The sequence below is a fragment of the Glycine max genome, chromosome 1 (assembly GCF_000004515.6).
Source record: "Glycine max cultivar Williams 82 chromosome 1, Glycine_max_v4.0, whole genome shotgun sequence".
NCBI classification, from domain to species: Eukaryota; Viridiplantae; Streptophyta; class Magnoliopsida; order Fabales; family Fabaceae; genus Glycine; species Glycine max.
In genome coordinates this window covers 18,865,842-18,937,930 of record NC_016088.4, presented here as the reverse complement: position 1 = coordinate 18,937,930, position 72,089 = coordinate 18,865,842, and the positions used below count along the sequence as shown (strand labels likewise).

The window sequence follows — 72,089 nt, the reverse complement described above, 5'->3', positions numbered from 1 at the left end:
GCGTGTACAGAAAAAGTTTGTCATGTATAAAAATATAGATGTACAAAGGAAGGTTTTCCTCATAAAGGACCACATGTGTATAATTTTAGTGAATATATATAAAAATAAAACAAAAAGTAAAAAGAAAGAAAGACCACGAAGGTCGACATGTTATAGTTAAGAAGTATAAATCATTCGTAAAGAGCAAACGTATCTTCGGGAAACAAGGGACTGATGCTAAGAGTTTATTTTCCGGAATGAACTGAGATAAGGATGGATGAATTCATTTAACTGATGAAAGAACATAACTTGGAAACGTTGGGCCTGTCTGTGTAAATTCCCAACCGTAGTATCACAATGCCATTCTCTCCCTTTTTTCGGAGCCCCATGAATGTTATTGCCTAGCGTTGTTCAAGTGTCCTCCACTTTTGAGTTTGGAGCTATGTTTCATGATTGCCTAAGTGCGGACCCTCAAGGCAATCCTCCATTCTCCCCCTTTTTCGGAGCCCCATGAATGTTATTGCCTAGCGCTGTTCATGTGTCCTCCACTTTCGAGTTTGGAGCTGTGTTTCATGATTGCCTAAGTGCGGACCCTCAAGGCAATACTCCATTCTCCCCCTTTTTCGGAGCCCCATGAATGTTATTGCCTAGCGCTGTTCATGTGTCCTCCACTTTCGAGTTTGGAGCTGTGTTTCATGATTGCCTAAGTGCGGACCCTCAAGGCAATCCTCCATTCTCCCCCTTTTTCGGAGCCCCATGAATGTTATTGCCTAGCGCTGTTCATGTGTCCTCCACTTTCGAGTTTGGAGCTGTGTTTCATGATTGCCTAAGTGCGGACCCTCAAGGCAATCCTCCATTCTCCCCCTTTTTTCGGAGCCCCATGAATGTTATTGCCTAGCGCTGTTCATGTGTCCTCCACTTTCGAGTTTGGAGTTGTGTTTCATGATTGCCTAAGTGCGGACCCTCAAGGCAATCCTCCATTCTCCCCCTTTTTCGGAGCCCCATGAATGTTATTGCCTAGCGCTGTTCATGTGTCCTCCACTTTCGAGTTTGGAGCTGTGTTTCATGATTGCCTAAGTGCGGACCCTCAAGGCAATCCTCCATTCTCCCCTTCTTTCGGAGCCCCATGAATGTTATTGCCTAGCGCTGTTCATGTGTCCTCCACTTTCGAGTTTGGAGCTGTGTTTCATGATTGCCTAAGTGCGGACCCTCAAGGCAATCCTCCATTCTCCCCCTTTTTTCGGAGCCCCATGAATGTTATTGCCTAGCGCTGTTCATGTGTCCTCCACTTTCGAGTTTGGAGCTGTGTTTCATGATTGCCTAAGTGCGGACCCTCAAGGCAATCCTCCATTCTCCCCCTTTTTTCGGAGCCCCATGAATGTTATTGCCTAGCGCTGTTCATGTGTCCTCCACTTTCGAGTTTGGAGCTGTGTTTCATGATTGCCTAAGTGCGGACCCTCAAGGCAATCCTCCATTCTCCCCCTTTTTCGGAGCCCCATGAATGTTATTGCCTAGCGCTGTTCATGTGTCCTCCACTTTCGAGTTTGGAGCTGTGTTTCATGATTGCCTAAGTGCGAACCCTCAAGGCAATACTCCATTCTCCCCCTTTTTCGGAGCCCCATGAATGTTATTGCCTAGCGCTGTTCATGTGTCCTCCACTTTCGAGTTTGGAGCTGTGTTTCATGATTGCCTAAGTGCGGACCCTCAAGGCAATCCTCCATTCTCCCCCTTTTTCGGAGCCCCATGAATGTTATTGCCTAGCGTTGTTCATGTGTCCTCCACTTTCGAGTTTGGATCTGTGTTTCATGATTGCCTAAGTGCGGACCCTCAAGGCAATCCTCCATTCTCCCCCTTTTTCGGAGCCCCATGAATGTTATTGCCTAGCGTTGTTCATGTGTCCTCCACTTTCGAGTTTGGATCTGTGTTTCATGATTGCCTAAGTGCGGACCCTCAAGGCAATCCTCCATTCTCCCCCTTTTTTCGGAGCCCCATGAATGTTATTGCCTAGCGCTGTTCATGTGTCCTCCACTTTCGAGTTTGGAGTTGTGTTTCATGATTGCCTAAGTGCGGACCCTCAAGGCAATCCTCCATTCTCCCCCTTTTTCGGAGCCCTATGAATGTTATTGCCTAGCGCTGTTCATGTGTCCTCCACTTTCGAGTTTGGAGCTGTGTTTCATGATTGCCTAAGTGCGGACCCTCAAGGCAATCCTCCATTCTCCCCCTTTTTTCGGAGCCCCATGAATGTTATTGCCTAGCGCTGTTCATGTGTCCTCCACTTTCGAGTTTGGAGCTGTGTTTCATGATTGCCTAAGTGCGGACCCTCAAGGCAATCCTCCATTCTCCCCTTTTTTCGGAGCCCCATGAATGTTATTGCCTAGCGCTGTTCATGTGTCCTCCACTTTCGAGTTTGGAGCTGTGTTTCATGATTGCCTAAGTGCGGACCCTCAAGGCAATCCTCCATTCTCCCCTTTTTTCGGAGCCCCATGAATGTTATTGCCTAGCGCTGTTCATGTGTTCTCCACTTTCGAGTTTGGAGCTGTGTTTCATGATTGCCTAAGTGCGGACCCTCAAGGCAATCCTCCATTCTCCCCCTTTTTCGGAGCCCCATGAATGTTATTGCCTAGCGCTGCTCATGTGTCCTCCACTTTCGAGTTTGGAGCTGTGTTTCATGATTGCCTAAGTGCGGACCCTCAAGGCAATCGTCCATTCTCCCCCTTTTTCGGAGCCCCATGAATGTTATTGCCTAGCGCTGTTCATGTGTCCTCCACTTTCGAGTTTGGAGCTGTGTTTCATGATTGCCTAAGTGCGGACCATCAAGGCAATCCTCCATTCTCCCCCTTTTTCGGAGCCCCATGAATGTTATTGCCTAGCGCTGTTCATGTATCCTCCACTTTCGAGTTTGGAGCTGTGTTTCATGATTGCCTAAGTGCGGACCCTCAAGGCAATCCTCCATTCTCCCCCTTTTTTCGGAGCCCCATGAATGTTATTGCCTAGCGCTGTTCATGTGTCCTCCTCTTTCGAGTTTGGAGTTGTGTTTCATGAATGCCTAAGTGCGGACCCTCAAGGCAATCCTCCATTCTCCCCCTTTTTTCGGAGCCCCATGAATGTTATTGCCTAGCGCTGTTCATGTGTCCTCCTCTTTCGAGTTTGGAGTTGTGTTTCATGATTGCCTAAGTGCGGACCCTCAAGGCAATCCTCCATTCTCCCCCTTTTTCGGAGCCCCATGAATGTTATTGCCTAGCGCTGTTCATGTGTCCTCCACTTTCGAGTTTGGAGCTGTGTTTCATGATTGCCTAAGTGCCGACCCTCAGGGCAATCCTCCATTCTCCCCCTTTTTTCGGAGCCCCATGAATGTTATTGCCTAGCGCTGTTCATGTGTCCTCCACTTTCGAGTTTGGAGTTGTGTTTCATGATTGCCTAAGTGCGGACCCTCAAGGCAATCCTCCATTCTCCCCCTTTTTCGGAGCCCCATGAATGTTATTGCCTAGCGCTGTTCATGTGTCCTCCACTTTCGAGTTTGGAGCTGTGTTTCATGATTGCCTAAGTGCGAACCCTCAAGGCAATACTCCATTCTCCCCCTTTTTCGGAGCCCCATGAATGTTATTGCCTAGCGCTGTTCATGTGTCCTCCACTTTCGAGTTTGGAGCTGTGTTTCATGATTGCCTAAGTGCGGACCCTCAAGGCAATCCTCCATTCTCCCCCTTTTTCGGAGCCCCATGAATGTTATTGCCTAGCGTTGTTCATGTGTCCTCCACTTTCGAGTTTGGATCTGTGTTTCATGATTGCCTAAGTGCGGACCCTCAAGGCAATCCTCCATTCTCCCCCTTTTTCGGAGCCCCATGAATGTTATTGCCTAGCGTTGTTCATGTGTCCTCCACTTTCGAGTTTGGATCTGTGTTTCATGATTGCCTAAGTGCGGACCCTCAAGGCAATCCTCCATTCTCCCCCTTTTTTCGGAGCCCCATGAATGTTATTGCCTAGCGCTGTTCATGTGTCCTCCACTTTCGAGTTTGGAATTGTGTTTCATGATTGCCTAAGTGCGGACCCTCAAGGCAATCCTCCATTCTCCCCCTTTTTCGGAGCCCTATGAATGTTATTGCCTAGCGCTGTTCATGTGTCCTCCACTTTCGAGTTTGGAGCTGTGTTTCATGATTGCCTAAGTGCGGACCCTCAAGGCAATCCTCCATTCTCCCCCTTTTTTCGGAGCCCCATGAATGTTATTGCCTAGCGCTGTTCATGTGTCCTCCACTTTCGAGTTTGGAGCTGTGTTTCATGATTGCCTAAGTGCGGACCCTCAAGGCAATCCTCCATTCTCCCCTTTTTTCGGAGCCCCATGAATGTTATTGCCTAGCGCTGTTCATGTGTCCTCCACTTTCGAGTTTGGAGCTGTGTTTCATGATTGCCTAAGTGCGGACCCTCAAGGCAATCCTCCATTCTCCCCTTTTTTCGGAGCCCCATGAATGTTATTGCCTAGCGCTGTTCATGTGTTCTCCACTTTCGAGTTTGGAGCTGTGTTTCATGATTGCCTAAGTGCGGACCCTCAAGGCAATCCTCCATTCTCCCCCTTTTTCGGAGCCCCATGAATGTTATTGCCTAGCGCTGCTCATGTGTCCTCCACTTTCGAGTTTGGAGCTGTGTTTCATGATTGCCTAAGTGCGGACCCTCAAGGCAATCGTCCATTCTCCCCCTTTTTCGGAGCCCCATGAATGTTATTGCCTAGCGCTGTTCATGTGTCCTCCACTTTCGAGTTTGGAGCTGTGTTTCATGATTGCCTAAGTGCGGACCATCAAGGCAATCCTCCATTCTCCCCCTTTTTCGGAGCCCCATGAATGTTATTGCCTAGCGCTGTTCATGTATCCTCCACTTTCGAGTTTGGAGCTGTGTTTCATGATTGCCTAAGTGCGGACCCTCAAGGCAATCCTCCATTCTCCCCCTTTTTTCGGAGCCCCATGAATGTTATTGCCTAGCGCTGTTCATGTGTCCTCCTCTTTCGAGTTTGGAGTTGTGTTTCATGAATGCCTAAGTGCGGACCCTCAAGGCAATCCTCCATTCTCCCCCTTTTTTCGGAGCCCCATGAATGTTATTGCCTAGCGCTGTTCATGTGTCCTCCTCTTTCGAGTTTGGAGTTGTGTTTCATGATTGCCTAAGTGCGGACCCTCAAGGCAATCCTCCATTCTCCCCCTTTTTCGGAGCCCCATGAATGTTATTGCCTAGCGCTGTTCATGTGTCCTCCACTTTCGAGTTTGGAGCTGTGTTTCATGATTGCCTAAGTGCCGACCCTCAGGGCAATCCTCCATTCTCCCCCTTTTTTCGGAGCCCCATGAATGTTATTGCCTAGCGCTGTTCATGTGTCCTCCACTTTCGAGTTTGGAGTTGTGTTTCATGATTGCCTAAGTGCGGACCCTCAAGGCAATCCTCCATTCTCCCCCTTTTTTCGGAGCCCCATGAATGTTATTGCCTAGCGCTGTTCATGTGTCCTCCACTTTCGAGTTTGGAGCTGTGTTTCATGATTGCCTAAGTGCGGACCCTCAAGGCAATCCTCCATTCTCCCCCTTTTTCGGAGCCCCATGAATGTTATTGCCTAGCGCTGTTCATGTGTCCTCCACTTTCGAGTTTGGAGCTGTGTTTCATGATTGCCTAAGTGCGGACCCTCAAGGCAATCCTCCATTCTCCCCCTTTTTTCGGAGCCCCATGAATGTTATTGCCTAGCGTTGTTCATGTGTCCTCCACTTTCGAGTTTGGAGTTGTGTTTCATGATTGCCTAAGTGCGGACCCTCAAGGCAATCCTCCATTCTCCCCCTTTTTCGGAGCCCCATGAATGTTATTGCCTAGCGCTGTTCATGTGTCCTCCACTTTCGAGTTTGGAGCTGTGTTTCATGATTGCCTAAGTGCGGACCCTCAAGGCAATCCTCCATTCTCCCCCTTTTTTCGGAGCCCTATGAATGTTATTGCCTAGCGCTGTTCATGTGTCCTCCACTTTCGAGTTTGGAGCTGTGTTTCATGATTGCCTAAGTGCGGACCCTCAAGGCAATCCTCCATTCTCCCCCTTTTTTCGGAGCCCCATGAATGTTATTGCCTAGCGCTAATCATGTGTCCTCCACTTTCGAGTTTGGAGCTGTGTTTCATGATTGCCTAAGTGCGGACCCTCAAGGCAATCCTCCATTCTCCCCTTTTTTCGGAGCCCCATGAATGTTATTGCCTAGCGCTGTTCATGTGTCCTCCACTTTCGAGTTTGGAGCTGTGTTTCATGATTGCCTAAGTGCGGACCCTCAAGGCAATCCTCCATTCTCCCCCTTTTTCGGAGCCCCATGAATGTTATTGCCTAGCGCTGTTCATGTGTCCTCCACTTTCGAGTTTGGAGTTGTGTTTCATGATTGCCTAAGTGCGGACCCTCAAGGCAATCCTCCATTCTCCCCCTTTTTTCGGAGCCCTATGAATGTTATTGCCTAGCGCTGTTCATGTGTCCTCCACTTTCGAGTTTGGAGCTGTGTTTCATGATTGCCTAAGTGCGGACCCTCAAGGCAATCCTCCATTCTCCCCCTTTTTTCGGAGCCCCATGAATGTTATTGCCTAGCGCTAATCATGTGTCCTCCACTTTCGAGTTTGGAGCTGTGTTTCATGATTGCCTAAGTGCGGACCCTCAAGGCAATCCTCCATTCTCCCCTTTTTTCGGAGCCCCATGAATGTTATTGCCTAGCGCTGTTCATGTGTCCTCCACTTTCGAGTTTGGAGCTGTGTTTCATGATTGCCTAAGTGCGGACCCTCAAGGCAATCCTCCATTCTCCCCCTTTTTCGGAGCCCCATGAATGTTATTGCCTAGCGCTGTTCATGTGCCCTCCACCTTCGAGTTTGGAGCTATGCTTCATGATTGCCTAAGTGTGGACCCTCAAGGCAATCCTCCATTCTCCCCTTTTTTCGGAGCCCCATGAATGTTATTGCCTAGCGCTGTTCATGTGTCCTCCACCTTCGAGTTTGGAGCTGTGTTTCATGATTGCCTAAGTGCGGACCCTCAAGGCAATCCTCCATTCTCCCCCTTTTTCGGAGCCCCATGAATGTTATTGCCTAGCGTTGTTCATGTGTCCTCCATTATCAAGCGCGAAGCCTCTGGTGACTGGGAAATACGTTCTTCTGTTGTTTTACAGATCGGTTCCTTCGTTAAACATGTGCATATGTGTATATGTATATTATATTCGTTGTTCTCGTTGTTGTTTGTATTTTGTTTTGTGCAGAAGAAAAAAGAAGAAGAAGAAGGATTAGAGATGAGAGTCGTCATCATGGAAAGGGCAGGACTGACGAAATCAGTGTCCTATCTTTGCTTTCCACCGATTGTTTGAATTGTATCATCCGTTAATTTTGGTTAAAATGAATTCCGACCGTTCAGTCGTGCCGTAACCACGTTGGAAATCAAAAAAGAGGTAAAATAATAATATAATAATCAAAAAATGTCTTTTAGTAAAATAAAGCAAAAAAATCAATCGGACGCTTTCTCTTTGGGATTTCTCATTCTTAATTGAATTGACTAATAACTAAAGTGAAACTAAGGCTAAAATCAATTCGCCTAGTCAAGCTCGTCCACAAAAATAGGGTTTTGAAAGTTTATCATTTCAGTTTCTTACCAAGTAAAATGGATCATTTTTAAGGTCCAACGCCTTAAAATGATCACCCTTCAAGTAAAAAGAATCACTTGATTCACGCATAAGAAAGAACTACGTAGGTCTGATTTCCTCTTCGATGGAGGGTACGTAGGAGCAAGAGCCTCGCTTTTGTCGACCTCAAAAAATAAAAAGAAATAAAGTTAAGGTAACACAATTTCCACAATTCTAAAAATAGGCTGTTGTCCTTTGAGACAAACGTGAGAGGTGCTAATACCTTCCTCAAGCGTAAATACAACTCCCGAGCTTAGAATTTTCATTTTGACCAGTTTCCTTCGGTTTTTCCGACGTTTTCCACAAATAAACGTTAGTGGCGACTCCGCGCATCTTTCCTCCTTTGGAAAGCGCACCCGTGAGCCTCGCCCTCGCTCGCCCGCGAAGGGCACGTTGCGACATTCTTAATATGGAAGAGGGATTTTCCCATGGTTCAGTTCCAATTATTTTAGGCAGACCATTTATGAAAACAGCCCAAACCAAGATAAATGTTTATGCTGGCACATTGTCTATGGAATTTGGTGATATTGTTGTTCATTTTAACATTCTTGATGCCATGAAACATCCAGTTGAGGATCATTTTGTTTTTCATGCTGAGATAATTGATCAGATTGTTGATGATTATATGTTTGATTTTGATTCTGTTCTTTTTGGTAGGAAACATCCATTTTTATCTGATCTGCATACTTGTCATTCCTTATGCATTGAATATGAATATGAGTTTGAATTTGATCCTGTATCTAATTTTTATGCTGAGAATAAATCTAAATTTGAGTCTGGTTCTGATTTTCTGGGTGTTGTACCTCTTGATGTTGATTTTTTAGAGTCAGAATGCACTAACCATGTTGCAGGAAGTACATATACTTCTTACTTGCTTTATGAGGTACAGGCTGAGGAACCTTCTTCTTCTCATACCCTGGTTCCTCCCACTGTTCAGCCACCACCCACACCAGAGTTGAAGCCCTTACCAGCAACCCTCAAATATGCTTACTTGGAGGACAAGGAAAAATTTCCAGTGATCATCTCTGCCTCCCTTGCTGCTGAGCAAGAGGAGAAATTGTTGCTAGTTCTCAAGAAGCACAAGATAGCCATTGGATGGACTTTAGCAGACATTCCTGGTATTAGCCCATCTACCTGCATGCATAGGATACTTTTAGAGGATGGAGCTAAGCTAGTGAGGCAGCCACAGCGGCGACTCAACCCCGTCATTCTAGATGTTGTGAAAAAAAAGTGACCAAGTTCTTACAAGCTGAAATCATCTACCCCATTTTTGACAGCCAGTGGGTGAGTCCAGTCCAAGTGGTTCCTAAGAAGACAGGCCTCACTGTGATCAAGAATGAAAAGGATGAGCTTATCCCCACAAGAGTGCAGAACAGCTGGCGAGTATGCATTGATTATAGGAGGCTGAATCAGGTAACCAGAAAAGATCATTTTCCCCTGCCTTTCATTGATCAAATGCTTGAGCGCTTGGCAGGTAAGTCTCATTACTATTTTCTTGATGGTTTTTATGGTTGTCATACCCTAATTTCGTCCGGGGATTATTACTTGATGACATGCAATCTTTGGTTAGCCGCTTGGAGATACTTGGCGTCCTTTGTTGCACAATAAATGAAGTCCCGAGACGTCTCAGAAATCTAAAGGAAGCAGGCTTGCGCGATTCGTGAAATTCCGTAATGTGGTGGAAGTCGAAAAGAGATGTTTTTGCGCAATCCGTAAGTTTCCGTAACTTCTTCGAAAGCTAAAAAAGAGTAAATACATAATTCGTAAGGGTTCGTAACCTTGCGGAAGGAAAATAAGTATCGTTACGAAATTCGTAAAGTTTCATAACGTTACGGAAAAAGAATTACAAAAAAATAGAAAAGGGGGGTGCATTTAGTAAAAAGGGGGGTGTAAATAGCAACCAGGCCCACTTGGGCCCTCCAGAAGATTCCTCCAGAAGGCTATTGCTTCTGGAGGAAGCAACCTAGCTCGCCTGGGCGAGCTGGGCGGCAAGCTTCTCCCCTATTTTGCTATAAATAGGGGAAGAAGTGAAGAAGAAAAGGGTTCAGCCCCTTAGGCACTTCTCTCTCTTTCGAATTTGCTTAGGAAAATTGTTTCCGTGAAGAAAATCCAAGCCGAGGCGCTTCCGTAACGTTTCCGTGAGAAATTACGCGAAGATTCTCGACCGTTCTTCAAGATTCATCGTTCGTTCTTCGTTTTCTTCAGTCTTCAACGGGTAAGTACCTCAAACCAAGCTTTTCAATTCATTATATGTACCCGTGGTGGTCCACATTTTGTTTCATGTATTTTCATTCTCGTTTTCATTTACTTTTTATACCCCCTTTTGACGTGCTTAAGCCATTTATTTAAGTCATTTCTCGCTTAATCTAAAAATAAAATAAATTTCCACCGATCGTTTGAATTGTATCATCCGTTAATTTCGGTTAGAATGAATTCCGACTGTGCGGTCGTGCCGTAACAGCGTTGGAAATCAAAAAAAGAGGTAAAATAATAATATAATAATAATAAAAAATACCTTTTAGTAAAGTAAAGCGAAAAATCAATCGGACGCTTTCTCTTTGGGATTTCTCGTTCTTAATTGAATTGACTAATAACTAAAGTGAAACTAAGGCTAAAATCAAACTCGCTTAGTCAAGCTCGTCCACAAAAATAGGTTTTTTTGGAAGTTTATCATTTCAGTTTCTTACTAAGTAAAAAGGATCATTTTTAAGGTCCAACGCCTTAAAATGATCACCTTTCAAAGTAAAAAGAATCAGTTGATCCACGCATAAGGAAGAACTACGTAGGTCTGATTTCCTCTCCAAAGGAGGGTACGTAGGAGCAAAAGCCCCGCTTTTGTCGACCTCAAAAAATAAAAAGAAATAAAGTTAAGATAACACAATTCCACAAATTCTAGAAATAAGGCTGTTGTCCTTCGAGACAAACGTAAGAGGTGCTAATACCTTCCTCAAGCGTAAATATAACTCCCGAACTTAGAATTTTCATTTTGACCGGTTTCCTTCGGTTTTTTCCGACGTTTTCCACAAATAAACGTTGGTGGCGACTCCGCGCATCTTTCCTCCTTTGGAAAGCGCACCCGTGAGCGTCGCCCTCGCTCGCCCGTGAAGGGCACGTTGCGACAATGGTTATTTACAAATTCATATTGCTCCTAAGGATCAAGAAAATACCACATTCACATGTCCCTTTGACACTTTTGCCTATAGGAGGATGCCCTTTGGCCTATGCAACGCCCCTGGTACCTTCCAGCGGTGCATGCTTAGCATTTTCAGTGATTTTTTAGAGAGTTGCATAGAGGTGTTTATGGATGATTTTACTGTTTATGGATCCTCTTTTGATACATGTTTGGATAGTCTGGATAGAGTACTTAGTAGATGCATTGAAACTAACCTTGTGCTGAATTTTGAAAAATGTCACTTCATGGTAGAACAAGGTATAGTTTTAGGGCATATCATTTCCAGTAAGGGCATAGAGGTAGACCCTGCAAAAATAGATGTTATTTCACAATTGCCTTACCCCTCTTGCGTGCGAGAGGTTCGTTCTTTTCTTGGTCATGCAGGGTTTTATAGGCACTTTATCAAGGATTTTAGCAAAGTGGCCCTTCCATTATCCAATCTACTACAAAAGGAGGTGGAGTTTGATTTTGATGACCAGTGTAAAGAGGCTTTTGATTGCCTCAAGCGTGCGGTGACTACCACCCCTATCATTCAGGCACCTGATTGGACAGCCCCATTTGAGCTAATGTGCGATGCATCCAATTACGCATTGGGGGCTGTCCTTGCTCAAAAGATTGATAAGTTGCCTCGGGTGATCTACTATGCTTCCAGAACTTTGGATGCTGCTCAAGCAAATTACACTACCACAGAGAAAGGGTTATTAGCGATAGTTTTTGCTCTTGAAAAATTTTGTTCATATTTGCTTGGTACTCATGTTATTGTTTATACTAACCATGCAACTCTTAAGTACCTATTGAAGAAGGCTGAATCAAAGCCTAGATTGATCAGGTGGATGCTTTGGCTCCAAGAGTTTGATTTGGAGATCCATGATCGGAGAGGTGCACAGAACCTCGTGGCTGACCATCTGAGTAGGATTGAGCGTGCATCTGAGGACACACCCATTCGGGATGATTTTCTGGATGACCATTTGTACATTCTGTATAGTATTTCTGATTCCTTCCCCACTCCCTGGTTTGCTAATATTGTGAATTATTTGATTGCTTCTGTTTTTCCCCCTTAGCATCTAATGCTCAAAATGATAAAATTAAGAGCGATGCTAAGCATTATATTTGGGATGACCCCTATTTGTGGAAGTTGTGCAATGACCAGGTTATTAGGAGATGCATTCCAGACCATGAGATCGACTCGGTCCTACAATTCTGTCATTCTTCCGCACCAGGTGGCCATCTTGGCATACAGAGGATAGCTCGCAAGGTGCTTGACTGCGGTTTCTATTGGCCCACAATCTTCAAGGATGCGTGGAGAATCTGTAGCACTTGTGAGCCTTGTCAGAGAGCAGGCGACTCACCTTCATAGAGACAACAAATGCCTCAACAACCCATGTTATTTTGTGAGGTGTTAGATGTCTGGGGTATAGATTTTATGGGGCCTTTCCCTGTCTCTTTTGGTTTTGTTTATATTCTCCTAGCTGTTGATTATGCTTCAAAATGGGTGGAAGCCAAACCCACCAGAACTAACGATGCTAAGGTTGTTGTGGATTTTGTTAGATCTAATCTGTTTTGCAGGTTTGGAGTCCCTAGAGCCATCGTTAGTGATCAAGGCCCCCATTTTTCTAACAGATCCATGTATGCCCTGCTAAAAAAGTATGGGGTCGTGCATAGAATTTCCATACCATACCACCCGCAAACTAATAGGCAGGCTGAGATTTCAAACAGGGAGATAAAAAGGATCTTGGAGAAGATTGTGCAGCCGAACAGAAAGGATTGGAGCACCAGGCTGGATGATGCTCTTTGGGCGCATAGGACTGCCTACAAAGCACCCATAGGAATGTCTCGTTATTGGGTTGTCTTTGGCAAGGCATGTCATCTTCCTATAGAGATAGAGCATAAAGCCTACTGGGCTGTAAAGACCTGAACTTCTCTATTGATCAGGCTGGAGAGGAAAGGAAGTTGTAACTAAGTGAGCTAGATGAAATCCGTTTAGAAGCCTATGAGAGTTCCAAATTCTACAAGGAGAAGACCAAGAAGTTCCATGATAGTTTGATAGCTAAGAAGGACTTCATGGTTGGACATAAAGTTTTATTGTATAACTCTAGGCTCGGACTCATGAGTGGTAAGTTGAGGTCAAAGTGGATTGGTTCTTTTGTGGTGACTAATGTTTTTCCTTATGGTACAGTTGAGATCAAAAGTGAATCCACAGATAAGGGCTTCAAGGTCAATGGACACCGGCTGAAACCATTCCTCACAAATCCCTCCTTAGTGGATGTAGTGGTGGAGGAGACGTCCTTACTTCACCCTACTTCTCTTCCGCTATGACTTAGGGAGTCTTCTTTTTCTATCTCCTTCTTTACTTTTGTTGCACTTGTCCAAATTTATTGATTGCTTTGATTGTTCTTGATCTTATGATTGTGCTACATTGAGGACAATGTTTGAGTGTGAGGGGGGGGGGGGAGAAGATTATTCTTTAATTTTGTTGGGCATTCTAGTTTAATTTTATTAGGTTTTCTAGTTTAATTTTGTTAGGTTTTCTAGGTTAATTTACTTATTTTGGTTTTATGTTTTGTGTACAACATTGCATGTTCTCTTTGAATTAAAGGTTATGTACAAGTAATTTCTTGGCATTTTGTGAATTGAATCCTTGTTTTTCTCTACATGTCAAGTTAGTTTTGAAAGTGATAGATTTACCCTTGGTGAGAATTTGAGCCATCATCATCTATTTTATTCGGTGTGTTTTGCCCCATTGATTACTTGCACAATAGTCTTGGCTTTACTCTTGTTGATACTTCTTGGTTCACATGCATGTTGGGAGATGATTTAGGCATTTTGTTCTTATAAGCCTCTAGCCAAATGAGCCTACCTTAATAACATGCCCCTGATTTTTTTTATTACCCTAATTTTTGCCTAGGCCGCCCTTTCGGGTTTTCGACCTATCGGGTAAGAACTTCTAATCTGCCCCTAGGTTTGCTTGAGGCTCATGCACGATGCCTCTCATTGCTCCAGTGTAGGACTATGAGGTATCTATTGTTGTCTTTTGTCATGACCTTGTAGCAAGGAAAAATGAAAGATATTGTGCATGTTCTCAAGAAATATTTAAAGGATTTTCAATTGATAAATTAAGTTGAACGACTCTTGTTCTTGACAACTCACTTTTCTCTCAAAAAGAAACTTTTAAGAATGATAAAATGAGGTCACATGAATGTCTATACGTCTTATTTTTGATTTGGAACACAATCAATCAAACGTTTTTTTTTGGAACATTTTACTTTACTCATTGTTTACGGCTGATGCAATCCTACCCCCCAAGGGCATTGGATAGAAGACTCCAATAAGATTGGGCCAGAGAAGCAAGAGAAGGCCCTAGGATTCTCATGAGCCTTAGGGTAGATTTCGGGCCCATGGGCTAAGTATGAGCTCACTTATCTTTGTACATATTAGATTAAGGTTTCATTATTTTTGGGCTTGTATTTAGAGCCTCATAATGTAGGTAGGGTACCCTAGAAATATAGGATATTTCAGCCCTTGTATTTTAGGGCACCCAAACTAGTTTTTGTATTAGGGGTAGTTTTGTAATTTCACGTGCACTAAGTGAATATTTGATGTGTGTGTTGGGAAATAAATTTAATTGAATTGGTAGAAGCCCAATCCAATTAAATTTTAGAGGGGGAGGTGAGCATTTGCTTACTACACCCCATTGCCACATCATATAGTCACACTTTATGCATGTCCTTCATGCTTTACATGCCTCATGACACCTAAGCACACCTAGTGGAGAATCTTGGAATTGATCTTGGATTAGTGGGCTGAACCATAACTGAAATTCACTAATCATAATTAATGAAATTTCGGCTCCACAAATTCAATTTCAAATTCAAGTGAAATTTGAATTAAATTCAAATTTCCCTCTAATTTTGTGTGACAATACAGAATATTGCTTGACGACATCAGAACTAACGAGCGATTTTCCTCCTCGAATCTCAGCCAGCCTACATCAATCAGACTTTGCACCTTATGTTTCAGGGTCATACAATGCTTAATGGAATGCCCCGAAACTCCCCCATGATAAGCACATGTCACGTTAGGGTTGTATCCTCTGGGAAATGGAGGTTAAGAAATCATTGTTGGGCTTATAACTGCCATTGCATTATCGAGCAGATAGGGGAGTAAGTCAACATATGGCATTGGAATTGGGGTGAATTCTACAGGCTTCTTTTCTGGAAAATTCCTTCTCTGGTAGGTGTTTGGTCTTGGATGTGCATCAGGTGGATTTTGTGGTCGATTTGGGGATGGTCTTTGTGGATGATTGGGAGCTCTTGGCTGGTAGGGTGGTGGGTAATGAGAAGGATTGATATTGGCCGAGTATTGATATTGTTGGGCTAATGGGAAATTTGGCCATGTAGGAACGACAACCACAACATGGGTTTCTCCCTCCTTCTTATTCTCTCCATTTGCCCCAGGCTTCCTATTCATCAAAGCAGGATAATCAAATTTTCCTCTTCTCAAACCCACTTTGATCCTTTCATCGGTGAAAACTAAATCGGCAAAGCTTGAAGGCATGTAACCCCATCATCTTCTCATAGTAGAACACCGGTAACGTGCCTATTATCATTGTTATCATCTCCCTCTCCATCATTGGGGGCGCTACTTGAGCTGCCAGATCCCTCCACCTTTGGGCATATTGTTTGAAAGATTCATGCTCCTTCTTACACATGTTATGTAGCTGCATTCTATCCAGAGCCATATCAGAATTGTATTGATACTGCCTAATGAAGGCAACCATTAGGTCTTTCCAAGAATGGACCCGGGAAGGTTCTAGATTAGTATACCATGTGATGGCTGCCCCAGTAAGACTTTCTTGGAAGAAATGCATCAATAATTTTTCATTTTTCGAGTATGCCCCCATTTTCCTGCTGTACATCTTCAGGTGATTCTAAGGGCAAGTAGTCTCCTTGTACTTATCGAAATCCGGCACCTTGAACTTCGAAGGGATAACGACGTCGGGCACTAGGCATAGTTCTGCCATGTCAGCAAAGGAATAATCTCCGCCTCCTTCAATAACCCTTAACATTTCCTCTATTTGATCAAATTTCTCCCTTTCCACCATGCCAAGAAGCAGTCTTTCCAACACAAAATGCAAGGGTTGTGATTGTGGGCGATACTGAGGGCCCCCCAAAGTGATTGGTAGGGGTATGCCACAAAATGCCTGCCCCTCAGTGGCATATCCGAGGTGAGGTTCAATGTCGGCTAGAGTGTGGTCTCGAGGTACTTCATGTGTCTCCCCATGGGTTGAGGGACCTGTGCTTGACTAGATTGGGGTTGTTGGCTCTCAATGAGTATGGGAGAGGAGTTATCGACATTCTCATCAGGAGCGTGTGCAACATTTGGTGGTGTATAGTTGGGAGGCAAGCCATATGGTGGGAATGAATGTTTTTTCTGAACCTGCAAAAAATGGGGGCCGCCCGCACTTCCTAACACTTTGCCTCCCTGACCTACTATATCCGAGGCTGGATGATTTACTTGATTGAAGCCAGGTGGGTGGGTTGGGTCCGCTTCTGTGGTGGTACTTGTGGCAACAATTGTAGCTGCATTGACCTCCATCATCCTTCTCATACTCATCATGGCTTCCATCATTGTGGTCATTTGCTCTTTCATGACCTCCATGTTAGCCTTCATTTGCTCTTGCACCTCCTCTATTTCACTCATTACTCTAGCTTTAGCACGCGTTCGGTAAGGTCACCGTAAAGCGCACTCTTTCCTTTTGATTACAATGATTACAGTTCTGATTTCAAGGAAAGAATGCAATGAGCAATGATATAGGGTCGAATCAATTCAGATTTTCATTAAAGTAAATCATCCATTGTTGAAGAGAAAGATAAGCATGCATGTATGTGAATGATACATTGTTGAAGTATTGTAAATTTTACACAGGACATTTAGTAGAACATAGGGTCGAATCAATTCAGATTTTCATTAAAGCAACATGGTTCATTACATCTTGTCAAAGTCAAATTGAAACTGGAAATAAAACATGGACATCAACAGTCCTTAATTTTGTAAATTATTTAGCTCAATCATGTGTTGGCAATAGCCAAAGAAGCTGTCGCAACCTACCCTTCGGCAGGAGGGTGATGCGAGACTCATAGGTGCGTCTTCTAAGGGAGGAAAACGCGTGGAGTCGCCACCAACGTTTATTTGAGGAAAACGTTAGAAAAACAAAAAAAAACGGGTCTACGAACTTTAAGAGTGAAAGATTCGGGAGTTGTTTTTAGGCACGGGGAAAGTATTAGCACCCCATGCGTCCATCACAAGGGACGACAACCTTTAATCAAATATGCAAAATCATGGCTTTTATTTCATTTTTATTTTCCCTTTTTAAAGTTTTTTATATCTTGGGGTCGACAAAAGCGGGACTTTTGCTCCTATGTATCCCCAATTGGGATGAGGAACTCAGACCTACGTAGTTCTTTAGAAAGCAAGAAAGTTATGCGGGATGTTGATTTTAAACTTTTAAACGGTTCATTTTCACTGATAAAAGTAAAAAGGAACCGTTAAGGCGTTGGACCTTGAAACGGTTTCAAATAACCTTTTTGCGTGCAAATGCTTGATTTGTGAGTTGATTTTAGCCTTAGTTTCACTTGATTATTTCTCAAATCATTAAAGACGACTTTCAAAGTAAAATGTCCGGTTGACACTTATTTTATTATTTTTTTTTTATTTTTTTATTCAACCGAGGTTACGACATGAACGATCGGTTGAATTTTATTTTAAAGGCAATTAACTAGATTACAACACAAATGATCGGTTGAAATTCATTTAAACATTAATTAAGTGAGGTTATGGCTTAAATGACCGGTTGAAACTCGCTTAAAACGAAGAAAAAGAATACCGAAAGTAGAAGAATGAAGATGAAAACATACAAAGCAAGAATGGACCCCTAAGGGTGCATAGAATGAATTTAAAGCTTCAAAACCAAAAACTAACCGGTTGAAGATCGACGAACGATGAAGAACGAATGAAGAACAGCGAAGAAAGTCCATGAAATTGATCACAGAAACGTAACGGAAGCGCCTTGGCTTGGATTTTTTTCTTCTTTCTTCTTTTCCTCACTAATTTTAAGTGAAAACTGAATATCCAAAGTGCTGAACCCCTTCCCCTCAGCCCCAAAGGCCATTTTATAGAAAAATGGGGGAGGTGGTTGCCGCCCAGCTCGCCCAAGTTGCTTCCACCCGAAGTAACCCCCCTCTAGAATATTCCAGATGGGCCCAATGTTAGGCACACCCCCTTGAATTGATTAGTTCACCCCCCTAATTTTTTGTATTTTGCTGTTCCTTCTGAAATGTCATGAAACTTTACGGCTTACACGACGATGAGTGTCAAGCATCTCGAATTGGTCAGCAAAGGTCCGCATGTTGACAAACAATTGTCCCCGAATAAAATTAGGGTATGACAATTGCCCCTTACTTATCTTTTATTGGAGATAAATGGGAAGTAAAGATAAGACACTAATTTCGTTCGAGCTAAAACTCCATCCTACCGACCAATAGCTCAATCAGAGAAACCTGTCAAAAGAAGGAGCATAAAAAGACATCAGGTGCATCAGCAAAAGCCTTGGTGCCTAGAAAGTGACAAAATAGATAACCGTGACGGTCTTTGCATGCTATTGGACTTGCTTGTCTCAGGATAGCGGGGGGAACTTTGGTAGCCTTGATCGACAGATGTTGAGTCTTTCGACAAGGGAAATAAACAACTATGTTTGTCTTCGCATGCTATCGGACTCGCTTGTCTCTGGATAGCAAAGGGAACTGCAATAGTCTCAAAAAACAATTAGAAACGGACGACCATCATCGTCCCTGCACACCATCGTACCTGCTTGTCTTTGGATAATAGGGGGACTTTGATAGTCTTGGAGCAACGAAAGCGAGTGACCATCACGGTCTTCGCATGCCATCAGACTCGGTTGTCTCTGGATGACAAAGGATGGACTATAATAGTCTCGGTCGAAAGACATTGAGTCTTCAACCAAAGGGGGCAGACGACCATGTTAGTCACTGCGTGTCATCGAACTTGATTGTCTCTGGATGATGAAAAGGGGAGACTTCAACAGTCTTGGCCAATAGACATTGAGCCTTCGACAAAGGGTGCGAACGACCATGTTGGTCGCTGCGTGTCATCGGGCTCGCTTGCCTCTGGATGACAGAACGGGGAGACTTTAGTAGTCTCGGTCGATAGACATTGAGCCTTCGACAAAGGGTACGGACGACCATGTTGGTCGCTGCATCTCATCGGGCTCAATTGCCTCTGGATGACAAAACAGGGAGACTTTAGTAGTCTCAGTCGATAGACATTTGAGTCTTCGACAAGGGAAGCAGATGACCATGTTTGTCTCTGCGTGTCATTGGACTTGCCGTCTCTGGATGACAAAGGTGCAGATGACCATGAAACATCTCTGCATGTCAACGAGCTTGCTTGCCTCTAGTTGACGAAGTGGAAACTAAAGTAGTCTCTATCGATAGACATTTGAGTCTTCGACAAGGGAAGCAGATGACCATGTTTGTCTCTGCATGTCAACAGGCTCACTTGCCTCTGGTTAACGAAGGGGAGACTAAAATAGTCTTGGTCAATAGACATTGAGCCTTCGACGATGAGAGTAGATAACCATATTGGTCTCTGCGTGCTATCGGACTTGATTTCCTATGGATAGAAAAAACGGCGAATGACCGTAGTTTGCCTTCGAGTGTCATCAGACTTGATTGTCTCTGGATGACGAGGTGAGACTAAAGTAGTCTCTGTCGACAAACGTTGAATCTTTGATGGAAGGGTGCAAATGACCATATTTGTCTCTGCATGTCAACGGGCTCGCTTGCCTTTGGTTGACGAAAGGAGAGACTAAAGCAGTCTCGGCATTCCTTCCCCAAAAATGAAAACATTCTTTAGCAAATAAACAAACTTCAAACCGGTCAGAGCCACATACATTTTGAAGAAAAATAATGTGTCCACTGGAGAAGGAAAGTATGTTGATGGAATTTTCTCATAACCGTAAATGAGATTTAGGATATTAGCATTTCGTTTCTAAACAAGCATTTAGAAGAAACACTGGGTCCAACCGAAATAGAAGAAAATCACTCAAAGTGTATAAATCTCACATGGGCAAGTGTTTCATCCTTATTCTAAACCACAAATATGTCATGACTTGACTTTGCAAATCATTTCCTATCAAATCAAAGATAACATGCGCAACCATGGATCAATAGGACTTGTTTGGGAAACTGTCTTTGGTGGGAAACTTGGCTCTGGGTATTTCGGTCTTTTCCTTTTCTGTTTTTGTTTAGCGCGGGGCGAAAGAGTCACTGGCGCAAAAGATTTTGGTAATCAAGAAGGGGATCGCTTCATGTGTCACAAGCCACGATTTCCTTTCTTTTCTTTCTTGCTTGTGACAATTCTGTATGTTTATTCAGACATTGTCAGGTCCAAAGACCTTTCTGTACATTTTCTTTTGTGTTCTTTCGATCTTGATCGGGAATTTTCTTTTTCTTTTGCTTTCTTCCGATCTTTGACCGAGAACTTTCTTTTGCTTTTCCTTACTTTCGACCTTAGGTCGGGAACTTTCTTTTTTCTTTTGCTTTTGAAGCACATTTGCAACTTAATAGTGAATGGACCTTCTTTCTTGGGAGATCCTTTTGTTCCTTCTTCTGAGGGTAAAGGGAAAAATTCCTATCCTAGGTCAAGTTTTATGGTCGATGAGTTGAGGTTTTGTCTCAAAAGGCTTGTAGAAGGTCGGACATGAGGTATGCCAGGGATATTTGTTTGGCAAGCGGTTCAGGGATAAGGGAATGCCCCACATTATTTCTATGATACGCATGCAACAATGACGATTTAGAAATTTATGCAAAATTGATCATGCATGCACCCCTTGGACACTCAAACATCAAGTTTATGGTCATGCGACACTAAGGCTTAGGATTCATTTTTCCCATTTAAATCAACCTAGTGTTTCCAAAAGATACTCTTTTATCAATTTATGCATTCATCCGAGTCCATTTAGGCATTCGGGAAAACTTCCACAGCATTCACCCTTCAGGTGTACACACATTTTTTTGAAAAATCCGCTTGTGTTCTGATTGGTGAAAATTTTCCAAAGAAAAACTGGCAGTTATTTCTTTTCTAAAGCGTGTTGGCCTTCCTTTTTTATTTTGGTTATTATTTTTTCTTTATTTGCTTTTTTTCCTTTTAGCTATTTCTTTAAGCCAAGTCCTTTAGGGGCAAGGATTAGAAACAGTTTGCAAATTGGGCACAGTTGGTATCCGAAATTACATTTTATTGAAAAAAGGCGTGTGATTGAAAGTATACAAGACCTACATTTTTGGTGTTTCAGACAAACCATCACAACGTAAATACGACGACATGCTAGAAGCGGTAAAATTACTCAAAATGAGTAACGGATAACTAAAAGCGATAACGAAATGTTCAGTTTAAACATAATGGACATGATAACTAGTAGCAAATAATGTCAAACCACACGAAAATAACAAAATAAACAACAACAACAATAACATCACATCGCACAGAAACCACAAAATAAACAAAAGCAATAATGTCAAATCCTACGAAAATAACAAAATAAATCAAAAGCAATAATGTCGAAAGGAAGACGAATCACAAGTTTGGCGATTCGGCCGTCCCTGTCCTTCTCAGAGGAGGAAATTCAACATGTCTGCCATGTCCTGATCATCCTAGGCTTCGCCCCCACCTCTAGAGGTCCCCCTAGGCCAGGCCACCGTGGCCTCGAACTACTCAGAAGTGGGCCAAGGGAAAGGACCGGGGTCCTGACTTTGCTGGTGCAGGTTGTAACGATAGAACGTCACATTCAGCCGCCCCTACCCTCTGTGATTAGATGCCTGCTGTCTAATCACATGACTCATATACCTGTCCATTCGGAGCTTTATCCTATCCAGGCGATTAGAGAGGGACCTTAGAGACGGTGCCTCCTCTCGTGGAGACGGTGACGCATCTGCTGCTGGCTGCTGATCCTCCTCGGGCTGCTGCGGTGCCTGGCCCTGCGCCTACCTGGAGGTGCAGTACTTCTCGATGAAGGCTCTAGTAATAGGGGGCTGGATGACCTTACTAGGGACGACAGGCGCTCCATAAAACTGGTAGAGACTCGTGATCAGAGTGGGGAAACCCAAGGCCCTGTTGGACTTTTTCGGGTCCACAGGGTGCCTCGTAGGCATCGTTCCTGCAAAATAATAGATGGCGTCAGCAATCAACTGAGCCACGCGAATACTCACCTGTGTCAGGATGGCATACACCAGCTGACACTTCGGTAGAGGAAGATCGGAGTTGTGATCACTTGGTAGGATGTTGCTGAGCAGCAACGTCATCCATATCTGGGTCAGGGTTGTCATCCTGGTGCGCATGATCCCCGCCCGTCTCCCTATAGAGGTTCGAGCGAAATCCTGCCCCAGTATGCACAAAAGCTGAGCAATGACCTCCTCGTCAAAACCAGAGATCTGGCTCCTCCTCTGGCTGAATTCACACTACTGACCCTCTTCCAAAGTCAACAGGTGGCCTAAGAATTGGCTGGGGGTCACAAGTGGTATAAAATTCCATGCTCCCTCACCCAGGAGCACATATCCCGAGCTCCCTCCTCGGTAGGCCAGGCGTTGGCATAAAATTCCATGACTATCTCTGGGTCAAATTTAGCCATGAGGGTCACAAGTGGTGCCCAGTGCCTGCGAGCTACCTCCTGTTGGAAGTCAGGGAATTCATCATCCCTCAGTTGAACCGCCTCTCTCTGAGGAATCACTATCCCTTGATGGTCTCGAAGCGTTGCTGATGCTCGATGCTCCGGAATCGGTGCCTGTCAAAATCCGTGTCAGCTGGCTGGGCAACGTTGGAGCCTTCTCCGGCGGTGTCCTTCTTGGACCTCTTTGATGGAAGCTTTCTCAGGGCCATTTCCTGCGAAAACACATTTGTAAAGTCAGATCATGGAGAAATGCCATTTTAAAGTAAGACCAAGCAAAAACGGCATACAACTCCCCCCAACACACAAACATCAATGTAAATTTAGGGCCAGCTCATACACACATACATTTATGAACATACATGCACGCAAGATATCCCGCTACCTAAAAATTGCACTCATGCACATTCAAAGTATCTTTGCTACCTAGATTACATACATGCATTTCAAGGCATATTTGCTACCTAAATCACATACATGCATTTTTTTTGCTAAATTTACATACTGCATACTCAAGGTACTTTGGCTACCTAAAGAGCACATACACACATGCCCAAGATATTTTTCCTACCAAAAAATTCACACAAGCATATTCAAAGTATTTTGGCTACCTAAATTATATTTTATGCATATTCAAGTATTTTTGCTACCTAAATTACGTATGTGCATATTCAAGCATTTTGCTACCTAAATTATATTTTATGCGTATTCAAGTATTTTTGCTACCTAAATTACGTACAAATTAACAAGGTAAATTTACATACAAATTAACAAGGTATTTTGTTACCTACATTAAAAGGTATTTTTGCTACCTAAATTAACATTCAAATTAGCAAGGCATTTTCGCTACCTACATTGACAAGGTATTTATGCTACCTAAATATATAATTTTTTGTGAGGTATTTTGGCCACCTAACATGCAACATATATACACTTTATGAGGCATTTTTGCTACCTAACCTTTATATACACACATTCAAGTATTTTTGCTACCTAAATTACATATGTACATATTCAAGTATTTTTGCTACCCAAATCAATAAATTAACAAAGGTATTTTGCTACCTAAATTACATATATACATATTCAAAGGTGTAAATCAATAAAGGTATTTTTGCTACCTAAATGAATAAATCAACAAAGGCATTTTTGCTACCTAAATTAATAAGGAAAATAACAAAGGCATTTTTGCTACCTAAATTAATAAGGAAAATAACAAAGACATTTTTGCTACCTACTCTACACCTTTATGTTCATGATGAACAACATTTCTAAACATCTAGGTGTAAGGAAAACAACATGGTGCAGCCCCAAAATTGAATGCTGTCCTAAAGGAAAATCCTCACCACCATGCTCTCATCTTTATGTTCTCTTGCATTCAAAATCAAAGCGTGGTGTTCCTAGGCCTAAGTCCTATTTTGGCACCTATCATACTTTCTAAAAGTCGTCCCTAAACTCAACAACGAAAGCCACCTATGCCCAAGTTAGTCCCACAAACAAAACTCACAAAATTATGCTCACATGCCATTGAGGCATTTCATCGAGCACTTGGTGGGCGCATGTTTAGGCATGAATAGCAAGGGAATGGGGGCAATGTGGCATGCCCAATCACTTCAGACATCATTAGAGGCCTAAGGTCCTCTCACACAACCCTCCAATTCGAAAAAACAAACACAAATCCAAACATACATTGCTTCTCGGATTCAAGCAAAAACATGCAACTTAGAGCACCAAAATACATCAATGGAAAGCTAGAGAGCCAAAGAATGAGGTACTTACTTGTTGGGGGTGAACAACAACGCAAAATGGAATAAAAAACATAGAGAAATGGTGACCTAGGGCTGGAAAACCGCAAGAATCCGTGAGCCTTCATTTTTTGAATGAGGGGGGGGGGGAGTTTTGGGTGAAGAAAACTCACCCTCCCCCTCTTTTTAAGCTATCTCGTGCAGGGGGTGCTCGCCCAGGCGAGCTAACCCTGTGCATTTTTTTTTTGCAAAACTTCTTTGCAAAATATTAACTACCCTATGGGTTCACGTTTGTTTATTTTAATACCTAAGTTTGCAAGCAAACTAAGCATATTTAACTATGACTTAAGAAAAAAGGATGAATAGATAACAAGCAAGAATTTAAAGGGTACTAGACTGCCTCCTAGTAGCTCTTCTTTAGCGTCTTGAGCCGAACGTGGGATGATGATTTGTTGATTACGGGCCTAGCATCTACTCGTACCCGTCCCTAAGTCTTCTGAAAACAGGAAATGGCACCACGCAGTAAAACATGACTACGCTACCACTTACCTTGGTTTATCTTTGTCTTGAATTTGGCGCGATATTGACCATCTCTTGAAACAAATCTTTTCCTGTCCTTCGATTCATAGGATAAAATTATGCATATGCATGCATATGCGTGGGCAATTCAAGTGCAATGACTCAAACAAACGTTCATTATGTTCAATTTTATTTAAGTGCTTGTGGCACCCCTATAGATCGAGCGAGATGGCTCAGACCATAAAGGGAAAGTGCATTTTAAAGCAATAACAGCCACAACGCAAGGGTTGAATAGCGAATCACCAATCCAAAGTTCATTAGATGTTACGATCAAAGTTTACAAAGGGCAGAAAAACTTTGGGGAGCCTCGGAGTATAACCACGCAGTGACCCTCCTAGTTGCCCCAAGTGCTAAGCATAGTATTGCTTGACGATATCGGCGTTCACAGGTGAAGGAAACTCCTTATCATCCATGTTGGCGAGCACCAGTGCTCCTCCAGAGAATGCCTTCTTTACGATGGAAGGCCCTTCATAGTTTGGAGCCCACTTTCCCCTATTGTCCTTTAGGTCTTGGGATACCTTCTTCAGAACAAAAGCTCATATCTTTTTAACTTCCCCCCACAATCTCTTTCTCTCTCCTCACCCTAAACACTGAATTGTCACCATCACTCATCATTACATCTTTTCACGCTTAAACCTTCTGCAACCCCTTTCGCATTTTCTCTCAGAACCCTCTCTGCATCCTAACCTTTCTTCTTCTCAAATAGCTAGAAATCTCCTAACCCAAAAACAATGGCCAAGAAATAGAACCAATCCCAAGCTGTGCAAGCCGCCTGAGACTTCACGAACAATCCAACCTCTATATTGTCTGAGGAAGGTTCCTGATCAAGGTCGTACCCGAATCAAATAAACATTAAAATGTAGTAACTAGGAAGTGATCCTAGGTCATTTCCCAATGAGCAATGATACACCAAATGTTCATGACAGATAGTAGGAAAATAGTAACGAATTGGGGGGGGGGGGGGGGGTTGTTTGCTTTTGTAAATTAAACAGCGAAAAATGTGAATTAGAAAATATCAGAATTAAAATACGTCGCTTCCCCTTGATTCACAAGCAAGTCTCTTATCCTAGGTTGCGAGAATTTATCCTTTATCAGTTCAACCACTTAATCCAACCCTAAATTAAATTACTAAGCGAAATTCAACATAAGGCATTCATTATGTGATTAAGCAACACATACACCAATTCCTCATAAACGATCATTAAGCATGAACGTAAATTAAGCGCAGAGACAATTAATCAAGCACTAAGCATGCATGAATTAATAGCAACAAATTCAGAGTAATTAGTGAAGAGGAAAAACTAAACAAAATTTAATAGTAATAATAGAACCTCAAAGAGAACTGTGCTTGATCCCAAGAGAAAACAACGCTGGAGACTTAGCCTTCCATTAATCAATAAAGAACGAAATTATGGATTGAAGAACAAATTTTATTGCTGAAACGAAAAGTAAAAAAAACTGGAATTGCAAAACAAAAAAATGTCTAAGAAGAGAAGCCTAAAACTAAAAACGAAAACAGGAGAGAGAGAAGAGAGTGGCTAAACTAGAACCTTGGTGCTGTTATATAGTTTTCCAGCCCCAAAGATTACAAATTTGTTTTAAGTCCAAGCCCATAAAATAAAATCTAGACAAGATAAGATTTGATAAAATATAATCTAGATGAAATAAAATCTAAATAAGATAAGATAAGATAAGATCTAGATGAAATAATATCTAGATTAGATAAAATCTAGATAAGATAAGATTTGATCTAGATAAGATAAGATTTGATAAAATTGTCTGCTCTCTTCAAGTTCAAGCCCAATTCTAGATTCAAGCCCAATTGCATATAATTCTCCTGAAATTAAATTAAAAACACAAAATTAGTCCAATAGGCCCAAATGATAAAACTGCATAATTAATTTGACAATTAAGACTAATCAGTAATTAAAATGGTGCAAAAAGGGTTAAGAAATAGGAGAAAATAATGGCACATCAGTTCCCTTGTTCAGATTACCAGGCCAGCACCCATTACCATTCTTGTTGCCAACATTGCAAAGAAGGACAAGGAACCAAGAGTCCACATCGAGCATTTCTTTGATATCAACTCTCTGGAAAACCTATATCATTAAAGCTCATATTTTGCTTTGTGGCATTAACCACTTCTTTGAATTCCTAAAAGTGGTAGTGCCTGAACTTATCCATGAATTCTGAAGAACAACAAGGATTCATAGAAATGAAGATGTTGGAGGTTATTTCGCAGGCAAAGTGCTTGAAATAAAAATGAATCTCTTGGTTAAAACTATTGCTCAAGCCATTGGCTGCGAGCGTTGAGGAATAAAGTTCATGAATAGCTGGGGAGATGAACTTGACGATCACATTGGGTATTCTTTGTGGGGACTTAACTAGGCTAAGATTCCGATACACTATGGAACACTACTGAGCAAGGCAAAAATCTTCCAGCAAATAGTTAGCAAGGCCATTATTCACAAGCAAGGATCAAAGGACTTCCTATCCAATGCTCACAAGTTCATCCTATATAACCTCATGGAGTGCACTTCGTTTGACTTGCCCTAGATTCTTTTCAATTGCTTTGCTATTAAAGTTATGAAGGGCAAGAGCATAGGGTAGGATATATGTAACACCCTGAAATATTACTAGTCATAAATCGATGTTTAATTGTATTTATTGTATTATTTGACTATATGATTGACTTGAATGAGTGGAGGTATGGCTTGAATTAGTCATGTGTGAATTTCTTGATGTGGATGTTGAGTTATGTGGAATTTTGTTGAGCTAAGTTGAAATTATGAGATTTTAAATTTTACCTAAACCTATTCCAGTAAAATCACGATCTTAGATTCGTTAACCGCTGGATCGTCTTCAAATTTTTTCTGGAGCTTCCTAAGACAAGTTTCCACAGTCTGACCGTTGGGATTTTGTAAAAACTTTTGGTGTCTTGCTAAACGAGAAGGGCACACTAAGCACAATTCCAACCTGAGAGGAAATTGCGCTGAGCGAGATTTGGCCCGTTAAGCGAGCCCTAATGTAGAGGGAGTTGTGCTAAGCCCAAATTCTCGGGCTAAGCGTGAAAAGTGGACTCCAACTTAGCGAGATGAGCTCGCTAAGTGAGATCTGTAGATTATAAATACGTTCTCAGTGTGAAAAACACGAATTTTCACTCTCCTCTTTTCCAAAACGCCACCCAAACCCTAAAACCTCATTTTTCCACCACCCACGACCACAGTGGCCGCCGCGAGCCGCCGTTGCTTGCCATTGAACCCCTACACCAAGAGGAACACTTTAATTGGAGCAGAATCCTCCTTATGGATTCGGTAGAGAAAATCCCCCAATCCTCCATTTCATAGCTTGTTCGAGGTAATCTTGATTTCTAAACCCTTCTCCTAGTTAGTTTGAGTTCCTCTTAGTGTCTCTTGTGTGTTGGGTACTATAATAGGGTGTTTTACACTTCCTTTGAAAAACCCTAGAGAATGAGACATTGTAAAAGTTATCTTTTTACAACATTGGTGCTATTTTTGTGACCTTCACTGAACCCCGGTCACATTAGTGTGATCGGAATTTCAAAATGATGTTTCATTTTTGTAGAATCCGAAACACCCCTCAGCCCTTTTATGTTTTGACAGGGGTATTTGACCCTGAATGTTGTCATTACCTTGTTTTTGAAATCTATATTAAATTTCCTTCAATTTGGCATATAGAACCTTGCGTTTGGACTGACAAGCGGGAATGAGAGAGAGGCCTCTGAGCGACGTAAAGAGGAACTAAAGGAGAGCTCACAATAGGTGAGGGGAGTTTACTATAGTTTATAGCTTTTAATGCGATAGTTGGGGTTAGGGAACCTAACTATGGGGATATATGACTATCCCTACTGTATGCTGGTTTTCAAGAAAACAATGTTTTTGACTAATGGGATGCGACATATCTATTATTGATTAATAACATTACTATTAGATTTGTGTGGTCTGAAGACCTGGGGAGTGTGAATCTCAGGCATGAATTGTATATGTATATGCGGAGTGTGACTTACTGATGATATTTCTATTTATGACATTAATTGAGATGATATGATGTTGATGTTGAGAGTGATATAGAGATGAAATGTTGATGATGTTATATTGTGTATGTTCATGGGGGGGGTGCAGTGAACTTGTTGGATATCCCTGGTGGGGGAAATAGAGTGGTTAAAGAGTTTTAAGAATCTCTGGAGGGGGATGGCTTAGAATCTTTAATTACCCACGGTCAGTGCACTTGATGGTGCCCATGTTTCATACGTTGTATGTTGTGTATGTTCATGGGGGGTGCAGTGACCTTGTCGGATGTCCCTAGTGGGGGGAAATAGTGTGGTTAAAGAGTTTTAAGCATCTCTGGAGGGGATGGCTTAGAATTTTTAATTCATCCATGATCAGTGCACTTGATGGTGCCCATGTTTCATACGTTGTATGTTGTGTATGTTCATGGGGGGTGCAGTGACCTTGTCGGATGTCCCTGGTGGGGGAAAATAGAGTGGTTAAAGAGTTTTAAGCATCTCTGGAAGGGATGGCTTAGAATATTTAATTCATCCATGGTCAGTGCACTTGATGGTGCCCATGTTTCATACTTCATATGACACGGAAATAGTATAAACTTTATCAGTAAGTGCTTGTGGTTTCTCGTGAGGAGGAATACTTGTACTAGGGGGTATGTCACTCGGTTTGGAACTCCCTTGAGACTCAGGCCGATCACCATGGGGGGGGGGGGGAGTTGCCTGTGCACGACAGGGTGACCTCGACATTTACTGCCTAATTTTCCTAAGTGGGAGTGTCGTGTGAACACGCTTAGGCTATTTCCTCGGGGATGGTACCACATTGCATTTAAGAGTTGAGGTCAAGTGCATGCATCATACTGAGCATGATTGATTGGAACTATGGACTGATGATGACTATTTGTTGAGTGTGTGTTGGACAAGTGAATGTTTGTGTAAGCTTATGATATTTGTTAATATTTTCTTACTAATTGTGGTTATTTGATTTTTGTATTAATTTCTTTTATAATAAACTCACCCCTCGCAATTTTTGTACTGTGTGGTTGGTACCTATGATGATCGCGAACCATTGTTCGTGGGAGCAGAATGACAGCAGTAGAGGACGAGAAGTGAGATTCTTTTGTGGAGCAGCCGAGCCGATGTGATGACATTGGGATTATTTTGGGAGAGAGTTGTGTTTTGTTAATCAACTCCTCCATAGCTGGTTCCGTAATTCTTTTTGTTGATTTGAAGATGTAAATCACAAATTTAATTATATGTATGAACAAATTTACTTTCCATTATGTGTATGATGTGTATTGAGTCACTATTAACGGAGTTTTCATTTAAAAATTGAAATTTCTTGCGATTTAGAGTGGTGATATCGTAGTGACGAGGCGGGTCGTTACAATATATACCATAGTGTTGTTCTCACTAAGGTATTTGAAATCCAAGGAGTTATAACAAAAATTTTGTATGAAACACCTAAAGATATGCAAGAAAAAATCTACAGGATTGGGTGTTTCTCCCAAAACAGAAAGCATTCAACCAAGAAAACATCTCTAAGATGAAACTTCTTGATGATGGATCCTTCCAACAAGTTCCCAAGGTGATTGTCTCCATACTTGCTGAACTTTAACAAAATTTTGGACTCAACACTAAATGGAACGATCAGTTGGACGAAGTCTAGGAAAAGGTTGCTAACGAATAGAGGATGGACGAAGAAGAAGTTGCTCAAGCTTAGCAAAGAATGAAGAAAAGGATGGACGCAACTTCGTCCAAGGCTGGACCTCCTCAACAATGTCTACCTCCTACTCTAGTTTTCCCCAAGGCAACAGGTGTAATGGCAAATGTCTCCAAGAAGCCTGCACCTAAGAAGCAACAACAACCTTCTCCATCTGCCATAGGAAAAGGTCAACAACCATAACAAAAGCCTTCATCCACTGCCTAATGCCTAAGGGAACTTAGTGAGATTGAGAGTGAAGATGATATGCCCTTGATCTTCAGAAAGAGAAAATTTGCACCATTCACCTTGTCTGCTTTCAGCATCAAGGACCTCTTGCTAGAGACCCCAATCTCTTTGATGAAGACATCGCAAGGTTGTGGATCCATATCGCCTTTCTTTCTGAGAATAATTTAAACATTCTATCATACCCTAATTTCGTCTGGGAACTATCATGCACTAATGTTTTGATTCTCGCTAACCTGAAGGTGTTGTTCGACACTAGTTTTTGCACAAGGTGTGAGATCGTTCGACATTTTGGTCAAGGATGCAAAAAATACCCAAGGGGAGGGGCAAAATTGTCATTTCAGGCAATTTTGTGGACCCTAGCTCACCCAGGCTAGCCTCTGGCTTGCCTGGGTCCCCAATTTGCTTAGGGCTGAAGGAACCAGCTCGCCTAGGCGAGCCAGTTTCTTCAGGACTAAGCATCAGCTCGCCTAGGCGAGCTGCCATAGTCCCTAATGTCCTCATTTCCTATAAATAGGTGTGAGGGAGGCTGAGGAAGGGGTTGGACATTCAACATTGAGAGGTTTTTGAGATAAATCAGAGAGAAGAAGAAGAAAGAAGATAAAAACGAGGCCGAGGCGCTGCTGAATTGCAACTATAATCAACTTCTACGTCATTCTTCTTTCGTTAGTCAGTTAGTTTTTGTTTTAAGGATTTGGATATGGTCTATTCGCCCTTAGGGGTCCTCTTTGTTGTTTTGTTAATCTTCATCTCCTTCTTCTATCATCAATAATCTCTTTTCTTCTTGTAAAGTAAATTTCAACCAATCATTAGTGTCGTAAATCATCTTTTTAAAGAGATTGAAAGTAAATGAATAAAACCAAGATGAAATCAACATATAACTGAATTTCTTTTCATTAAAGTCACTTGAGATCGTTCAAGGTCCAACGCCTTAACAGCCTCTTTTTGTTCTTGTTAGTTAAAAATGAATCTTTCAAAAGCCTAAAATAAACTCAACATGCAACTTTCTCGCTTTAAAGAACTATGTAGGTCTGAATTTGTCATCGCACCTAAGGATACATAGGAGCAAGGGCAACACCCTTGTCGACCCCAAAAAATTAAAAAAATATTAAAAAGGAAAATAAATAATATTGAAGTCACGTTTTTACACACTCAATTAAAGGTTGTCGTCCCTTGTGACGGGCGGGTGGGGTGCTAATGATGCAATCCTACCCCCAATGGCATTGGATAGAAGACTCCAAGAAGATTGGGCCAAAGATGCAAGAGAAGGCCCTAGAGTTCTCATGAGCCTTAGGGTAGATTTCGGGCCCATGGGCTAAGTATGAGCCTGCTTATCTTTGTACATATTAGATTAAGGTTTCATTATTTTTTTTGGCCTTGTATTTAGGGCTCCATAATATAGGTAAGGTACCCTAGAAATATAGGATTTTTCAGCCCTTGTATTTTAGGGCACCTAGACTAGCTTTTGTATTAGGGGTAGTTTTGTAATTTCACGTGCACTAAGTGAATATTTGATGTGTGTGTTCGGAAATAAATTTAATTGAATTGGTAGAAGCCCAATCCAATTAAATTTTAGAGGGGGAGGTAAGCATTTGCTTACTACACCCCATTGCCACATCATATAGTCACACTTTGTGCATGTCCTTCATGCTTTACATGCCTCATGACACCTAAGCACACTTAGTGGAGAATCTTGGATTAGTGGACTGAACCATAACTAAAATTCACTAATCATAATTAGTGAAATTTTGGCTCCAATGTTTGGCTCCACAAATTCAATTTCAAATTCAAGTGAAATTTGAATTAAAATTCAAATTTCCCTCCAATTTTGTGTGACAATAAATAAAGATCATGTGTGTGCATTTTTTCAACTTTGATCATTTGAAAATTAAACTTCAGATTTCAAAGCTCTTTTAGAGCACAAAATTCTGTGCTCTTCTCTTCCTCTCCTTTCATTCATCTCCTTCTTCCTCCAAGCTCTTATCCATGGCCTCCTATGGTGGTGAGCTTCTTCTAGACTCATCTTTTCCTTGAAGTGGCGTCTCCTCTCTCTCTTCCTTCTCCATTCCGCTGCCATTCATCTTCCAAGAAGCAAAGGAATCCATTGATGAAGAAGATCCTAGGCCTACAAGCTGTAGAAGCAAATGACTTTGATGTTTTGATGATGATCATGATGATTTGATGCAAATGATGCAAATGCGCTTTTCAAGTTTAAATTCAAGACAATGATTCAAGAATACAAGACACAACATCAAGATGATCACTAGTATTTTAGGAAGGGAATTCCTAATTGATATAGCAAAAGGTTTGGCCAAGTAATTTAAGTTAAAAAGTGTTTTTCAAGAGATTTATTCTCTGGTAATCGATTACCAGAGGATGTAATCGTTTACCAGTGGCCAAAAATGGTTTACAACAGCTACTAAATATTTGAATTCAAATTTTAGACTGTGTAATCGATTACACAATATTGGTAATCGATTACCAACAGTTAATAAACATTTTAATTCAAATTTTAAAAGCTGTAATCGATTACCAGAGGAGATTTTCAGAAAATTATTTCTAAGAGTCACATCCTTTCAAATGGTTTTTACATGGCCACCAAAGGTCTATTTATATGTGACTTGCAACACGAATTTGCTCAGAGTTTTTCACAACAACAAGTCTTATTCTCTCAAAGAGCAAAAACATTTTATCCTCTTAAGAATTCCTTAGCCAATACACTTGCAGTTCAATAAGGAATTAATTGAGTGCTCAGATTGTACAATCTATCTCTTTCAAGAGAGATTCATTCTTCTCTTCTTTCTAAACTGTCAAAGGGGATTGAGAGACCGAGGGTCTCTTGTTGTAAAAGAATTCTAAACACAAAGGAAGGATTCTCCTTGTATGTTCAGAACTTGTAAAAGGATTTTACAAGATAATGGAACTCTCAAGCGGGTTGCTTGGGGACTGGACGTAGGCACAAGGGTGTGGCCGAACCAGTATAAATCCGAGTTTGCACTTTCTCTTCCCTTAAACTCTTTTATTTATTATTGCTTTATATTTATATTCAGATTGTTCTATTTGAATCATTATTTAAGAGTTCATTTTTAAGGGAATTTGTAACTTGCATTGAAATTGAAATAGAATTTTAATTGGGGAAATAGTTTGCAATATCTTAATTCAACCCCCCTTCTTAAGATATCTGAGGCCACTTCTTTTCAAAATTTGCAGAACCCTCTTTTTGGTTTTTTTAACATTTTCCTCGAATAAACGTTGGTGGTAACTCCACTCATTTCCTCCATAGGACACGAACCTTTTGGCTTTTCGCCCCCACCCCTGTTGTAGGGTAGGTTGTGACACATTCAAAGAAGAATGGACACGAAATTCCAACCTGAGATTGATCGGACGAAGTTACCTCTTGAAGTTGAAGAAGAAGAAGTTACCTGTCCCCCGTCCAAGCACCAAGAGCCTTATGTTGCGCCCAAGGCTTTTAAGAAGGATCCACCAAAAGGGATCGAAATTCTTCCTCCTCCAAAGTGGAAGTGTGATGTGCCATTATTTTCTCCTATTTCTTAACCCTTTTTGCACCATTTTAAGTACTGATTAGTCTTAATTGTCAAATTAATGAGGCAATTTTATTATTTGGACCCATTCAGCTAATTTGATGTTTTTTTAATCTAATTTCAGGAATTAATGAAGCATTGGGCTTGAATCCAGAATTGGGCTTGGACTTGAAGAGGACAGACTATTTTATTTTACAAAATTTTATCTTATCTATACTTTATCTTATCTAGATATTATTTAGATTTGATCTCATCTAGATATTATTTCATCTAGATCTTATCTTATCTTATCTAGATTTGATTTTATTTTATTTATGGGCTTGGATTTAAAACATATTTGTAAGCTTTGGGGCTGGAAAACTATATAACAGCACCAAGGTTCTAGTTTAGGCTCTCTCTTCTCTTTTTTCTTTATTTTCATTTTTGGAATTCCAGTTCTGACTTTTCGTTTTAGCAATAAAATTTTGTTCTTCAATCTATAATTTCGTTCTCTATTTGATTAATGGAAGGCTAAGTCTCCAACGTTGTTTTCTCTTGAGGATCAAGCACAGTTCTCTTTGAGGTTCTATTATTACTGTTAAATTCTGTTCAGTTTTTCCTCTTCACTAATTACTCTGAATTTGTTGCTTTTAATTCATGCATGCTTAGTGCTTGATTAATTGTCTCTATGCTTAATTTACGTTCATGCTTAATGATCATTTATGAGTAATTGGTGTATGTGTTGCTTAATCACATAATGAATGCCTTATGTTGAATTTTGCTTAGTAATTTAATTTAGGGTTGGATTAAGTGGTTGAACTGATAAAGGATAAATTCTCGCAACCTAGGATAAGAGACTTGCTTGTGAATCAAGGGGAAGCAACGTGTTTTAATTATGATATTTTCTAATTCACATCTATTCGCTGTTTAATTTACAAAAGCAAACAACCCCCCCCCCCCCCATTCGTTACTATTTTCCTACTATCTATTATGAACATTTGGTGTATCATTGCTCATTGGGAAACAACCTAGGATCACTTCCTAGTTACTTCATTTTAATGTTTATTTGATTCAGGTACGGCCTCTATCAAATTTGGCGCCGTTGCCGGGGAGCAGTGTCCAAAGATTCATAATAGCTAGTGTCGTGTTAGTGTTTAATTCTTTTGTGTTGTGTTAGTATTGTTTAGTACCTTGTTATTTTGTTTATTGTGTGTTCTGTTTTAGTTTTTCTATTCAACGCTTCCCCTGTTTTAGTTTTGGTGTTTTGCTGTGAATAGTGTTTTGCGACGGATTTAGCGACCACTTTTGTTGAATAGAACACTTGCTGGAAAACAGGGTAGTAGTGGAAATCCCTTAGCGACAGATTCTTGAGACCACCCTTGCTGAATTAATTTGGATTTTTTGTTTTGGTAGCTATAGTTGTTATTTTTGGCTGAATTGTTTTGTGGTCACTTCTTTTAATCCATATTTTTTGGGAAAAATAGTTGGAGCCCTTAGTTTGGTCAGATTTGAAACTTGCAAAAAAGTAGCAAATTTGATTTTTGTCAAAACTTCAAACAACCATAACTTTTGCTCCGGTTATCAGAATCACAATTATTATATATGTATTTGGGGTAGAAAAAAGTTTCCCTTGACGTGGCAGCCAGTCATAGGCCGGCTGAGGTCTCCTTCTTCCAAAAATTGCGATTCTGTCAAAAGTTTTTTTATTTTCCAAGTATTATTCTCTTATTTTTCTTAACTTGTCATTTTTAGCTTCTATAGTTAGACTTTGAATTTCTGTTTGAAATTTTTTGTGCTATTTTCTCATCATTTTATAAGATTGCTCACAAAATTTCAAGTCATTTGGATATCATTTAAGGGTAGTTGTAGTTCAAACCTACACTGTTACTTGCATAAGAAGGCACCTAGTTGTGCATGCTGAATATAGTGTATGACTAGAGGAAATCCATCTGACTTACAACCCTTTGATCCTGAGATAGATAGGACATTTTATAGATTAGTTAGACATCATTTAGTACCTTTTGAGCATCCTGAGCATTCTGTTATTGGTGATTTGGAGCATTATTGTTTTGAACATTCTGATTTTGAACATTTTGAGAACATGGCACAACCTCCACCCCGTGAGAGGACTCTAAGGGAAATGGTTGCACCTGATTTCACCTACGAAAGCTTGTGCATCCAATACCCTGATGAGGATGTCCCATATGTTCTTAAAACTGGACTGATCCATTTGCTTCCAAAGTTTCATGGCCTTCCAGGTGAAGACCCACACAAGCATCTGAAAGAATTCCATAATGTCTGCTCCACCATGAAACCACCAGATGTCCAGGAGGATCACATATTTTTGAAGGCCTTTCCTCATTCTTTAGAGGGAGTGGCAAAGGACTGCTATATTACCTTGCTCCAAGGTCCATCACGACCATCAGAAAGGATATTTCAGGTATTAGACAACTCAGTGGAGAGAGCCTATATGAATACTGGGAGAGATTTAAAAAATTATGTTCCAGTTTCCCTCACCACCAGATTTCAGAGCAGCTTCTTCTCCAATATTTTTATGAAGGACTCAGTAACATGGAGAGAAGTATGATAGATGCTGCCAGTGGTGGAGCCCTTGCTGAAGCCAGAAATTTAATTGAGAAGATGGCTTCAAACTCCCAGCAATTTAGTGCCAGAAGTGATGCTATTGTCATTAGAGGAGTGCATGAAGTAGCCACGAATTCATCTTCATCAGCCGAGACTAAGAAACTTGAAGGTAAACTAGATGTCTTGGTTAACCTGGTAAACCAACTGGCCATGAATAAAAAATCTGCACCTGTCGCCAGACTCTGTGGTTTATGCTCCTCTGCCGACCACCACACAGACCTTTGTCCTTCTGTGCAACAATCTGAAGCAATTGAACAGCCTGAAGCTTATGTTGCAAACATCTACAATAGACCTCCTCAACCTGAGCAGCAAAATCAGCCACAACAGAACAATTATGACCTTAGATGGTCGAATCCTTCACAACAGCAGCAACAACAGCCTTATTTTCAAAATGTTGTTGGCCCAAGCAGACCATACGTTCCTCCACCAATCCAGCAACAACAACAACAACAACAATAGCCCCAGAAACAACAAACAGTTAAGGCTCCTCCGCAACCTTCCCTTGAAGAACTTTTGAGGCAAATGACTATGCAAAACATGTAGTTTCAACAAGAGACTAGAGCCTCCATTCAGAGCTTAACAAATTAGATGGGACAATTGGCTACACAGTTAAATCAATAACAATCCCAGAATTCTGATAGATTACCTTCTCAATCTGTCCAGAATCTCAAGAATGTGAGTGCCATTACATTGAGATCGGGAAAGCAGTGTCAAGAACCTCAACCAACAAATGAACCTTCCTGTCATACCCTAATTTCGTCCGGGGACCATCCGTTTGTTGGGATGCGACCCTTGTTTGACCACTTCAAGGTACTTGGCACCCATCGTTAGGCAATGCGTGAAGTTTTGTGACATGCCAGAAGTCGAAAGAAAGCATTGTTGCACAATCCGTGAGGTTCCGTAACATGCCGGAAGTCAAAAGGAAGCATTGTTGCACAATTCGTGAAGTTCCGTAACATTCCGGAAGCCAAAAAAGGGATGATTACATAATCCGTAAGGTTCTGTGACATTACGAAAAGAAAACAAGTATCGTTATGATATTCGTAAAGTTCCGTAATGTTACGGAAAAAGAATCAACAAAAAAGGCAGTGGGTGTATTTAGTAAACAGGGGGGTGCAAATAGCAACCAGGCCCACTTGGGCCTTCAAGGAAGTTCCCCAGAAGGCGGTGCCTTCTGGAGGAAGCAACCTAGCTCGCCTGGGCGAGCTGGGTGGCAAGCTCTGAGAATCACTTAAAATTAGTGAGAAAAATTGTTTCCGTGAAGAAAATCCAAGTCGAGGCGCTTCCGTAACGCTTCCGAGACGTTTCCGTGGAAGATTTTGCGAAGATTTTCAACCGTTCTTCGTCGTTCTTCGGTCTTCAACCGGTAAGTTCCCGAAATCAAACTTTTCAATTCATTCTATGTACCCTTAGTGGTCCTCATTTGTTTCGTGTGCTTTTATTTTTATTTCATTTACTTTTCGTACCCCCTTTTGACGTGCTTTAGTCATTTATTTAAGTCATTTTCTCGCCTAATCAAAAATAAAAATAAATTTCCACCGATCATTCATATTGTGACACCTTTTAATTTTTGTTAAAATGAAATCTGACCGTTCGGTCATGCCGTAACCACGTTTAAAACAAAAACGAGGCAAAATAATAATATAATAATCAAAAAATATCTTTTAGTAAAATAATAATAAAAAATCAATCGGACGTTTTTCTTTGGGATTTTTTCTTTCTTAATCGAATTGACTAATAACCAAAGTGAAACTAAGGCTAAAATCAATTCATAAATCAAACTTTTGTCATCACCTAAAAAGGCCATTTTTAAGGTCCAACACCTTAAAATGGTCTTTTTCGCCTTTATTGGTTAAACGTAGATTTCTAAAAAGCCTAAAATCAACACGTAGTTTTATTACCTCTTGCAAAAAATAACAAGAGATCATTAATGGTCCAATGCCTTAATATTTTCTCTCCTTTCAAAAGAATCGAAAGATTGTTTAATGGTCCAACGCCTTAAATGACCTTTCATTCAATAAAAACATATTTTGCAAGAAAAATAGGATAAAAACAATTTAACCAATGTTTGGTTCTCAAAGAACTACGTAGGTCTGATTTCCTTATCACAAATTGAGGAATACGTAGGAGCAAGGGAAACACCCTCGTCGACCACAAAAAGATAAAAAATATAAAAGGCATAAAAAGACATAAGAACGTGAAAAGGGGGGAGATAACATAAATTGAAGTCATATTTACACATTTGATTAAAGGCTGCCGTCTCTTGTGACGGACGTGTGGGGTGCTAATACCTTCCCCGTGCGTAAATACAACTCCCGAACCTTTCACTTAATGTTCGTAGACCACATCTTTTTCGGTTTTTCCGAAGTTTTCCTCAAATAAACGTTGGTGGCAACTCTGCTCGTATTCCTTTCTTGGAAGACGCACCCACGAGTCACGCGTCGCCCTCCCGCCGAAGGGTAGGTTGCGACAGTTGGCGACTCCACTGGGGACTGTGTTTAGAGAGTTAGGCCATTTAATCTTGTGCAATGTTTTCTCATGACTTTCTCCTTTGTTGGTTTCCCTTTATCTTTCTTATGTTCTTGTGTATATAAACTCTTTTGATGCTTTTAGTGTGTTTTAAAATGTATGCATGAGGTAAATATTTATTCATTTGATGCACACAAACACCAACACTATTTGCACACACGGTGAGTTGAAAAAGGGCGATATACCCGGGTTCGTGGGAACTTAAGGAGTGAAGGTGAATCTGTGATCATGCTAGGTCTCCGACTTGCTTGATTACAGTGAACCCTCATCTAGAGTTTTTCTCTTTGACAACATATTGTTGCTAGTAGTCCCTACTGCTGCAATATGTTCTTCAAAGGGGATGATACCTCTAGAGACCATCAAGAGAGATATGACCACCTTGGGAATTATCATTAAAAGCCCTTTTAGCTCCCTCCCATATAGGTCCCTAAAATAGGGGCACGGAGCAAGCACGCTGCGTGCCATTTTTCACACTGCCATGCATGTAGTCAAAATGTCGTGTATCCCTATGATTATATTTGTTTGTGGATAGTGTCGTACTATGTACATTCCCATGTTGTGTCTTATCATGCACAGGTTTCGTCTTGATCCCCTCTCTTTGGCAAACCAACGGAAGGTCCGTGTCACCTTCTTAAATACATACGTCGGGCATCATGGTACCCCAAGACGTTGTATCTAAGGAGACAATTTCCCGGACTCCCGTATTCATAAAATTGCATCTGTGTTATATGCATTTCTTCATGCATTCATCCATTCCACCCATGATAGATGTGCGAGTTTTGATTCGCACTGGGTTTTTGTTTTGCTTTAGTAAACATGGGAACAAATCAAACTGGGAAAAGGTTTTATCAAGTCAAGATTAAGGGCCTAGATATCACCAGCATTAAGGAGTTGGGGCGGTTGATGGGAGCTCTCCAAATGCAAGCCTTCCGCAAGGCGACGGAAAGATATTAGATTTGACCATAGCAGAGATATCCACAGAAGCCATTGTATCACTCACCCAATACTATGACCAGCCCTTGAGATGCTTCACGTTTGGATACTTCTAATTAGTACCGACTGTTCAAGAATTTGAGGAGATTCTAGGATGTCCTCTTGGGGGGAAGGAAACTGTATCTTTTCTCCGGGTTTCTTCCCTCCTTGAGCAAGATTGCAGTTGTGGTCAGGGATTCGGCGAGAGGATTGGATCGTGTAAAGCAAACTCGAAACGGCATAGTGGGCCTACCATGGAAGTACTTAGAAGGCAAGGCAAGGGATATGTCGAATCAAGAGGAGTGGGTCCCGTTTATGGATGTATTAGCATTGTTAATCTTTGGGGTTGTTCTCTTTCCAAACGTGGACGGTTTGGTGGACCTAGCCGCAATTGATGCTTTCCTTGCATATCACCATAGCAAAGAAAGCCCGGTGGTAGCTATCTTGGTAGATTTATTTGACACATTTGACTGAAGGTGTGAGAAGAGTAGCGCACGAATCATCTGTTGTTTACCCGTTCTTTGTGTATGGTTGGTTTCGCACCTATTCCAACAAGACATAAGGCATCCATGTCCGCTCCGAAGAGAGAGACCAATCACGAACACATAGCATGGTCTTAAAAGAGGATTTAGCTGCTTGCTCAAGGTCCAAGAGAAGCTTGTCTCAGCATTTATGCGAGACAGAGACCAACATGTTAGCCATCGTCAGCAAGTACCAAGAAGAATTAAATCTAGCCACGGCCCACGAGCACAAAGTGGCGGATGAGTATGCCCGAGTGTACGCGGAAAAGGAGGCTAGAGGAAGGGTGATCGACTCATGGATGGACCGATTTGCTCTTACTTTGAACGGGAGTTAAGAACTTCCCCGATTACTAGCCAAGGCCAAAATAATGGCGGATACCTACTCCGTCCCCGAGGAGATCCACGGACTTCTCAGCTATTGTTAGCATATGATAGACTTAATGGCCCATATAATTAGAAACCGCTAGGAAGTTTGTATTGCCACTCAGATCTTGACTAGTTATAACTTTCTGAATAAAATGAGTTTATCCCACGTTTTTACTCCAAAAATCAGTGCGAATCAAAATACTCCCGCATTTTATCTCTAGCATGCTTTCATATCATGCACCGCATAAGCATCTCTTCAAGGCATCGTAATGAACATATTGTTCCTGCATTTGTCCGTTATCATATTCCAACATCACATTTTGCATGAATCATTGCATCATCATGCATATGCGTTCAACATACTTTTTTTTCTACAAACTGCATACCTTTTGTTTTCATGTTTGCTCATGCATGATCCTTGCGTTTTCCTCTGCAAAACAAAAACAAAAAAAGGAAGCATGAAAATTCATGATGCATTCTTAGTTGCATGTGTTAGGTACCATGAGCCAACCATGTTGGGATCATAAACCCATTTCTAAAAAAAAGACAACAAAACAAAAATACCTAATGCATGGTTAACTAAGAAAAGATGTTTATTCGGGCATCTCAATTTCATAATTACATTTTCCATGCATAGCTTAAGTATGCTCGAGTCATTCATCTCTGTGAAATGTTGTCAAATTATTGGCAATTGAAATTGTCATTCCTTGGATTACGGGGTTGAACCAAGCTCATGCTTTTACGAAAAAGGTTCATTAAGTCAAGTTGAAGTATGGAAGTAACCAACATGCAAATTAGGGCAAAAGATGGATCGGGTTACATCGCTGTTTTGTTTACTGCCAAACGCATTTAGGATTGTTGATGTCCTTGTTACTTCCAGTTTCACCTTGACAAAGATGTCATGGACCATGTTGAAAATCTAAATTGATTCAACCCCATGTCCTACGTAAAAATTCACAATACTTCAACTGTGCATCATTCACATACATCTATGCTTTTCATTGGTTGCATTGCTCATTGCATTCTTTCCTTGAAAAAAAAACAAAAAAATGAACTTAATCATTGTCATTAAAAAGAAAAGAACACACTTTACGGCGCCCTTACTGAACTCATGCTAGAGCTAGAGCAATGGATAAAGTAGAGGAGGTGTAAGAGCAGATGAAGGCCGACATGGAGGCCATGAAAGAGTATGAAGAAGATAATGGAAGCCAATGCGGTTGCAGTTGCCGCTACCAGCGTTGTTGCTAAGGTGAACCTAATGCCCCCATCTGGCCTCAAGCAAATGAATCATCCAACCTCAGATATGATGGGCAAAGATTTGGGAAGTACGAACGGCCCCATGATGTGCAAATTCAAAACAAGCACACCTTCCCGCCATATGGCTCGCTTCCCAAGGAGGATGTCAATAACAACGCTCCCATACTCATTGAAAGCCAACAACCTCAATCTAATCATGCACATGTCTCTCAACCCATGGGGGAGACTCATGAAATGCCCCCCACAATCTAGCCGACTTCGAGCCTTGCCTCGGATATGCCACTGAAGGGTAAGCAGTTGGTGGTATACCCCTGCAAAACACTTTGGAGGGACCTCAGTATCACCCACAACCACACCCCTTGCATTCCACACCGGGTAAAAACCCTCATGCTATGGCAGAAATGGGAAAGTTGGATCATCTAAAGGAAAGGCTCAGGGCCATCGAAGGAGGTGAAGATTATGCCTTTGCTAGCCTAGAAGAGTTGTTCCTAGTATCCAATATCATCACCCCTCCCAATTTCAAGGTGCCAGACTTTGACAAGTACAAAGGGACTAATTGCCCTAAGAACCATCTAAAGATGTGTTGTCAAAAGATGGGGGCATACGCAAAAGATGAGGAACTGTTGATACATTTCTTCCAAGAAAGTCTTACTGGAGTAGCTGCTACTTGGTACACTAACTTGGAACCTTCCCGAGTCCATTCTTGGAAGGACCTAATGGTTGCCTTCGTTAGGCAGTATCAGTACAATTTTGATATGATTCCGGATAGGATACAACTACAGAACATGTGCAAAAAGGGGGCACGGATCTTTCAAAGAATATGCCCAAAGATGGAGAGACTTGGCAACTCAAGTGGCACCTACAATGACGGAGAAAGAGATGATCACAATAATAGTAGACACATTACCAGTGTTTTACTATGAAAAATGGTGGGGTACACACCTTCAAGCTTTGCGGATTTGGTCTTCGCCGGGGAAAGGGTCGAAGCGGATCTGAAAAGAGGCAAATTTAATCATCCTGCTTGGACGAATGAGAAAACCGAGGCAAATGAAGAGGGTGAGGATGAGGGAAAAACCCATGTTGTGACTGCCATTCCTATACGGCCAAATTTCCCACCAACCCAACAATGTCATTACTTAGCCAATAACAACCATTCTCCTTACCTACCACCCAGTTATCCACAAAGGCCATCCCTAAATCAACCACAAAACCCACCTTCCACACAACCAATGCTAAACACCACCTTTAGCATGAACCAAAACACCAACCAAGGAAGGAATTTTGCAGCAAAAAGCCTGTAGAATTCACCCCAATTATGGTGTCCTATGCTAACTTGCTCCATTATATACTTGATACTGCAATGGTAGCCATAACCCCTGCTAGGTTTCCTCAACCTCCATTTTTCCGAGGATACGACTCGAACGCAATGTGTGCTTATCATGGAGGAGCCTTGGGGCATTCCATTGAGCATTGTATGACCCTAAAGCGTAAGGTGCAAAGTCTAATTGATGAGGGCTGGCTGAAATTTGAGGAGAATCGCTTGTGAATCCTAACATTGACAAACAACACCACACATGGGGCAATTTTGAAAGCTGTTGTTAGATGTCTCTAATGAATCATCAGGATTTTTAAGTTTATGTCATTATTATAAACCACAGTTACAATGCTAAAATGGATGAATTTGACATCCTTGTCTCTCTCATCCTTTCACAAACACATATTTGCTTATTCAACTTCCACCGGAATGTGAGTGTAAGCCATTGGTTTGTTTGCTCAAAGCGACCTGCGCTCCTGAGTGTTGGCTTCCAAGACCGTTCAATCAGAGATTACTCGTCCTGCACGTTGGTGGGGTGCCGTAAACAACGAGTAAAGCAGAAAAGTTCAAAAAGAAAAAAAAAAGCATTTGATTGACTGTGTTTTCAAGTAAAAATATAGACATTCATGTGACCTCATTTTATCATTCCAGAAATTGTCTTTTTAGAGAGAAGTGAGTTATCAAGAATAGGAGTCATTTGACTTAATCTGCCGATTGAAAAAATCCTTCAACTATTTCTCGTCCTTGGAAAATTCTTTTTGCAAGAATCAACTGCTTCTTTCATTCTTCCTTGCTACTAGGTTGTGAAAACAAAGATGGATACCTCAGAGCCCTACACTGGGGCAATGAGGGGCATCGTGCATGAATCTCAAGTGAACCTAGGGGTAGATTAGAAGTCCTCACCCAATAGGTTCCTTGCTACAAGGTCATGACGAAAGACAATGATTGGTACCTCAAAGCCTTACACTGGGGCAATGAGGGGCACCGTGCATGAGCCTCAAGTAAACCTAGGGGCAGATTAGAAGTTCTCACCCAATAGGTTCCCAGCTACAAGGTCATGACGAAAGATAACAATTGGTACCTCAAAGCCTTACACAAGGGCAATGAGGGGCATCGTGCATGAGCCTCAAGTGAACATAGGGGCAGATCAAAAGTTCTCACCCGTCGATGTTTTTAAACAAAAAAAAAAGGGGACAAACCCTAGAATTTATATGGAATGATTAAACGTCAAACGGCTCCATTGCCGTCACTCCAAAATGGTCAAGTGACTAAATCAAACAGAACATACACTCTGAGGGAGTTCCCGGAGAGATTTGCAAAAGATAGGATAAGGTTGCATGAATTATCACCTCTTTCAAAAGGACAGTCAATCTGTGTTTTCCAAAAAAATTAAATTAAATCAAAATCAAAATCACAAAATAGGGAAAGAATGTCATTGTACAACTTTCCATTGCATTGCATTTTTATGGGAGATTGTTGATTCAGGTTTGAAGTCTTGAAGATTAGCCCTTAGGTTCTAGTTTCATGATTTTACAATGACAAACAAGTTTTAATAGATGTAGCATTTGTATTGTATGTTTTAAGACTAGGCATGTTGTTTGATATAGTTTGTTTTTCTTATATCAATGCTTAGTATGATTCGAATATGTTAGACAAGTGGATTGATCTCTAAGTTTCTTAGAAGCATTAAGTTCAACACTATGTAATCAATTAATAGGTTTTGTAATCCATTACAAAGTGTTAGAACAAGCAACAAAACCATCTTCAACTTGAAATTTTGTTAAAATCATCAAATTAATCGATTACCAGTTCTATAATTGATTATATGTGTCAGTTTTTGAAAAAGAAAGACACTATAGCTCAAGATAATCAATTACCATTTATTGTAATCGATTAAATGTGTCTAGAACTTAAGGAGCCCTCTGTGTGGTTGAAATAATCGATTACCACATTGATAATCGATTATTCTAGAAATCATAGAAGCATGAGAAGTTCTTTGTTTGAAACAAGATAATTGATTACCATTTCCTGTAATCCATATCACGTGTTGGGAAATGCGGAACAAGAGTGATTTTAACAAATTAATTGATTACCCAGTTTGATAATCGATTACCCAGTCTGATCAAGATTTATTCATTATTCATCATGATTTGATCATTCTTTGAAGAAGAGCTTAAAGATGTTGATCTACACATAAAAGTGTATTCAATCCAATTTTGATAAACATTGGTTTCTGATCTTGGTTAGGGTTACCAATGTTTTGTGTGAGGCTATAGGGTTTCAACTCCTATTCTTTCTCTTGTACGGTTTAAGGGAATAGTAGAATTTGGAAATTGCATGTACATGGTGTTTGTACTTGATTCTCTATTAGTGGAAGTTCTAAGGGGTCTAAGAACAACTAGATGTAGGTCCTCTTGAAGATTGAACCAATATAAATTCTAGATGTAGTGACCTTTCCCAAAGTCTACCAAGGCATTGAGGAGATTTTGGGGCCTCATCGAGTACTATAGGCGCTTTAAATGCAACTATGGGAAGATAGCTCACCCACTTACTAATTTGTTAAAATGAGGTAACTCTTAGTGGAAGGAAGACAACTATGAGGTATTTATAATATTGCAGAAAGCTATAACAACAGGCACGGTGTTGGCCATACTAGATTTTGGAAAACCTTTTTCTATCGAGTGTGATGCTTTGGGGAAGGGAATAATAGGAATACATACACAAGATAAAAAAGGCCTATAACTTTTTTTAGCAAAGCCTTGGCGAACTTGTCACTCACCAAATCAATGTACAAGAAGGAATTAATGGCCTTAGTCTTAGCTATTCAACATTATAGGCCTTACCTTTTGGGTCAGATATCCATGGTTTTTATTGACCAAAAGAGCTTAAGATACCTATTAGAACAAAGGGTCATGACACAAAATCAACAAAATTGGTTGTCCCAACTGGTTGGTTATGATTTTGGGATTGTTTGTAAAGTGGGGGCTTCAAATAGTGGCATAGGCATTGTCAACGCAAAATGAAGATAACGAATTGTGGCTAATTTCTAAGACCTATTGGCAACACATCAGTTATCGAAGAGGAAGTTAGGATTGATCCTACATTGACCAAAATGATTAAGGAATTAAAAAGGGATCCTAACTCTCACTCCCAATACACCCTATAACACAAAAGGATATACTATAAGAGAAGGTTTTTGCTAGCTAGCACAATCCTCAACATGGATTCCCAATCTTCTTCAGAAGTTTCACTCTCCCCCATGGGTGGGCCAAGGGTATACCGTAATTATCGCAGGCTGGCTCAATCACTGTTTTGTAGTTGCCTATCATGTTTTCCATCACAGCAAGTATCAAGCCGCCAGTCTAGCGAGGTTACTCCAGCCATTGCCTATTCCAAATGCTATTTGGGAAGACATCAATATGGATTTTATAGTGGGACTGCCAAAATCAAAAGGGTTTCATGAAATTCTAGTGGTAATTGACAAGTTGAGCAAATATGGACACTTCATTTTGCTTAAACATCCATATTCGGCTCAATCCCTGGCAAAATTTTTTGTCTAGGATATAGCACAACTTCGTGGGATACCAACCTCAATTGTCAGCGATTGTGACCATAATTCCATCAATCACTTTTGACAAGAAATGTTTAAGCTGCAAGGTACGAAACTACACATGAATATTGCTTATCACTCGGAGTTCAATGGACAAACTGAGGTATTAATCAAAACATTAGAAACATGTCTTTGATGTTTTAGTTCAGAACAAGAACATGGGCAAAATTCATATCGTGGGCTGAATACTAGTACAATACTAGCTTCCAGAGTGCTGCCCACAACACTCCCTTTGAGATTGTGTATGATAGATCACCCCATCCTTAGTAAGGATTATACCAGGAGAAGTCTTTGGGGAAGTTGTAGCCCGAGATCTAAGGGACAGGGAATTAAGGTTTTGGTGGAAGCACTAAGGCAATTAAAGTTTCATCTTAGGAGAGCACAGGATTTGATGACTCACTATGAAAATGCCCGGAGGAAACCAACCAATTATGTTTTGAAGTTGACAAAAATAGCCAATTATTTTTCTCATCAGTTGACCAAAAATGTCCTAAGCACATTACAAAGCATTTCAAGACGGGGAAATGTTGACTCCGTACATGTCTATGAAAAAGTACTAGATTTAATTTCTCTCCTTCCTAAGTTGGATTCTCATTAATTAGTATAATTAGTGTTATCTTTGCCTCCGCAACCAATAAGTCTTGGGTATTGTACGGGGGAAGCGTTCTACACAAGCAGTTGTCATCACCCAATTACTCGCCTTCTGAAGTGCTTCTCATACGTGGTATCACCACAACCAATGTCGCTTCAGGATTTATCATCCAAGCACTAAACAAGTAGTACGCATATGCAGGTGATTAGGTGAACACGCAAGCACGAACAGGGAGATAGTGTGTATACCCTACCCTTGATGGTCAGTCAGTTACTGCTCATCCATAACAGCACATCATTTATTTTCATTTTCCACCACTGTCTAATGTTATTGATAGTTTATGGTGTTAATATTTGATTGTCATCAGAGTCATCATTAATAAACATATATGTGGAATAAGAGTCATCAACGTTTCTCCAAAAAATCGATTCAAATGGAACAAGAAAATACATGACTAAAATATAAACAATTTGGAGGATTGACAAATATGTGCACAAGCCTGACATCCAAAGTTAGAAAAGTTTCAGTTTTTCCTTCTTCTCTTCAAAAACGGCATGGCACTAAATGCTCCAGTGGAGGCTCCACTATTGTTGCGAGTATTCTCCTGTTTCAAGACCGCTATATCAGAATGATCATAACTACTAGCACTTGCAAGGTCATTTGGCTCTATATTGAATGGCCCTCCACCTTGTATCCCATTTTCAGGCTTTTCAGCGCCAGAAAATAATATATCTGAACTACTTTTATCACGATTAGTTTCATCCAAATAATCAGAACCGTGTGGAAAGTCTGCATTATAATCGACTGTAGCAGTATCGACATTGTCACTTGTATCCTGCTTGACACCTGTATCACCATCATCTAAACAGAATCCACCTCCCATTTTAAGGTAGTCATCAGAAGAGTCCTGATTGCCAGTACCAGGATGACAAGTTTCACCGGCATCTGTGCAAAACCAACCACCTGACTCAAGGGAGTCTGTAGGCAAGTTCTCCTCTGGAGGAAAATTCATTGCACTGCATTCTTTCGCCATGCTGAAATCTGTTGCACCATCTTCACAAGCACCAAGAATATGAGATAAATTTTCTTCTATTGGACCAGTCTGATTTCTCCGATCAAATGAATCATCAGAATCTTCATCTTCAGGCTCTTTGAAAGAATAGTTGACAGGTTTCCGAGATCGCATTGACTGTAAAGTACACAAATTGTAAGTGAAACATTCTTATTCTTTCAGATTTTTAGGCAAATGAGATCACATTCAATTATCTTCACATGTTATCAACCTACCAGAGAAATTTTTTCATTCTCTGGTTTTTAACAGATTAAAGATGATGCCTCTGTTTTACCAGAAAAAAAAATTTCGTTCTCATTCTCTTAAGGAAACACTTATAATATAAGCAATCAAATTAAGATCAAATCCTGACAAGTAACAACGGGTGTAAATCTAGTTCATCAGAATGTAGGGTTCCTTTCTTTTTTTTTATCTTGATTTACCACCTAACAGAATTATGGACCTTTTAACAGAACCATTTCATGAAGTTAAAATGATTGAAAGCACCAAATCAAAGCTATTTGATTATTACTTCTTTATTAGTGATTAAGAATTAAGGAAGGTTGCCAACAAAGAAACAACTTAATGAACACTGTATGGCCCTGTTTGGATATACTTCTCTATAAGTACTTGTAGGAGAATAAAATAAGGTAAAATGAATTGAGCTTCTCACATAAGTTAAGGAGTATAAGTTTATTATAGATTATGACAAAGCTCAATGATCTTATCTTATATTTTTCTCCTATAAGTACTTTTAGAAAAATTTATCCAAACAGAGCCTATATATTTTTCATTTTATAAATCAGAAAAATCGGAATGAAGGTTCACCCTTCGCACATCTTTTGGAACTCTATCCACATGCACTCTTGGCCCATGATCATCAATGTCACTGCTACCAGATGAGGCTTCAGTTTCGCAAGATTGAAAACTGAGACCTTTGTTATCCCTTCCTCTTTTTATTCCCATAATTCTACCTCTTCCTCTGCCACTTCTATTCCGAATCAATGCCTTACCATCATGTTGCTCTTCTTCTATCTGCAGACTTGGCTGTAAATTCTCAATCTCAGATGTACCAGGTGCTGAAGAGGGATCATCATTGACTTTCTTTTTCTTTGACTGTTCCTTAGCAACAGTATCATTCTTCCTTGACTGTTTTATTTTTGATTTCCTTCTACCCTCAAGATTTCCCTCTATTCCCCTTGAAGTCTCCAATGTGATATCCTCAGGTTCTCTCCCAGTCTTCCTACTCTTGGAGAACTCTTCTGCAGAATCATCTATCAAATCTGAAGGCTGCTTACCAGTGATTCCTTTTACCGCTTTCTTAATTCTTTTACTACGAATTTTTGCAAATCTTTCATTAAAATTGTAAAATGCTTCCAACCGCAATTGAGTCTACATTAAAAGATTAAACTGGTATCAGGATATTCATAATAATAAGAATTGAGAAGACACTAGACAATCAACAATTAGAAAGCTTGATTAGTGATCATATTAATTTCAACTTTTAATACAATAAAAATATAAAACAGTCAGTAAAAAGGGGGAGCAGATCAATAAAACAAAATAACCTCACGCTTGTTATACTCCTTTAAGACTGGTAGGATCAATTCATCTGCTTTCTGGCCAGTCCACCCAAATTTCTCCCAGCACAATCTGTGCACAGGAAGTAACTCAGAATATCAGAAAATATAGACATACATATTAAATTAAATACAGGTTTAGAAAAAGATTAAGTAAATTCCAAAAGTGAGATCAATAGTGTCTCAAGTAAAGATATGCGATAATCATGTTCAGATTTATAACTTTAAAAGAAAAGCATGGACCAATATCGGGGAAGACTGCCAAGTTTATGGAGCTCACTCATAGTACATAGTATCAACTTTAAAACCCATCCAAAGAATCAAAGCTAACTTTGAAAGAAAAGCATGAATCAATATTGGGGAACACTGCAAGTTTATCAAGTCCTAGTGCTCACACAGAACAAATTATCGACTTTCAAACCCATCCAAAGAAAAGCACCAAAATACCTTAAAGGAAAATTTAAAACTCAACTAATCCCAACCCCCTAAAGGCCTGGTACTGCATCAAGCAAGATAAACCTTACCAATGGAACAGTAAGCAGTTGATGAACAGAACCATCACTAGCTCAATAGATGAAGAGAAATGACAGACTAACCTACTATATGCTATCTTTTCGAAGCAAATCCAATGTTGTATATAATTATCAATGTACTGAATGGCCATTTAGTAGAAATAAAATTTATCGAAATAAGTATATAAACATATGAACTCACTTTCGAAGAACAAGATGATCTGGCTTTCCCCATGTGAATGGCTCAGTGGATTTATCAACATGGGGAGAATAGTAAGCAGATATAACAGTATCACTTGGAAAAGAAGAAGGAATGTGCCAATTCTTGCTAACATTTCTCTATTAAAAAAGAAAATAAAGAAAGTCACAAACAAACATGTTCTAATAAATACAAAACTATCCTTCATTATTTTACTGGAGAGCACAAAGGAAGGAAATCAGTTACATGCTTATTGAAGAAAGTTTGTTTTATTTCTTGGATGTAATCTGACAACTCATTTTGCTCCTGAGCATGGCAGATGTTTTGCATCACCGCAGACTCTTTAACATTGCAACTTGAGGAATTCATCTTTTCTTCAATTTTTGACCCTTTCTTTCTGGAATTTGAACCACTATTTGCATCCAACCTTCCAAGGATGGTGGGATCCGGTGACTCAACCCATTGCCGGAATTTCAGGAGGCCATCTTCCTCAGGGAATGCATTCACAACCTCAATAGCATTAACAATGCCAATCCCACTACATTAGCATGCAACACAAAAGGATCTAGTCAAGTTCATAGATGCAGAACCTATATATAATACCACAGAAATCCTACTACAAAGAAATACAAGGAAAGAAAGACATCTATTGAATATCCTATTATTACAAGTTGGACAAAGAAAAGTCAGATATAGATGTTTAGCAACATCTCATGCAAAAGGGTTTGGTTCACTAATAACTAGCCAAAAATATACACTAGAACAAGGTAAGTGTTGTTACACCTTACACCTTCAGTATAATCACTCCCAAGAAGTAGAGCCATGCGTATTAATTTTTCTCTGGTCAATCCAAGCTCCTTTTCAATATCCTGAATCAATCATAAAGAAAATCATGTATACAAAGTTTTTACCACAGAAATTTATTCACAGCTACTGCATTTAACAAATATTAACCTCCATGAAGTATGTCTCTACATATTTGCGGTCATCAAATATATTTTTGTAAACACTGCGTGCCCCAAATAAAAGGACATCAGAGTCATCAGTCACAACACCATCAACTAGTTTCTCAAGTTCCAAATAAGCACATTGAGCTTCTGCTTCCATTGGAGCAATAATATATGGCAAGCCAAACATTTGCAGTAGTTCCTACAGAGTATCAGATGCATCAGAAAGGGATCAAAATACTTAGCTCTGGAAAATCACTACTGATCATGGCATATGTGAATGAAAAACAATATATAAAGACATAGTGTAATCTGAAAACTTGCAAAAGTGTTCATAAGGTAATAATAATCACGATGAAGATGATGAAGATTAATCTCCTTATTAAGGATCATGACTTCAATTAATCATTCAATTAACACATCAGCCAGAGCTATAAATATTTCAAAACCACCACACTAAAATGTAAAATAGAAGGACAATGCCAAAGTCAACTAATCATGTTCTTTACCAGCATCCAACTCGCTACTTGTCAACTGGTGCATTAAGAGTGCAGAAAAAAAAAAACCCACTAAAATGAGAATTTTAAGATCTTATGCAATAAAGTGAGTGTAGTACCGTGCATAACAAACAATATAATGTGTTCATTTATGTTAGATAATGTTGAAAGTTGTGACTCATTGGCTCTTCCTCAGCTTGAGGCGTAATGAACCACGAGAGAGAAGTAGTGAACCACTAAGAAGATGTTTAACTTTGGCAATGATTAAGATAATAATAATCACGATGATGATGATGATGAAGAGTAATCTCCTTATTAAGGATCATGACCTATTTTGGGTGCCTTCTAAAGTTTTCAAATCAATTTTGACACAACTAGAATTGATTGAGAGAAGCGGACATGTTTAACTTTCTGATAAAAGAATTGATTTTAGGTGAGAGATCCACAAAAATATCTATGGGCTCATTTGTTTAAGCTTATTTTTTAAGAAAAGCACTTTTTTTAATAAAATAAGCAATTTTCTGTTTTTTTTATGTGTTTGTCTAAACTGTTTTCTCTTTAAAAAAAAACAGATCCTATCTACTTCTTAAAAAATCACATTAAAATGAACATTCCCAGACACAAACAAATTTACCCTTCAAAAGTGATTCTACCTTTACCATCCAAACAAAATTAATTCTTCTAGCCACACTTTTAAAATATCATTCCCAAATAAAAATTTCTTTGCCTCAATTTTTTCAAGATCAACTCTTTCAACATTAATTCATTTAAAATCAATTCTAACACAATATAACACAAATTAGATCGTAAATTGGCAGAAAAAAGAATGAAAATTCCAGCAATAATTTTTATGATAAATTAATAATTAGCCTTGATATGATACAAATTAGATCAGTCTCAGTTCCACACCTGACATTCAGTGAATAATTCACTGTTTACAGATTCTGCATTCCGCTCTAGCTTCCTCTGCTCATTTTCTAGGTTGATATATTCTTGACCAAGAATTTGCATTTCTTCCTCCAAGCTAACCTCAGCTGCATGAGCAGGAAAATGTCCCGGGGTGTTAACCACATCATTGCCAAGGCTACTATTCCTTTCCTCGTAGAAATTTCTATTACTGTCCTCTGAAGGCAATTTTGGCTCAATATCAAGGTCTTCTGTTGATCCTTTCAAGGATGACTCTACCAAAATAGCAGGTTTGGTAGTGTCAGTAGAATTACTCAATGGTTCAGATTCTTGAATATAGTTTTTTTTCCCCTCTTCAGTTGCACCAACTGGATCAACCTTGGATGTATTGTCACAATAGAAAGACACTTTACCATCATCATGTTTATCCAATAATTGCTCAGCAACCATAGGGACTAGGTCCTTCGTCATTACATTTGTATCTGAAATTGAATCTACAAAACAAGAGTGACTGTCCATTCTGCAAGGTGTGTCGATCAATATCTCAGTGTTATTGGAATTAAAAGTCACAGATGACTTTGACTGACTTCCATGAAAATGGAAAGTTTGTTCATTATTGCCAGAAACAAAATCATGCTTTTTATCTCCATCTTCAATTTCATGTAATTCATTTTTTTCAGTACTGTCTTCCCTATTTTTATTATTCAGAAACCCAACGTTGTCATTTAAATCCACAGGGTCAGAATAATACAGATCATCACCATGTTCTAAACCACAATCCAATTTGTTCTCATAAGTATTTGAATGCTCATCTACAGCTGGCATGCATTTAAGTTTCATATCCCCTATACTTTCAAGACTTCTCCTTATTGCCTCTTGCAAATCAGACTCCTCCTCCAACCACCCTTGAGATGCCAATTTTCCTGACAGTAAGGTGCTGTTAGCACCATCACAATCTCCTTCCTCCCATTCTACTTCTCTTTCATTATTTTTATGATCATCTGCAACAGAAGACTTCAATTCTACCACGTCATGTTCAGGATAAGCATTACTCTTACCTTCGAGAATTCCTTCTTCCCAATCACAATCTGAATCAGAATGAGAAGGTTGTTCGGTTGCTGCAGTATCATCAGCACCAAAGATTGCCACTGGATTTCCTCCTACTAAACTAGAAAATATATCATCCTCATCATTTGCGAACTTATTCTTGCAATCATATTCAAAAGATATCTCTATCAATGTATCTCTGTCAAGCATTGTTTGTTCATTTTGCATATTCTGTCCAACTAAGTCAACATTCATCTCTTGTGATTTACCAACAAGCTGGATCCCAGAACTTTCATATGGACCATTATTCTCAGCATTTTCCACTGTTCCAATATTCGCAGCCTTGTTCACATATGCTCTTTCCTGCTCAATCTCCTTCAACAAATCCAAATTCCGTTGTATATCACAGGTCATACGCATCCCCATAGCTCTCAATCTACTAACTCGAAACCGACCCCTCTCATCAAGATATGTCTGAATACTTTCATCAGCAGGCTCACCAGGTTCATTGTGAACCAATCCGCTTGAAGTATTAGAATCATTTCCTGCCACAATGCTATCTGTAAGGTTCTGTGAAGGATGTACTCCCTGGACCTTCTGTTGTGTATCTTTATTTTTCTCTAAGCTGGTGGAGGTAAGTTCTCTGACATATTTAGGAATGAAAAGAGCAAGGAAGTTGTCAACATTCAAATTCCACAAGGCATCATACTTAATTAATACATAGAAATGCCTTTCAAAAAAAAATTAATACACAGGAAAAGCACCCAACCATATTTAAGGCTAATATATATTAAGGACTAGCAATTTATTCATCGATAGCAAAAAATAATTGAAAATAAGGTCACTTACTGTTTATCACCAGTAAAAGAAGACGAGAAAATATATTCTCTGTTGGCTTCAGATGCAATCCGTGAAGTCTGTACACCACCTACTCCTCCTACAGCTGCAGCTTTCTGCACTTCATCTATGTCCCGTCTGAAAGCGACAGTTTTAAGGTAAGCTTGTATCTGTAGCTCAGAGAATTTTGCTGGATCCTGGAACGAGCCAATTGAATGACATATTAAGTTCAGTGCGCAATCACAACTAGAAGTGAGGAAAAGTAATGCTGATACCAAAATGAACTAAAAAAAACAACAGCATCAATGGCATCAAACAAAAGCATAGTGCCAAACCAAATAACTTATAGAACATTAAGAAGCATGAGTTTCTAGATTCATGATAATACCGTAACAAAAGAAGAAACTTCCCTATTTACTAATTTCTAGAAAAGCCATGAGTTTTCTATTCAGAATCCCACACTCTCACGTTCTGTTTATAAGGACAATAAAAATAACTAACAATAATATGGCTTTGCCACTTCTAAAATTGCAAATCAGTACACCATACGAACCCAATGATTTTATTATCATTTTCGGTATTTTATGCCAATCAACCAGTTTGATTATTTACCTGTAAATCATCCTAAGTACCAACAAACAAGTCTCGATAACACCTAGCACCCACTAACAGGAATACATTTGCCACCAACATTTACTAACAATCACAGAGGACCAATGTCAAAAGATTGTAAACTACTATCCATGACAATTGCAATTTTTAACAAGGTACATGTTTTACATTTTAATATATCAATTACATATGAATTCTATCCACAAACCTTTTTGACTTTCTGATACTTTTGTCTGTTCTCTGCAATCAAACGCTCTCTCATCTGCAGAATAATTATTCAATCACTGATATCAGAATAAAATGTAAAAGGTACTTTTTCTAAAAAAATACTTTATGAACTCAATTACCTGAACAAGAAGGTCCAGTTGCATTGATGGAGGCAATGAGGCTAGAACAGCAGGATCAATTTTACCATGCATAGCTGGCTGAGAAAAGAAAACAAAACAAACTATTTCATATTTTTTATGCATAGATTAGACATCAGATGACAACTTTTAAGTTTGGAGTTGGGGAAGAAAGGTGAAAGGACAGTTATGTCATGTATTGTATGCCAGTTATGTGTGCTTAGTAGCTGTAGGATACTGATATGATGTATTTTATGGAAGCTATGTGTGTATTTCTTAAACATGCCATGTGACAGATTTCTGATTCATTGCATTAAATTACTGTTGTTTGAAGGAGGCTCCTTGTTCTAGCTTAGGCCTGTGTTAGTGTTCTGTGCTATTATGGATTAATTCTAGAACTCTTTCAATTAAATCTTCCAGTTTGTGTGTTCAAACTTGAGTCCAACAAAAGGATTAATATTAAAGTGCAGTTCAGAATCATTGTGGTTTTCTATATTAAGATTACTAAATTGGAAACGGGCCAAGAGTTGTTGCCTATACTCTCAGCAAAAACCAGCAGATTAACTAACTAAAAAGACATACATGTCTGGAAATATAAACTCACCAGTATCATTTCTTCATCTTCATCATAGTCAACTTCCTCTTCCTCAATAGCGGAAGCCCCAACAGAAGTTGATGTATTATTTACTAACTCTTCATTTTCCTCCATAGCAATAGATGCAGCTAACCTAATAGACCCATCAAAACAAGCATGACTAATAAACAAGAAAAAGCATTATAATTCCAAAATGATGACATTTCATGGAGCCTACATTTCATCAATTGAGTGTTGATTGTCACTCCTTGATGTAACATTGTCATGTCTGGAGCTACAACCTACCATGTCAGCTTCAATGAGCAGAATCCCCTTACCCTTGCCCCGATAATTGACATCATGTTGATTCTGATTGTCAACTTCCTTTACTAGTCCTTCGGTTTTCTTTCCTTTAAGCTGAAATCAAAAAAGAAACAAAAACATTTTTTACATCTAAACCAAATGAAAGACAATATATCATATACAGATGAGTTGTGAGCATGCCAATATATCATATGATGCTTTCTCGCATATATTATCCAAAAACCGAGAAAATATTCTTGAAAGCATTCTATCCGATCCCTTATTTCTTGTCAATTAATGTCGTAGTCAAAAGGCGGGGGGGACCTTAATAATAATAACAAGAAAAATGACCAAGTACATCGCAGAAGACAATATCATCTATATATGTGAAATCTAACCTGTGCAAGAATATCAAGTTGCATTGATTGTGGTAAGGCAGCTAATACAGCCATATCAACTTCTGCATTTACTGATGGCTGAGGGGAGAAAAAAAATTTAGATGAAGCAACAATAATTGAAATATCAATAAATTTACTAGCATTAACAAAGAAAATAAGGATGTTACAACAACAAACAAAAATGAAATATTGTCTCATTCCCCCACAATGACTCTATTGTTACACTCTTGGAAATGTATGGGTTTTGATAAAGAAACAAAAAGTATCTAAACAAAAATAATAGAAAAATCACATTACAGCAATTGCTACTTGTAACCATTCCATCATTCTACATTTGCAAATTTACCAATATAATTTGTTCGTCTGCATCACGTTCCTCCTCTAAAGGATTAATTACAATAGACGGCATTCCTTTTCTGGCATGTATGCCATTTTTCTCTGCAGCTATAGACGCTGCCAACCTAAATCAACTCAACCAAACATTATAGACAAATTATCAGTTATATTCAAGATCAATTGTATTAAAATAGTATTTTATGCAACTTATATAAAAGATAGTTCATGGCTTTTAATCCCCTTTATTTAGGATAAATATAAAGGTAGATCACATTTCATGAAGTTCCTCCTGGTTGTAAGTAGTCAATATTGTTGCCTGCGAAGAATTTCCGTCCTCCTTAGCTGCATATTTAGCCACAGACCTAAATAAATTATTCAAATAATGAGCATAACGCTGACAGAAGAAGCAACTATGATTTACGACAGCATATGCAGATTACATTTCATCTAGCTCTTTCACATGACTTCCTCCTAAATCACTTCCAACAAAGTCCTTCTGATTAGATTTTTTCTGACCCTTAGTATCACTATTCTTCTTCATCCTTTGGTTCTTAAGATCATCAGCCAGTTCCTTCAACCTTAATGCCTTTAACTGAAAAAAAAAAAAAAAAGAAACAGAGAATAACAAAAGTTAAGACTGCCACACATAACCAATACAATAGATAGAATGCAAACGCACTTTATGCTATATCTGTTCACCCATTATCATAAATGGTACAACAATTCTTTGTTTGATAGTAATGTAGGAAAGCAGAGCGGAAAATGAAAATCCAAATTCGCTACCCTAAGATATCCAAGGCCCATTAAATCACAAATGTTATACAATCCAACATGAGGCTAATGTAATTGAATTCTTTTCACTTTGCAAGTATCACAGTAACAAGCACGTGTCCCTCAAAATTACCGAATCAACACGCATTTCCACACACTACAATATTCACAACATGCATGCGTGCAATAGATGAAGAAACATAAACAAATTGCACCACCAACAACACATGGACAATCATTTAGGAGAGTCAGAAGTCAGCAGAAAGAGAAGTTTTCTATCGTCACTCATCGCAGCAAAGAGTGGAAAATTACTTATAACTCTGCTTTCTTACTACAGAAATACCCGAAAAGTGAATAAACAAATTGTACTCAACTCTCATCCATCCAATATTTTTTCTACTTCAAAGCGAATGTGAAGTAACGGTTTTCCTTCTATTGGAACCCAACGATGAATAATAGGGAAAAACAGTGATCATAGCTTCACGGTTGGTTGGTTAACAACGAAAAGCAAAAGGTCGTATTGTACATGATTGAGCAGCAATTTCTCGGCGGTTTTGCGGACTTTGGCTTGGGCGTTTTCACGCTGGCGGCGGCGTGCAATGACAGTGCGGCGCTTGAGGGCAGGGGTCCCGCCGTCGAAGACGAAGACCGGCTTGGTGCGGAGGAAAAGAAGTTTGCAAATGCGACGGAAGAAGCCCAGCAAATGGGCGTTGCGAACCATTTCGCCCTTCTCGTCGCGCATCGCTTTGACAAACTGTACCATCCATATGCTCGCATCTGAAATTATGCGAGAAAAATGAAAAAGTCGGTTATTTGTTTATGAAATGGGAGAGAGAGAAAGAAAGTATTAGGGTTTGAGGGAGTACCAACGGCTAGGGTTTTTCCGGCAAGGGTTTCGACGGAGACGCGGCGACCGACGGGGGCGAGGAGTTCCCAGAGACCGTGGACTCCCATTGTGTTGCAGCGCGGCTTCTTGTGCTTCAATCGCCTGTCAGCAGTCTTTATCGCGCCAAACAGCCAGGCCGATATCAATATGCTTCATGATTTAAGTCGGTTGCTACAATGTTTTCTAAAACATCTTTTATATTTATTTATAACTATTAATAAAAACAACTACTCATATTTAATTTATACATTTTCTTATACTATTTTATCTTCTAACTATTTCTGAAAATAACCTTTGAATCAAACAACTATTAGAAAAAATAACTCTTTCAATGTAATTATTATTTACATCTTTTAATTATTTTTTGTCTTTAATCTAAAACTAAAAAAATAAAAGAAACGGGGTAGTTTACAACTAGTGTGTGTGTATATATATATATACTAATATACATATATATAATATTTATATATATAAAGGGGATATCCGTGTGTCAGGTGTACACATGTACTTGGACCTTTTTGTTCTTCAATTATTTTGCGATTCCTTGTTGCAGTTGTTATACATGCATCAATTAAAGGATAAAATAGAAGAAAAAAAAAATGAAGCAATTGTTGTGCGTGAGAAGTTTTTTTTTTTTTTTTTTCTGTGAGAAGTTAAATTCATAACATGTTAACTCCACACTCTTTCGTGCTTCACAGTTTTTCCATCCGCAAATTAAATGGAGTAAGTGACAACTGTTATATTTTCTATTCATTTAGCCTCCTGGCTCCTCTTTTATCTCTTCTCCTTTTTTAAAACTTTCCGTTCACTAAAATGTGGCTACATGTTGATGGTGGTGAGATAGTTGGAAAGGAGGGAACCACAAGAGCATCCTACAATTTACCCCATCAGAGTTGCTTGGGCCACATTTTAGTATAACTGTTGTTCAATACCTGTTGAAACGGTTTTCATAAGATATTTGTTAATAACCATAATTGATGATCCACTTTGATTTGAAATAAGGTCGAATGTTGTTGTGAGTCATTATTCTTTGTTTTAGGTTCCTGCATCTATAAATTGTACACTGCTTGAGCATTAAAGAGAGGGATGAGGGTTTTGTATGGTTTTCATAACAACAATCATGGAGGCATACTTGGAAATGACATGTGAGTTGCAAATTATATCCTCCTTCTCTTTTTGGTCTTTGTTGGCTTGCAATGTCTTTCTATCTTCTTCAATTTATACTTATTTTGGGTATTCCCATAATTTTATTTTGTCCTGTGCACTGTTTAACAATTAGTATTTTTATTTTTCTCTTTTTGGTCTCTTAGTCAAAAGTTCAAAAACAAAGAGAAGAGAACACTCAGTTAACAAACGAAAATGGGAATAAAGTAGGGATGCCTCATACCTATGCATATGAGATTTTTTGCAAGTTTTGAACAATATTACATAAAAGGGTTTTAACATCAAATCTCGAAGCATTTTAACATCAATTTTGGAACTAATGTTGAAACAACCGTCATTAAAGTAGGCATTTTTAACATCGTTGAAAATAGGAATTTAGTTTCTTTTTTCTATTTTAATATTTTAAATTATCTAAATTACAGACTATAGAAAAAGAATACCACTAAATTACTAAAGGGATGATAAGTGTGTAAATCTTGTATTTGAATAATTTTAACAATATTATTAAGGACAACTTTTGGCACTTAGACTGTTATGTGTGTCATTTATTTTGGTCAAAATAATGTCTCTTTCTCGTATTTTTCATGTCAATAAAGTCATTAAGACAACTTTCAGGTCTCGATTGGGCCCTCAAACGCATTAAGAAAGTAGCCAAACACAATAAAAAAATTACTAAAACTTCAAGATATCAATCCTTTAGGACAACTTTTGGCTCTTAGACTTTTATGTATATTAGCTATTTGGATTAAAATAATGTTTCTTTTCCTTAATTTTCATGTCAATGAAGCCAATAAAATAATTTGGGGATCTCGATTCGTCCCTCAAACACATTAACGAAGTAGCTAAAAATAAGAAAAAATTACTCAAACTTCCAAGATTTCAATCTATAAGGGCAACTTTTGGTACTTAGGCTGTTATGTGTATTAGTTATTTTAGTTAAAATAATATTTCTCGTTGTTTTCATGTCATTGAAGCCATTAAATCAAATTTTGGGTCTCGATTCAGCCCTCAAGCACATTAAAAAAGTTGTCAAATACAAGAAAAAGTTACTAAAACTTCAAGATTTCAATCTATGAGGGCAAAATTTTCCAGTTAGACCATTATGTGTATCAGTTATTTTTCTTAAAACAATGTTTGCTTCCGGTAATTTTCATGTCAATGAAAGCCATTAAAACAATTTGTGGGTCTTGATTGGGCCCTCAAATTCAATAATAAAGTGGCCAAATACAAAAAAAAAATTACTAAAACTTCATGATTTCAATTCTTTAGGGAAACTTTTGACTCTTAGACTTTTATGTGTATCGGTTATTTTGATTAAAATAATGTTTCTTTCCCATAATTTTCATGTCAATGAAGCCATTAAAACAATTTGTGGATCTCAATTTGTCCCTCAAACACATTAACGAAGTGACTAAATACAAGAAAAAATTAATAAAACTTCAAGATTTCAGTCCATGATGACAATTAAGTCATTAAAACAATTTGTGGGTTTGGATTCATCCCACAAACGCATTAATGACATGGCTAAAACCAAGAAAAAAATTACTAAAACTTAAAGATTTCAATCCATGAGGACAACTTTAGGCACTTTGACTGTTATGTGTATTAGTTATTTTGGTTAAAATAATGTTTCTCTCCCGTAGTTTTCATATCAATGAAGTCATTTAGACAAATTTTGAGTATCGATTCATCCCTCAAACGCATTAACGAAGTGGCTACAAACAAAAAGTATTACTAAAACTTCAAGATTTTAATCTATAAGAGCAAATTGTGGTAGTTAGTCTGTTATGTGTATTAGTTATTAAGTTAAAATAATATTTCTTTCATGTAGTTTTCATGGCAATGAACCTATTAAGATAACTTTAAGGTCTCAATTTGGCCCCCAAGTTCATTAAAGAAGTGAGAAAATACAAAAAAATTACTAAAACTTCAACATTTCAATCCACGAGGGCAAATTTAGGCACTAAAACAGTTATGTGTATCAATAATTTTGGTTAAAATAATGTTTCTTTTCCATAGTTTTCATGTCAATGAAAGCCATTAAGACAATTTTCAGGTCTCGATTAGGCCCTCAAACGCATTAACAAAGTGGCCAAATACAAGAAAAAATTAATAAAACTTCAAGATATCAATCCTTTAGGGCAGCTTTTGGCTCTTAGACTTTTATATGTATTAGTTATTTTGATTAAAACAATGTTTATTTCCAATAATTTTCATGTCATTGAAGCTGTTAAAAAAATTTGTGGGTCTCGATTCATCACTCAAACGCATTAACGAATTGGCTAAAAACAAGAAAAAATTATTAAAACTTTAAGATTTTAATCCATGAGGCCAACCTTTGGTACCTAGACTATTATGTGTATTAGTTATTTTGGTTAAAATATAGTTTCTTTCTCATATTTTCATGTCATTGAAACCATTAAGACAACTTTATGGTTTCAATTCGGCCCTCAAACGCATTAACAAAGTCGCCAAATACAAGAAAAAATTATTAAAACTTCAAGATTTACACCTATGAAGGAAAATTTTGGCATTTAGACTGTTATGTGTATAAGTTATTTTGGTTAAAATATATTTATTTCGTGTCAATGAAGTTATTAAGACAACTTTCGGGTCTCAATTGGGCCCTCAGATTCAATAACGAAGTGGCCAAATACAAGAAAAAACTACTAAAACTTCATGATTTCAATCCTTTATGGCAACTTTTGGCTCTTAGACTCTTATGTGTATCGATTATTTTGATTAAAATAATGTTTTTTTCCTGTAATTTTCATGTCAATGAAGCCATTAAAATAATTTGTGGTTGTCGATTCATCCCTCTAACAATTATTAGGGCAATTTTTAGTACTTACACTGTTATGTGTATCAATTATTTTGGTTAAAATTTTGTTTCTTTCTCGTAGTTTTCATGTCATTGAAGCCGTTAAGACAACTTTTTGGTCTCGATCAACTTTAAAACGCATTAAAAAAGTTGCCAAATACAACAAAAAGTTACTAAAACTTAGGATTTCAATCTATGAAGGAAAATTTTGCTCGTTAGACTGTTATGTGTATAGGTTATTTTGGTTAAAATAACGTTTCTTTCTCGTAGTTTTCATGTTAATGAAGCTATCAAGATAGCTTTCAGGTCTCGATATGTTTGACCATCAAATTCATTAATGAAGTAACCAAATACAAAAAAAAATTACTAAAATTTCATGACTTCAGTTCACGAGGGCAAATTTAGGCACATAGACTGTTATGTGTATCAGTTATTTTGTTTAAAATAATGTTTATTTCTCGTAGTTTTCATGTTAGTGTAGCCATTAAAATAATTTGTGTGTCTTGATTTGTCCCTTAAACGCATTAACGAAGTGGCTAAAAACAAGAAAAAATTACTAAAACTTCAAGATTTAAATCCACAAGGGTAACTTTTGGGCACTTAGACCATTTTGTGTATTAGTTATTTTAGTTAAAATATTGTTTCTTTCTCATATTTTTCATGTCAATGAAGCCATTAAGATTGCCTTTGGGTCTCGATTTGGCCCTCCAACGCATTAACAATGCCACCAAATACAAGAAAAAATTACTAAAACTTCAAGATTTTCAATCTGAGGGCAAATTTTGGTAGTTAGATTGTTATGTGTATCAATTATTTTGGTCAAAAAAATGTTTCTTTCTCAAAGATATCACGTCAATGAAGCTATTAAGATAACTTTCAGGTCTCTATTTGGCCCTCAAATTCATTGACAAAGTGACCATATACAAAAAATAAAATTACTCAAACTTCAAGATATCAATCCATGAGGGCAACTTTATGCACTTAGATTGTTATGTGTATAAGTTATTTTGGTTAAAATAATGTTTTTTTCCTGTAGTTTTCATGTCAATGAAGCCATTAAGATAACTTTTAGGTTTCGATTTGGCCCTTAAGTCATTAAGGCAGTGGCCAAATACAAAAAAAATGATTAAAACTTCAAGATTTCAAATTGAGGGCAAATTTTGGTAGTTAGATTGCTATGTGTATCAATTATTTTGGTCAAAATAATGTTTCTCTCTTGTAGATTTCATGTCAATGAAGCTATTAAGATAACTTTCAGGTCTCTATTTGGCCCTCAAATTCATTAACAAAGTGACCAAATACAAAAAAAATTACTCAAATTTCAAGATTTCAATCCATGAGAACAACTTTATACACTTAGATTATGTGTGTCAGTTACTTTGGTTAAAATAATATTTCTTTCTCGTAGTTTTCTTTTCAATGAAGCTATTAAGATAACTTTCAGGTTTTGATTCGGCTCTTAAGTCATTAACGAAGTGGCCAAATACAAAAAATGATTAAAACTTCAATATTTCAATCCTTTTTATATCTATGTTGTCTCATTTCTCTCTATTAGTTAGGAATGTGATAACTCACTTCCCATGTGTTATCTGTGTTTGGATCCTGTGATGATCTCAAACTTTGTGTTTGTGGCAGGAGATAGTTAGGTAGATGACTATGGAGAACCTTATACTAGATGACGCTGAAACACAATGCTCTGATAAGACGTGATATTGAGGTATAAATTTCTATATTAATTGCATGAAGTCTTGGACGACCTTATTTTGGGCCGATATGATTTTATTATTTATTTGAACAAGTTCTATTATGATGTTAGAAAAGGGAATGTTAGTCTTTTATCCTTTGAATTTTTTTTTTATTTAAATGTGTTTTAAAACTTTTAATTAATTTCACATTCCTATTTCTTTTATTATTAGTACTATATGTGTGGGGTAGAGGGTGTCAGAGATTTATCCCTCAAATGCATCAATAAAGTGACCAAATACAAGAAAAAATTACTAAAACTTCAAGTTTGAATCCATGAGGACAACTTTTGGCACTTAGACTTTTATGTGTATCAGCTTTTTTTGTTAAAATAATATTTATTTCTAGTATTTTTCATGTCAATGAAGCTATTAAGACAACTTTCGAGTTTAGATTCGATCCTCATACGCATTAACAAAGTGGCCAAATACAAGAAAAAATTACTAAAACTTCAAGATTTTAATCCATGAGGGCAACTTTGGGAAACTAGACTATTATGTGTATTAGTTATATTGATTAGAATAATGTTTTTTCCCATAGTTTTCTTGTCAATGAAATTTTTAAGACAACTTTTGGATCTTGATTCGGTCCTCAAATGCATTAATGAAGTGGCCAAAAACAAGAAAAATTACTAAAACTTCAAGATATCAATCGACGAGGACAACTTTTGACACTTTGGTTGTTTTTAGTCCTTTAAGGTTGTTGATTCATTTTTTAAAGTCTTCAAAATTTTAAGTTTTTTTTTAAGTTCTTGAAATTGTCAAAATACCCTTTTTAGTCCTTATGCACAACATGAGTCGAACATGGAATAAGAGATTAATAATTTACAACAACTTTTGATCGCCAAAATTTGATTTTCCATTTTACATTTTAAAATACACTTCGGGTGATCAAAAATCGTCATAATCAAATCAATAAAAACATTAAAAACTCATTAATTGCTTTAAAATTTGCTTTTAATTTTTTTATTAACTTAATTTTGACAATTCCAAACAACCAGGAAATTGTACTTTAAATTAAAATAGAAAATCAAATGATGGAAATAAAAAGTACCAAAAATCATAAATATCTTATTTTCTGTTTAATTCACACTTTGTAGAAGTCTAAAAAGAATATTTTGCGAATTTCAAGAACTAAAAAATGAACTTCAAATTTAAAAGATTAAAAAAAAATGAGTCACATTTGACAAATTAAAAATATATTTAAGTTAAACTTTAATTATGAAGTATTTTAAATTTTTATTTTACATGTTTTAAGTATTAAAAAAAATGATGAAGTATGATATCACTGGATAAACTTCTACGTTGCCGTAATTTAATTAATAGCCTGATATCTTGAAATGTTTGCGGCCATTTTCTTCGAAATCTTTGAACCACTAAAATGGGTATTTTGAATCACGATTTTATGTTTGACAAGGGTTTTGAGTACCTTATAAGTTTCTTTGAACAAAGGAAGTTCATTTGATACAGGAGTTGGTTTTGAACATCTTATAAGTTTCTTTGAACAAAGGAAGCTTATTTGATACAGGAGTTTATTTTAATAGCTTATTTTTAATAAATTACGTTAAATAATTTATTTTGATAAGCTCATTGAAATAAGTTTGCTTATAAATTATTAGTTATTTTTTTTCAATTTTATTTGTATTATTTTATTGGAAATTTCTCTTATCCTTTTATTGAATTTTAAAAATCCTCTTACTTTTTTGTTGGTTGTTTGAAAAACTCTTGTATCTATTTTTTTATAATCATGCAAGTGAGATATACACATTCAAATTCTTGTTTACAAATAAAAAATGAATGTTTTAAAAAATTATAAGGAAAAACACTTTTTCATTTTTTTAAAATAATATTATTAGTAAAGTATTTAAATGTTAAAAAATAATTTTAAACAATATAATTCTAATAAAGTTTATTTAATTTATTTTACCTTTAAAAATGAAAATTTGATTTTATCATTTTTACAATATAAAATTTAAAAATAACTATCCTACATTATAAGATTATAAGATGATAAGTTATTATAGATAAAAGTATTAAAAATATTAAATGTGTGATTTTATGACATTTGACATATATCAATTAATTTATCAATTAATCTTATCAAATATTTTGAATTAAATTAGTTAGCTTGTTTCTAGCTTTCTAGCTCATATGCAAAGAGGCTGTTACCAAGGTACAACTTTACTGCTGCACCAGGGCTCGTCCTCTATCACCATATGAATATATTTAGAGAAAAATAAGATGGCATGGATGGATGATGGATGAGCTTTTAATGGTTGAAGGGATAAGGATTCAAATCCTCCACTAATATAACATATTAAATATTAATTAATATTGTTTGCTGATAAAAAAAATATTAGTTGTTGTGGACAAACTTTATAAGATTTATTTGTATAAACAAATATAGGTTGAATAATGTTTTAGAACTATTTACATTAGTAATTTTTTTTACAGGAATATTTACATTAATAATTATAAATAGGCATAATGAACTTTACATTTTATCAAACCCATTTTGGACTAGCTAATTAAGTATGAACATGAATTATATTATTATCTTTAGAAAAGGAGAGAAAGGCCACGTTGCCATGGGGAAGTGGAAGCAATCGTGGTATTTCTTTCTGGGACATGATAAAAACAACAACAAAGTACTCTGGAAAAGCGTTTCCCACTATCCTCACCAACCCCACTAAGATGAACCCGTGTGTGAATGAATGTATATATATGTACCAATTTCCAAATAAACTTAAGTGCTTGTTCTAAGAGTGAAACTGAGACCCCTCAACCAATTTCATTGCATATAAAATATGAGAACACATATTGATGATAGTGCATCTGGGAAGAATCACCATCTTCCAATGCTTTGGTTTTTTGATTCTTCTCTGAGGCTTTGTGCTATTCCTCTATCTGTGGCAACCATGTGGATCACTGTGACTAACAAGGAGGACAACAGCAGCTATGGAATGCTGAAATATAACAACCTCTCTGCTCTAAAGTAAGAACCACATTTGAATCTTAACTTTCAAGTCACTGATTATTTTAAATTCTTTTGTGGTATGGAAGCAGTACTGAATTTACAATTTGTTTTCGACAGGTATATGGTTTTAGTCAGTGCCCTCTGTGCTTGCTATGCTCTTCTTGCTGCAGCTTGCTCCTTGGTCAGATGTTTTGTATCCAAAGCTTGGATTTTCTTTGTCTCTGATCAGGTTTGATTCTTTTGGTTTACCCTTTGTTCCATTCATAAAACAGGGAAACAAGCATTAAATTTAGAGACCTCAACCTACAATGCTTTTTTTTTTTTAAAAAAAAAAAGAAAATTTATCTGAAGGAATTGAAACAAGTACTTTATTAAATCATGCTCTACTAACTGAGTTAGACACTCTTATTTTCAAGAGCTTATTTCCAATTCTCTTTATTTTTTTTTTGTTTTTTTTTAGTTTATATACACCATGGGTTATATCTAATGAAAATTTGCTTTATCCTCACATTATATAAAACGATAACGTTACAAATTGGTCAATTTTTCTTATGTCTGGTGTAGTATACAAATTAAACTTCCCCCCTTTTCAAGTATTGCTACTTATTAATTTTTTGTGATAAAATATAATTTTATTAATGATGACTATCTCACCAAGACAACATATATTTCATGTTTTGAGTTATAAAGTATGAAAATAATAAGAATCTACAAACCCATATGGATACTGCAACTTATTGATTAGCATGTTGAAATCGATAATATTCAAACATTTCTCCTTAAGGATACTAAGGAGAAAAAAATTGATGATGAATTGGTTTGATTTTTGTTGTATTTTTCTCATAAAGAAGCTCCTAGGCTGTTTTGGGCTTGTTATTTCTTTTACTAAAATAGAAAAAATTATACCGAGTATCAATTCTTTAGTTCTTCTATATGGCTATTTTATTAGCTTTTTTAGATTTTAGCTTTTAGGATCTGTAGGCTTATTAACGCATCTAAGAATTGATCCTTCTCACAGATTGTGGCATATTTAGCGATCACATCAGTTGCTGCAGTAATGGAGATGTATTACCTGGCTTACAATGGTGCTAAGGAAGATTCTTGGAGTGAAGCCTGCAGTTCCTATGGCAGTTTTTGCAGCAAAGTCAAGTTGGCTTTGATACTCCATACGATCACATTTTGCTGCTTCTTTGTTATAGCCGTGATTTCAGCTTTTCGAGCGTTTAGTGTCTTTGATCCTCCTTTTGTCAATTCTCAAGAGGTGCAAGGAGATTGAGATTACTTAGGATTGCTCATTTGGGTCTTGAAGGGGATTTGTTTCCATGATGCTCTAGTATCTCTAATACTAAGATTGCAAACATACATGGCAAAAAAAAAAAAATAATAATAATAATAATAATATGTATACATCAACAATAGTAATTTTTGCTTCTTTAAATTCTATGAATGCTATATTAGATTTTGGTATCCCTTTTGCTTGAAGTATGATATTCCTGTGTTGAAAATGGCCCAAAGTATTGTTGTGGTCAGGAAAATAAACAGGGGATAGATGGTGAATGCCTCTGTTGTCTTACACGTACATTGCTATTTGGTACGAAAAACTTTCAAGAATTCACTTTTAAACCAATAGCATGTATGTGGTTAAATTTTACGGGATACAAGATAATTTTGTTTTAAAAAATTTAAGGGATTAATATCATTCTTGTTAGAGATGAGGGAAAGAACACACGGTAAGAAAATGAGTGGAATGAAATAAAATCTTATTGATCAGGCAATCACTTGTGTTTAGTAGGTTACATATAAATATTTATACACAAATCATTTACATCAAATAACATAATAGAATTTGAGTTATTCACTTTAACAAACAATGTTAACCATTTATTAGTAAAATTATAATTAACTATATACCTAATAGAGTTAACCACTAACACGAGTTAACTCTTTGAATTACTTAGCAACACTCCTCCTTATTTTAATGTTTCTAAAGACACCGTAGTCAGAATTCTCCTTAACTCCTTAATTCTTTGATTTTTCATAGATTTTGTTAGGATATCAGCAACTTGTTCAAACTTGCAATAACACAACTCTTATCTCTCTTTATTAACTTGGTCACAAAGAAGTGATATTTGGTTTCAGTATACCATTTAGTTTTATTTTAATAAAGTAGTAATATTTAGTAAGGCATAGTAAGAGTGGTAGTTGGCTTGTTAGCAAATTAATAAGCCACTAACTTGAAATAATTATTATCATTAGGAGTTCATTATAATTAAGGACTCTTGTATGACTTTGGACAACTATATGTACCATACAATTTTATCATTGCAGAGAGACTTAAATTTGGAATAAATTAGAATTTAGCTTTATGCTAAGTATGAGAGAAATGTTCTCTCTTGGTTCTTGTAGAACCCTAAATTTTTATCACAAAATTCTTATTCTTTGTAGCAAATTCTCCTCAACCTATTGATCCTTAGGGATGGTGATATTGTTCATTTTCATTTCTCACCTCAATCCGCTTTTCCTTTTCTTCTACAAAATTTTCCTTTAATTTTGGGTTTGTTAAGATGTTGAAATGTGATCCATGAAAAATGGTTCTCACCATTTGGTAATTAGAGCTGGATTTAGCATCAATTTATTTGTGAGTTCACATGCTTGTTCATGGTACCACTACTAGAAAAAACACTTTTAACATTGATTTTATCAAAACCAATGTTAAAAAAGTGTGGTGACATAATTGTAAATAAATAGAGATTGTTAACATTGGTTTTAAAAAATTGATGTTGTGTTTTGAGGTTAAAATTGGTTTTTATTAAAATTGATGATGTTTGATGATTATTGACATCGATTTTTGAAAAAACGATGTTAACCTCAAAAAACAACCTCGATTTTTAGAAAAAATGATCTTGTGTAACATATCTCTTTCACTCGTACTCGCGCTCATTGAATCACTCTATGTAACACTTCATTTTTCATAAAATAAATTAAAAATGATTTTATTTAAAAATAAATAGAGTTTTAGGAAAATAATGAAATTTTTGTAATTAAGGAGAAATAGTTTTATTAATTAAAATAATGGTTTTAAGGTAAATAAAATAAATATATGTTCTTAGAAAATAAAAAAAAGATATTTTATTTATTCATTTGATAGGAAGTAAAATAATGTTCTTTTTTGTAAAATAATAAAATAAAGAAAAATAGAATAAATAATAGGCTGAGAGTATCCTAACTATGAGTAGAGACATATTAAGTCAGTTTTACATTTACAATATGTCTCTATGCTCTCTCTTCCACTCAAATTTGTTTACTCTTATTCCCCTCCCAAAACCCTATATTTCCCGCATACACTCAAGCCTCTCCCAGTAAAATTATGATCTCGAACATCTTAACTGTTGGATCGTCGTGAAATTTGAACGCCAAGTTCGAAACACATTT

The 72,089-nt window shown here is 38.2% G+C and overlaps 2 protein-coding genes and 1 non-coding gene across 5 annotated transcripts; 1 reads left to right on the top strand and 2 right to left on the bottom strand.

Moving 5' to 3' along the window:
• Positions 1–36,766: 36,766 nt before the first annotated feature.
• Positions 36,767–36,873, bottom strand: LOC112998049 (small nucleolar RNA R71). Its single transcript, XR_003263070.1, has one exon. It is a non-coding gene; the product is annotated as a small nucleolar RNA R71 (small nucleolar RNA).
• An 11,691-nt stretch (positions 36,874–48,564) lies between these two features.
• Positions 48,565–60,130, bottom strand: LOC100820295 (DNA repair protein UVH3). 3 transcript variants are annotated; one of them, XM_006573158.3, is made up of 19 exons: positions 59,934–60,130; positions 59,594–59,844; positions 58,737–58,888; positions 58,569–58,658; positions 58,307–58,421; positions 57,961–58,038; positions 57,498–57,676; positions 57,290–57,413; positions 56,689–56,766; positions 56,550–56,603; positions 55,742–55,926; positions 53,849–55,535; positions 52,450–52,644; positions 52,279–52,364; positions 51,742–52,033; positions 51,499–51,635; positions 50,773–50,857; positions 50,033–50,596; positions 48,565–49,342 (listed from the first exon to the last, which is right to left on the bottom strand). In XM_006573158.3, the coding sequence occupies exons 1-19, from the start codon at positions 60,019–60,021 to the stop codon at positions 48,677–48,679; spliced, it is 5,106 nt and encodes a 1,701-aa protein (XP_006573221.1). In that variant the 5' UTR covers positions 60,022–60,130; the 3' UTR covers positions 48,565–48,676. The 3 variants fall into 3 exon arrangements, with proteins under 3 accessions (XP_006573221.1, XP_014629463.1, XP_006573223.1); XM_014773977.3 differs by lacking the exons at positions 59,594–59,844; positions 59,934–60,130 and adding an exon at positions 59,442–59,581; XM_006573160.3 differs by lacking the exons at positions 59,594–59,844; positions 59,934–60,130 and having other exon boundaries at positions 58,569–58,638; positions 58,737–58,876.
• Positions 60,131–68,443: 8,313 nt separating this feature from the next.
• LOC100526854 (CASP-like protein 4) lies at positions 68,444–70,025 on the top strand. Its single transcript, NM_001248118.2, is given in 3 exon segments — positions 68,444–68,675; positions 68,775–68,886; positions 69,676–70,025. Coding segments are annotated over 3 exon segments (558 nt in total). The 5' UTR covers positions 68,444–68,487; the 3' UTR covers positions 69,934–70,025.
• The last annotated feature ends 2,064 nt before the right edge of the window (positions 70,026–72,089 follow it).

Coding starts and splice junctions, on each gene's coding strand:
- LOC100820295 (XM_006573158.3), bottom strand. CDS start 60,021: ATGGGAGTCCACGGTCTCTGGGAACTCCTCGCCCCCGTCGGTCGCCGC. Junction 58,422..58,568: donor CAGGAGGAACTTCATGAAAT/GTGATCTACCTT, acceptor GAGTTGATTTAG/GTTGGCAGCGTCTATAGCTG. Junction 49,343..50,032: donor TTCCAAAAGATGTGCGAAGG/GTGAACCTTCAT, acceptor TGTACTTTACAG/TCAATGCGATCTCGGAAACC.